This window comes from Aegilops tauschii, chromosome 7 (assembly GCF_002575655.3).
Source record: "Aegilops tauschii subsp. strangulata cultivar AL8/78 chromosome 7, Aet v6.0, whole genome shotgun sequence".
Lineage (NCBI taxonomy): Eukaryota > Viridiplantae > Streptophyta > Magnoliopsida > Poales > Poaceae > Aegilops > Aegilops tauschii.
This window is the reverse complement of record NC_053041.3, coordinates 556,366,056-556,438,144: the sequence shown is the minus strand read 5'-3', so window position 1 is coordinate 556,438,144 and position 72,089 is coordinate 556,366,056.

The window sequence follows — 72,089 nt, the reverse complement described above, 5'->3', positions numbered from 1 at the left end:
CCCCAACAAGCTGGTATCCTGCTCATAGACGTAACAGCCACTTTCCGGATACTCACGTATTTCACGATGCTTGTATACAGTGGGTTTTTTGCAATATAACTTTTTCGGCTCATGTGTCCGAATGATCATCAGTCTTTTGCCGTCGTCTGATCGAGCAAGGAACCAGTTGTGCTTCCCTGTTTTTTGCAAAGGTGGTGTGATTACAAAGGGCAGTAACTGTAGGGACACTGCATCATATCAAAAAGGACAGGCATTGTTAATATAAGATCAACATTGTTCAGAGTATGAGTAGGATAATGCAAGAAACAGCATTGATATGTCCCTGTTGGAACTGGGAGGAAAATACAGGGAAATGTATACTGAGTTCAAAAATATAGAAGTGCCATGCATGGTTATACTCATGTTATCTCGCAATCGATTCTTCACAGGAAACTACCATGTCATGCATGTTATGGAATCATGTTCTGTCCTCACAAACAAATTCTTCAAGGTAACTAACAGACCATGCATTGTTATATACTCGTGTTCTGTGGGAAAAATTTTTGTGAGGATATTATTCTCGCCATTGATTGCTGAAGGGCGAATATAGGTATGTACACATGGTAAGCATTACATGATTTCACTACTTCCAAATATAGAGTTCTCCATATGCACATTTACTTCCCTAATGTATGGTTAGATGAAACCAACAGTTTGGTGCATGTTTCTACATCATGAAAATGAGGAAACTAACATGGCCATTGATGCACACTCATATTTAGTAGTAGCATATAGATTACTGTAAAATAAGGAGAATATCCATATATTCCTAACCGTTTGATTATTCAGGGGTACAAATTGGCTGTAATGACATGATCACAATCGCATGAATTAACTCATTCCGAATATAGCTGATTTACGGCGTCTCTAATACATTGCCATAGTTCTACTCAAATTCTGCTCAAACAGGGATATGCCAATCATCACAAAAAGTTCAAACAGTGTCATGGCGTCATCATTAACATGAGACGAAAACAACTTACACGCGCCGTCCCAGCAATACGTTGTGCCATCTGCTTTGTCGATCGCGTAGATGATGCCATTGTCGGTGTCAAAACCGGCGGATCTCGGGTAGGGGGTCCCGAACTGTGCGTCTAAGGCGGATGGTAACAGGAGGTGGGGGACACAATGTTTACCCAGGTTCGGGCCCTCTCGATGGAGGTAATACCCTACTTCCTGCTTGATTGATTTTGATGATATGAGTATTACAAGAGTTGATCTACCACGAGATCGTAGAGGCTAAACCCTAGAAGCTAGCCTATGGTATGATTGTTGTTGTCCTACAGACTAAACCCTCCGGTTTATATAGACACCGGAGGGGGCTAGGGTTACACAGAGTCGGTTACAAGGGAGGAGATCTACATATCCGTATTGCTAGGATTGCCTTCCACGCCAAGGAGAGTCCCATCCGGACACGGGACAAAGTCTTCAATCTTGTATCTTCATAGTCCAACAGTCCGGCCAAAGGATATAGTCCGGCTGTCCGAGGACACCCTAATCCGGGACTCCCTCAGTAGCCCCTGAACCAGGCTTCAATGACGATGAGTCCGGCGTGCAGATTGTCTTCGGCATTGCAAGGCGGGTTCCTCCTCCGAATACTCCATAGAAGATTTTGAACACAAGGATAGTGTCCAGCTCTGCAAAACAAATTCCACATACCACCGTAGAGAGAATAATATTTCCACAAATCTAATCTGCTGACACATTCTGCAGCATGACATCACACCACGGCCCGGTCATTATTCGAACCGTTTTTCATAACCAGCCACTGCACATATCGCGAGGCGGTTTTCTTGGCACGTCTTGTCGAAGCAGAGATCGTGTCCCCTTATCACGGGATTCTCATCAATACGGGTGTGGGTAACCCAACCGCGCCATCAATTACGGCGCTTGGGGAATAAGCGAGTTCACCAGGTAGGTGGGGAGGCGTATAGTTTCTTCCGCCCTTATAAAGGGACAAGGATTCCCCCTTTTCACCCACGCCTTCTTCCTCCTTGCTTATCCATTCTTGCGCACTTGAGCTCCAGCACCCAAGTTCGCATTTTTCTCCTCAAACCACTCCAAGCATGTCCGGAGCGGGAGGAAAGTGGATGGTCTCCTCCGTTACGGAGGAGAACATCACAAAGCTGCGGGGAGCCGGATATCTGGCCGCGGATATCGCACACCGGCTGCCAGATGCGGGGCAGATCGTCCCTACTCCAGAACCCCACGAGAGGGTGGTTTTTCTTACCCACTTCGTCCGCAGACTGGGATTTCTCCTCCACCCGTTTGTCCGCGGGCTCGTGTTCTACTACGGGCTGGAATTTCACGATCTGGCCCCCAATTTCATCCTCAACATCTCGGCGTTTATCGTCGTGTGCGAGGCCTTCCTCTGCATCAAGCCCCACTTCGGCCTGTGGCTGAAGACCTTCAATGTTAAACCGAAGGTGGTGGTCGGCCAGCAAGCGGAGTGCGGAGGCGCCATGGTGGGCAAAATGCCCAACGTCACCTGGCTCGAAGGCTCCTATGTGGAGACCGTAAAGGGGTGGCAATCGGGGTAGTTCTACATCACCGAGCCGCGCGACACCAACTAGGTGGCGGCCCCGAATTTCGATCCGGAATCCCCATGCGCCTCACCTCCTGGAAAGAGAAGGGCCTGTCCTGGGGTTCCTCGGTAGAGCTGACCGGACTCCAGACATGCATCAAAAACATGATGAGCAAGAAAATCAAGCTCGTCAACATGGTCCAAGTCATGCTCTTCCGCCGGATCCTCCCGTGTCAAAGACGGGCATTCAATTTGTGGGAGTTCGACCCGGCCGAGCACTAGACGCTGCGAGAGCTCTTCGACACGACGCACAAGGACGTCTAGAAGGTGCCGTTCAAGGGCGCCGAGGTACCTCCTCCCCTCACCGAGGACCGCGGACTCAGCGCAAAGCGCCCTGCCAATCCGGTAAGTCTTTTACATCTTATAAGATGTTCTTTTCCCCAGTATAACCATGCGCAGGATCTAAGCCTCCATGCCATTTAACAGGACTGGGTAGCGACAGCGGAGCAGATCAATTGTCTGGCTCCCCTGCCCGAAGATCCAGTAGATGCTCTCCTAACGGAGATGCTGGTTCCGGCGCCTTATGAGGTGCCGGAGAAGAAGGCCAAGAAGAAGGCCACGGGGACCAGGAAGGGTCTCCGGCGCAAGGTTATATCGGACTCATCGTTCGAAAACACCGAGGCGCACTCCTCCCACAAAAACGAGGAGGAGGAAGAGGAAAGTTCTCCCCCCCAGCCGGGGGAGACAAGAAAAGGAAGGCCGCCCCGTCTGGGGTGGCCGAAGGGTCCAAGAAGGGAAGGACCCTCCTTCCGGACAACTCCACCACCGCCGCCTTCAGGGAAGAGGAGTGGTTGCCCAGGGCAAGCCTCTGGCGAAGTCGTAAGTATCTGGATACCATAATAGTTTTGGTATGTTTCATTTTATTGTTCCTTATCATGCCGAACATGATCATGCAGTTCCTCCAAGGCCCATATTGACGTATCCTCTTCGGATGGGTCATGGGCCCGTCGGCGATGAACAGAGATTCACTCCCGACCGCCACCTCCCCCCGCCCTACGGACGACGCCGAGGTGTTGTCTCGAAGGGTATTGACCCAAGGGGAGGTAGTCTTGGAGGCGCCCCAAGGCGACATCCCAGACACTGGGCGCATGTGGAACAAGACTCTCAAGGGCTCCAATGGCGGGGGCAGCAAGTTTGGCCCCCAGCCGAATACGGCGCCGGACCCTCCAGTGGTTCCGGACTCTGTCAGGGGACCCCTCACTAAGGGGGGCGAGCCATCTATGCCGATGGTCTCTGTCCATCCAGAGGCATCGGACAACTTGCTGGAAGCGCTTCACAGCGCTTCCATTGATGAAGAGCACCGCACTGTCATGAGTGCGGTGGTCAAGAAGGTTCAGTCTGCCAAAAGCGGATTGACTGAAGCCTATGCCAGCCTCCTAACAGGCTTTGAGGTAAGTAATCAAATTATAAGAAAATATTCTGGCATAGACAGTAGCCCCTGATGCTCTGTTTGGCGTTCGCGAAGGAAGGCCGAATAGAGGATCAAATAATAATCGCAGGAATCTAATCATAATATGTCTATGTGCATATGCAGGCTTCACTGCTGGCCGCTGCCGCACGTACTGCGGAGGTCGCCGCACTGAAGCGGGGCCTTGAGCGGTCCAAGGGAGAGCTCGGCCTTACCAAGAGGCAGCTCGAAGAGAACAAAGGTAAGTGATACCCTGTCTGTATATTATAAAGAAAAATTTGGTTTTGGAATAATAGGATTGTCATGAATTTTGCTAGGGGCCATGACCGAAGTGGCGGCCCTGCAGAAGGCGCTATCCGAGGACGAAGACAAAGCGTCCAAGGAGCGCATCGAGCGAGTGAAACAAGAGGCCCGAGTAGGCGAGGTGCAGGAAGAGCTCCAGGCTCTCGTCAAGAAGCACGAGTCCTTGGAGCTTGACTCTAAGACGCAAGGGTCCAAGCTTGCGAAGGCCCTCGAAAGTGCACAACATGCCAAGGCCGAAGCCCAAAAGGCTCTCCAGGAAATTGAGGCGGTGAAGAAGATAGCGGCGGGTAAGGCATTCATTATGCAAAGCAAGCATGTGAAGGAAACTTTCTTTTTACTTACCCGAGTTCGGAGCTCTCCAGGAGCGTTCGTAGATCTACCCCGCAGTGTGTCAGATGCCACGGAGTTCTACCGGGCCGAGGAGGGGAGCTCGACGGAGAAGTTGTTTTGGTCTCAGTATACTGGGACCGAACACCCAATGCCCTTGAGCGACCAGCTGAAGCAACTGGTTGAGCTCCACAAGGCGGCCGAACAGGCCATGAAGGGTCTTATAGTCCGGATGTGGCCTGGCGAGCCCCCGCCTGATAGCTACTTCGGTCTGGTGAGGCGGCTTGTAAATGCCTGCCCACGGCTTGAAGTCATAAAGTGGTCCATCTGCATCGATGGTGCGCGCAAGGCTTTTTCCCGGGCGAAGGTGCACTGGGCGAAGCTGGACACCGAAAAGCTGGTGAAGGAGGGACCGCCGGAAGGCAAGGAGCATCGCCACCCCGAAAAGTATTATGAAAGTGTCCTGAAGGGTGCCCGCCTTGTGGCGGAGGAATGTGCTAATGATGTAATATTCGAATGAATGTACTCATGTGATCCTGTAATATGAAAGGAGTTCATTTGCGCTATGCAATGCTTGTGAATTTAAAATATTACCTTCTGTGCGGCCGTTTATAAAATCTGAGAGTTGGCCAGTCATCGGCTTCTGCCCCCATGTAACTAGTACTGAGGTGTTCGGGATAAACCTGAGCACTCTTTATCCCAATTTTGGGTCCTTCGAAGGAGGTGTTCAGCACAACGAACCAGGCAATCGGACTATAAGGCTTTATCACTCTCACTTAGCCATAGAAGTCTACAATTTTAAATTTTGGCGAAGCCCCTAATATTCGGAAGGCCGAATTTGGGGCACTATATACGCCTAAGTCGGGCAAGGCCGACTCCTCGCCCGAAGCGGAAAAAGTCTTTAAGGACTTGAGACCTCTCGAACAGCGACCAGCTCTCGCCTTATCATGACAGTCAGTTTTCGGCTTTCTCTACTGAGGTGCTCGTCCGGAAGAACCGGGACACAATCGCAGTAGTTCTCCGAGTGCTAACTTAGCCGATATTGCGGAGCGTAAGGTACCAAAACATGGGAGCCGGGCAAACCCAACTATTGACCCAAGACATGATTCGGAGCTGATGCATATAGTGCTATAAGTTCGGGGTGCCGCACTGTCGAAAGTGTCCGGACTTCTCACGCCGTATTTATGGGGTATACTGAAGCCCCTGGTGTACTGGTCGTACCAGAATGTACGGGTGCAATTTGTCGTAAATAAACAGAAAAGAGAAAAAGGAAGAAAGGGTAATGCAATAATAGACTAATGCTATGCATTGTTATTTAAATAATACGTCGAAGCGTACTGATACAAGTAGTGCAACAACCAAAAAATAGGACTATTTGACATGTCCTATCCAAGGGCATGCTGTGTATGGGTATTTAAAACAGGAATTTCGATCGTTATCCGAGACCACCTGGGGATTCCCTTGTACGTCTTAGCTTCTTGCCTCCTTGGTATTTCCTTCCCGTAATGCGTCCAGCAATCAGACTGCCGAAAAGGGCTTCAAGAGTGTAAGGTCCTGAAAGAGAGAAAATGATAAAAGTATACAACCCCTGGGGCGGTTGAGCCGCATTGTGGGACATGTCCTGGCCGTGCGCCCGCCTATTCCCATGGTATTTTTAGTGCGTAACTATCTACGCGCGGCACAGATTTTGTCGCTTGACTGGGACTAGGACGGAGGCCTAATTGCTAGGCGAGCTCTGAACGTGCCAGGCGATCCTGTTGCAGGTTACTCCGGACTTGCTTGAAGGTGTCCGGGGGCTTTATCGCCGAATTGGCGGTTTGCCTTGAAAGGCTGCTTTGTGCTTCTGCTGCGAGGGCCGCAGTGTGCTCCTCCGTGCGGAGCGAGCGTTCTGTGTTTCCATTGACTGTTATAACCCCACGAGGTCCTGGCATTTTGAGCTTGAGGTATGCATAATGTGGCACCGCATTGCATCTGGCGAATGCGGTTCATCCGAGCAGTGCGTGATAGCCACTGCGGAACGGGACGATATCGAAGACTAACTCCTCGCTTCGGAAGTTGTCCGGAGATCCGAAGACCACTTCCAGTGTGATTGAGCCCGTGCAGCGGGCCTCTACACCTGGGATGACACCTTTAAAGGTGGTTTTAGTGGGTTTGATCCTCGATGGGTCTATACCCATTTTGCGCGCTGTATCCTGATAAAGCAGGTTCAGGCTGCTGCCACCGTCCATAAGGACTCGGGTGAGGTGAATTCCGTCAATGATGGGATCAAGGACCAATGCGGCAGAACCGCCATGACGGATACTAGTGGGGTGGTCCCTACGATCAAAAGTGATCGGACAAGAAGACCATGGGTTGAACTTTGGGGCGACTGGCTCCATCGCATAGACATCCCTTAGTGCACGCTTCCATTCCCTCTTGGGAATATGGGTTGCGTATATCATGTTCACCGTTTTTACTTGGGGAGGAAATTTCTTCTGTCCTCCTATGTTCGGCGGCCGGGGCTCCTCCTCATCGTCGCTATGCAGCCCCTTTTCCTTGTTTTCTGTATTCAACTTGCCGGCCTGCTTGAACACCCAACATTCTCTGTTGGTGTGATTGGCTGGCTTATCGGGGGTGCCGTGAAGACACGAGCGATCGAGTATGCGGTCCAAACTGGACGGGCCCGGGTTGCTTCTTTTGAATGGCTTCTTCCGCTGACCGTATTTAGAGCCACTGAACCCGGCATTGACTGCCGTGTCTTCGGCATTGTCACTGTTATTGCGGCGCTTGTGTTTGTTACGACGTGGTCTGCCATTACTATCTTTGGCATCTGAATTGCCATGACTTCTTGATGTGTTTTTGCTGCGAGCCAGCCAGCTATCCTCGCGAGCGCAAAAGCGGGTCATGAGTGTCGTGAGGGCTGCCATAGACTTCGGCTTCTCTTGGCCGAGGTGCCGGGCGAGCCACCCGTCACGGATGTTATGCTTAAATGCCGCTAAGGCCTCTGCATCCGGACAGTCGACAATTTGTTTTTTCTTAGTTAGGAACCGGGTCCAGAATTTCCTGCTGATTCCCCTGGTTGCTGAGTTATATGGCTCAAGTCATCAGCATCCAGTGGTCGCACATAAGTGCCCTGGAAGTTGTCAAGGAATGCATCTTCCAAATCCTCCCAACTGCCGACGGAGTCTGCTAGCAGGCTATTCAGCCAATGCCGAGCTGGTCCTTTGAGTTTTAGTGGGAGGTACTTGATGGCATGTAGATCGTCACCGCGAGCCATGTGGATGTGGAGGAGGAAATCCTCGATCCATACCACGGGGTCTGTTGTACCATCATATGATTCAATGTTTATGGGTTTAAAACCCTCTGGGAATTCGTGATCCATTACTTCATCCGTGAAGCATAGGGGGTGTGCGGCGCCTCTGTGCCGGGCTATATCACGACGTACTTCATACGAGTCTTGTCTGTTGTATTCGGCCCGGCCGGATTTGCTTTTAGTATATCCGGCGTGACGGTCATCGTCCCGCGTTGGGGCGCACCCCCGTGATCCGTAGATCAATCTTGCATGTTTTTCCTTTTTTTCCAATATGTCTCGCAGGTCCTGCGTGTTGCCCCGGGCCTTGGTATTTTTGTTTGAGTGGCGGCGGGGTGCGGGCTGGGCTTCAGGCTGATAAGCCTCTCTGTCTCGGCCACTAGGTGGCCGATCAGCCGCATCATATGCTGGTGATGTAGGTTTCAATGCTTCCTGCGCGAGTTGGGGTAGCAACCTGCGCTTTGGGTAACTCTTGGTTGGGCGCTCGAGTTCGTATTCCTCGGCCGCCAGGACTTCAGTCCATCTATCCGCTAGCCGATCTTGATCAGCTCGAAGCTGTTGTTGCTTTTTCTTCAGGCTGTTTGTTGTGGCTATAAGCCGGCGCTTGAAGCGCTCCTGCTCGACGGGATCCTCAGGCACGATAAATTCTTAGTCGCCGAGGCTCACCTCGTCCTTGGAGAGAGGCATGTAATTGTCATCCTCTGATTCTCCGTCTGCTGCCTGTTCCGGAGGGCTAGCTTGTTCATCCTCCCACTTGAGGTCTGGCTGGAGGGGATTATCGTCGTCCTCGGCACTAGCCGGAGCGTTATTTTCTCTTGTGCCGGTATCGCTGCTTTTGCTATGGCGAGACTTAGAGCGGCGCCACTGACGTCGGTGCTTGGATTGCTTCTTGGAGGGATTATCCTCCGTTGTCTTATCGCCATCCCCTTCTTTGGTGGTGTCCACCATGTATATGTCATACGATGAGGTGGCAGTCCAGCGCCCTGTGGGCGGTGGTTCTTGTTCGTCTCCTACATCGTCGTCCATACTGTCGATGTCTTCGGAGCCGAAGTCGAGCATGTCAGTTAAATCATGGACAGTGGCTACTAAGTGGGTGGTGGGTGGGGAGCGAATTTCTTCGTCATCCGCATCCCATTCTAGCCGGACATAGTTCGGCCAAGGGTCTCCTGACAGGGAGAGAGACCTCAACGAGTTTAGCACGTCGCCAAAGGGCGAGTGCTGATAGATATCCGCGGAGGAAAACTCCATGATCGGTGCCCAATCGGATTCGATAGGCATGGACGCGGGCGGCTTGGATCCCATGGCCGGGGACGAATCCAACGGTTCGGCAACACGGGTCTCGTAGGAGGTGAAGTCAGTATTCGGTTCTATCGCCACTGAGTGTGCGGCCTCCGTGGTGGGTTCCATCCACCCGTCCTCAGATGGCGCAATTTGTTTCGGATTGAGGGTCGGAGTAGTTGCAGGTGTGATCTCCCGAACACTATCCGACGGCAGAGCTAAGTCAAGCTCGTCGTGATTGTGCGGCGCACCTGACATGGGCTCGAGTCCGTCGAAGATCAAGTCTCCGCGGATGTCGGCAGTATAGTTCAAGTTTCCAAACCTGACCTGATGGCCAGGAGCGTAGCTCTCGATCTGCTCCAGATGGCCAAGCAAGTTGGCCCGCAGTACGAAGCCGCCGAATATGAAGATCTGTCCGGGGAGGAAAACCTCACCCTGGATCGCATCATTGCCGATGATCGAAGGAGCCATCAAACCTTATGGTGACGGCACAGTGGAGCTCTCAATGAAAGCACCAATGTCGGTGTCAAAACCGACGGATCTCGGGTAGGGGGTCCCGAACTGTGCGTCTAAGGCGGATGGTAACAGGAGGCGGGGGACACGATGTTTACCCAGGTTCGGGCCCTCTCGATGGAGGTAATACCCTACTTCCTGCTTGATTGATCTTGATGATATGAGTATTACAAGAGTTGATCTACCATGAGATCATAGAGGCTAAACCCTAGAAGCTAGCCTATGGTATGATTGTTGTTGTCCTACAGACTAAACCCTCTGGTTTATATAGACACCGGAGGGGGCTAGGGTTACACAGTGTCGGTTACAAGGGAGGAGATGTACATATCCGTATTGCCAAGCTTGCCTTCCACGCCAAGGAGAGTCCCGTCCGAACACGGGACGAAGTCTTCAATCTTGTATCTTCATAGTCCAACAGTCCGGCCAAAGGATATAGTCCGGCTGTCCGAGGACCCCCTAATCCGGGTCTCCCTCAGCCATTGTGTTCAATAGCATCACAGAAGTGTGTATCAGCTTTGACGATGATCCACTGTGAGCTGAGTTGTCTCCAGCTAAATAATGCACCGGCGTAAAGATAGGCGAGGCCGCGGTTGAACAAGGCAATTAGCTTGAAGTCTGTGTAATTCGCATGTCATGTGGGCACTTGGCAGATTACAATCTTCTGCAAAACAAGGTCCGTCCAACTGACGTGGTAATCTTTATGACTAGGACCTTGATGGTAAAACTCTATATAATCCAACGGAGGAAGGATAATCTCATGGGAGGTCTGGAAGTTCACGAGCACCAACTTTTTACCGTCTTCTCTGAAGGCAGCCATCCAGTGGGAGTTCATGCCGACCCAGTACATACCTGCCAAGAAGTTTCGGGCGATGGTGATTAGATCGAAGTCGAGGGAAATGATGTACGGCGACCCACTACATACCTGCAAAGAAGTTTCGGCTAATGGAGATCGGATTGAAGTTGAGCGGCATCATGTACGCCTTCGTATCATGGTGAGCCAATCTCGCAACACCAGATAGCAGCAAGCAGGGTGTCTTGAAAGCTTTGGCCTCGCTTCGATGATGGCCGTGTGCATGCCCCTGAAGCATGCAGCCAGCCGCAGGGCGGTCAACATATCCATACACGAACAACATAGGTCGAGGACGTCACTAGGGAGATTGCTCTAATCGCGGTTCATATGGATCTTGCGCGGTTCGTGTTCGGCCATGGTGGAGTTTGGAAGGTGGGGTTTTGGGGGGCTTGATTTACGGGGGAGAAGGCTATCGGTGCTGGAGCAGCTAGCGAGGGAATAGTGGTACTAGGGGAGGCGAGCGAGGCGAGGGTATGCGGGGGCACAGTGAGATAATGAAGAGTGACCTTAGGATCTCCGGCGAGACGGGGATGGAGAAGGAGTGGTGCTAGGGGAGAGGGAGACGAGGCAAGGCATGCTATACAGCGGCGGTGACAGTGACTGCACAAGGTGAGGCTGACTTTGGTAACCCGGACACGCCGCCTGGACTGGTGTCACCTCGGGCGCAGGGTCTTGTCACTTCACTGTGAGGATCGGATGAATAATAGTATTTTGACCATCAAGTGTACCACAGTTGTAATACTACTAGTAGTAGGAGTACTAGGAACATGAGTACACTCCCGTGCTAGCATGCCTCTGGGTTCACTTCATCCTCCAGCTATCATCCATATTGCGAGCAGTACCAAATTCTCGTGCATGCGGAAGCGCGAAGAAGGACTTTTCTTTTTTGAGGATAACCGCATATTCCTTAACCGTAGTAGGAACATGAGTAGTACTCCCTCCGGTCCTCTTTTGTCTGCGCATAACTTTTTTCAGTATTTCTCTAATTAGTCTGCGTATATACCCTTTTGCATGCACCCATTTCCCTCCATGCCCCACATTCACAGCATTAATTAGCGTACGCATGAGCAGCTGCAGCCAGACTCCAGGCAATAAACTGCAGCATGCAAGTGGGCCACTCTGTGCGCGTGGGAGAGAGAAAAGGCAACCGAAGAGCCCGTCCAATCCATTGCATGCAGCAGTCAAACCACCGCACCTCTCCTCATGCATGTGCATAACTTCTCCCATTTACTTCTCCATCGGGAACCGATTTTCCTCGGCTTTTTCACTACTCCTTGATCTTCATTTGCATCCAAACAACACTGCATTCACATTGCTTTAACCTCTTCACATCCTCCTGGAGTAATTCCGAAGCCCCTATAAATAATCATCTTCTTCAGTTAGACTAGCCATCTAATCCTAATTCTCCAAACCATAGCCATCCGGTCCAGTGGTTCCAAATGGCGAAAGAGATCGAGATGCAGGTTTTTAGCGTCCAACATGTCCTCGTCGAAGGCTCGTTGAGCATAGTTGCCACGGTCACCGACCACCCAAGGGTAGTTCGGAAGTGGATCAACAATGTATCCAACTCCCTCCAAAAGGAGGAGATGAATGTCATCGGTCTCGACGCAGAGTACACGGAGCGTGCCACTGGGAAGATCCAATGCGCCGCTGTCCTTCAGTTGTGCCTCGAAGATGATGTTTTGGTGTACCACATCATACACGCGTCCTCCATACCAGGTGAGCTTCATGATTTCTTGTCTCGGGAGGACATATACTTCTGTGGGGCAGCCATCGCAGGGGACAAACAGAAGTTGGAGTCGTACAACCTTGATTTGAAAAGCATCACTGACCTACAAACCAGAATAAAATCCCTGTAGAAGATTGTGATAAACCGACACCATCCCTATTCGACATAGCAAATTTTGTGCTAGGAACAAATCTTCAGAAGGGTGACGAGACGCTGGCATTAAGGTCGTCTGGATGGGAGAATTATCCCTTGACGTACGAGCGGATAGAATATGCTGCCATCGATGCCCGTGTGAGTTTCGAGATAGCTGCAAGGTCCAGAGAGCTTGTTGCGAAGCCGTCTCCCATAGAAAATGAGAACACGAAGAAGAAGAAGAAGAAGAAGAAGATGCTGCACCAGCAGCAGGGCATTATGGATGGATGAACTATTTCCTCTCTTGTAAAAAAAATATTCCCCCTCTATGTATATTGATATAGATGGACTATTTCGATGGTGTGCATGTCTTTGGAACAAGTAGTAGCGTGGGTCCGCTTGACTATAAGGAACTATTTATCCGCCTAGCTTTCTCTTCTACTCCTTCCAGAGATCGGTATGCAATGCATGTGTCCGTAGACATGACAACTTGTCCATGGAAGTTCAACTACGGCGACCATCACGTTTTATCCACTGCCACTCGCGATTCCCACGACGCCGCTCCAACCCACAACACCACGTCCCCCGACGTGCGCCTCACCCCTCTCGGCCACACCGCCCTCTGCCTTTGTGTGCATGACATGTGGGCCACCTTAAATGCGGCGAGCATCAAGTTTCTACCACAGCCACACCCGATTCCCACGATGCCGCACGAACCCATGACACCACACATCCCGCACCATCGAATTTTCATCCAGCGGCTGTGACACATTTCGTCCCGGGCATTAATCCTCAGCTGGAGTACTTCTGTACTACAGGTAGTACCCGCCGGTGTTGCCATCTATGCCTCGTAACGCCCCGACGCCCAGCTGTGGCACCCTCGCTGCGGCCACGCCACCACCGGCCGGTTCATCTCGAATGAGTGAGTCGCGAACCACACCACCACCATGAGAATGACATGTGGGCCGGCCGCATTTAAGGTCCACATGTCATTGACTCATAGGTCAGGCACTAAGCCACTGAAGTTCGGTCTTGTGGGCCCCGAGAGGGAAATGTAACTCCTGCGGCAGGCCTTGTGGTGCTCCCGCAGTACGAGCTCGTGCCAAACCCGGAATTTGTTTCTTACTACTACCAACTACTAGTAAGGTACACGTGCATTGCACGCATGAGATTCTGGTGGTTTGTGCATTATGCTTCTACATGTGGAGTCTTCTAGATTCTACATGTGGCAAAATCTGGTGGAATGTAGATGATATCCAACGTCCAGTAGTGGTCAGATTTGCCATCTTTGTACCGTCGGATTGGCTTCATCCAACGACCAACTTTCAAAGTTATGGTTTGGTTTGCAGCCCAAGGTTGCCACGCCTAAGCTTAGGCGTGCCGGCATGTGTTTGGTTCATTGCTACACTTGTGGCTTGCCACACTTTTCTAGCTACATGGTCCACATGTCATAGACTCAACTTCTTGCCAAATCTTGCCACACTTGTGGTGGCCATTTTGTTAGCCACATTTTTTGTGGCAGACACACTTTGCCTAAGCTTAGTTGTGGCAAAGTTAGTCATGAATGAAGTTCAACCATGGAGTCTCTAGATTCTACATGTGGCAGAATCTGGTGGAATGTAGATGATATCCAACGGCCAGTAGTGCTCGGATTTGCCATCTTTGTACCGTCGGATTGGCTTCACCAACGACCAACTTTCAATGTTATTCACACACTATATAGGGGGTATAGATATAGATGTGTCAGCCCATTGCAATGGATCCAAAGTATATCTGTTTAGTGGAGTGCACTCTAAACACATTATCTATTTATTTTTCTCTAACCTTTCGTAGCCATGCAACCAAGCCACATAAGCTTCATGGGTGCCCCCACATCATATTATTCATACTACATTGACAGAAAAAAAGATAAGTCAACCAAAACAAGATCTTCCCGTTTTTTGTTCCTACGATCCTGTGCCGTGCACGTACCTACTAGTTGTTTAGTGGCAGTACTAGTTGTATATTACAAACTTGGTACTAGTAGGAGTAGACTAGTATGGAATGCTCCTACTCTATCAACGAGCCCCATCTAACACCAAATTTCTTGGCTTCCGTGCTACAGCTAGATCTTCCCCTCGTTTATGTTTTCCAACCCGGCGGCGGGCGGGGTGCGGTTTTCCAATAGTCGGTTTGTTCAACGGCGGTCCCACATGAAAGTGAAAATGCTAGGCAACACACCTTCCCTAAGCTATGTGTCGTGCCGGACGGGCCGTGGAGTACTCCCGATTCCCGGGCGTGTGTGGGGGGAGTGCGACATGAACGCGGCAGGCCTTTTCCTTTTACTAGCAATGTGCCCGTGCGTTGCGATGGATCCAAAGTAGTAGAATAGTAGTACTTGTTCACAAACTTGAACGAAATCACTCTTGTTTTGATATACTCCTAATATATTACTCCCTCCGTTCCTAAATATTTGACTTTTTAGAGTTTTCAAATGGACTATCACATACGGATTATGTAGACATATTTTGAAGTGTAGATTCACTCATTTTGCTCTGTATGTAGTCACTTATTGAAATCTCTAGAAAGACAAATATTTAGGAACTGAGGGAGTACTTTTCACTCAAAATATATTTCTCAGGTTGTTTTGATGAGGTGAGGGAGGGATGTGGTTGCTTTCAAGATAATAAGGGCTTTTCTGCAAATTGGAGCAGAGAAGTGGGCTATTGTTGCAAAAATGCCACAACTTACCTCACAGCCGTTAGATGCAGATCTAATGGTCAGAAACGACGGATGGCAGACACACCACCATCACCAACTGAGTCTTTTATAGGAGTATATATATATTTCTCAGGCTGTTTTGATGAGGTGAGGGAGGGATGTGGTTGCTTTCAAGATAATAAGGGGTTTTCTGCAAATTGGAGAAGAGAAGTGGGCTATTGCTGCAAAAATGCCACAACTTACCTCACAACCGTTAGATGCAGATCTGATGGTCAGAAACGATGGATGGCAGACACACCACCATCACCAACTGAGTCTTTTATAGGAGTAGGAGTAGAGAAACATGTATAAATTGTAACATTTTGGTTCTGCTCCTTGGCACGATCGATAGATAGAAATAACGATTGGAAACGCTAGGGCGGGGCTATTTCCGCCAGATAAGCAGGGTACGTAGTAGCTAGGTTGGCGCATCGTCGGTTTGGTCACACGCCGTTCGACATGTTCTAGTGTTTTTAGCAAGATGCCCGTGCGTTGCACGAAGTTGATGGAAAAGGTAAGCACAACTTATAAATTGACGGATGGAGTACTAGTTACAGTGATGCATATAATTAAGCAAAGGGATCGCACATGTCGGTATTGACTGGAACGAGAATGCAACAACACAATAAGAATTAAGGCCATGATGATGATGCGATCGCAGTGGTGGTTACAGAAGGCAAGAAGAAAGATGCATCCATCAACGTACGACCTCCTCCTCCTCAACTTAGTGCGCCGGGCCACCGACCGGCGGCTAAGGAGCGGCAGATTTTGTGGCGAGGTTGAGGTGCTTCTCAGCAAAGGCATCCAAGGCTTCCAGCCGGTTGAGGAAGGCCAACGTCGTGGCATCCTCACTGGCCTTGTAGATACCTATGTACACGATTTGCTCGTACACGTGGATGTGTAGGTCGATGAATTCTTGCAGGGCGAGGCGCCTCGCGGCGAGCGCGACCTCCAGGTGGACATTCTTTGTGGCGTCGGCGGGCAGTCACAGGGCCACCAGTGCTTGAAAGAGGTTCCGGCCATGGAGGCCGATTAGGGTGGCAGGCAATGAGCAGCCCGGGCGCGGGGGCTGGAGGAGTACGGCGATGTCGTCCGTGAGCTTCTTGAGGATGGTGAACTTGTTGGTGGTGGCAACGATCATCTGGTCCAACTGAGAGTCGTAGTTGGCGTCGACGGCAGCCATCCACTAGCCGGTCTCCAACACCGCCTGGAGACGATCCTCGGCGCCATGCCGCAGGCCGACGTTGTGGACCATCTGGCACACCCGCTGGCCGCTCGCGTGCATTGCCGCCATGGGTCTAGAGTGAGCTCTTTTGCGCTTAGTGTAGGTGCTTAGGCAAATGCTTAGGTGCGTACGATGTGGTAGATGCATTGGAATGGAGGGGCGCCTTTATATGAGGGCAAACTGCGTTGCATTCACATCGTGCAGCCTCTTTTCCCGGTCCTCCTCCCATTACTTCCCTCATGCATTAATTGAAGGAGGATGCATTGGCCGTTCAACATTTCGGGAACCGCTGCTCCCTCCCTCGTCTGCATTAAAGCCGTATCGGGAACTGCGCCGCCCGCTGTCAAATCGAATAGAACTGCGCCGCCCGCTGCACGCCCGGCCGAACACGCCTCCTCGCCTCCATCAATCCCTCTCATTAAACCCGCATGCAAACCGAGAAACCTACTCCGGCCACACGTCCGTTCATGAGCGGGCCGGAATTAAACGCAACACCGGCCGAGCTCCTCCCGTCCGCCCTCAGTTTAAACGAGGCCAGATGCCGGCCAAGCTCCTATCGTCCGCCCTCTATTTACACGAGGCTAGACAGATAGCGGGCAAGAATCGCACCCCTCCGCCGCTCCCCCATCTCCTCCTTCACCATTTTCTCCACTCTTCTGATGGCTTCCGAGGACCCGTTCTCTGGCATATTACCCAGCTGGGTGGCCCGCCGAGCCCTCCGGATACGGGCGAGGCCGCTCGGTGCTTCACCATCCTCGCTTGGCCCGACGGAGCCAGTTGCCGCCCCAAGCAGGCGCGTGGTTCAGCAACCACTACAAAAAAAAGACACATCCGTGACATTTTGGGCCAAACAAAAAAAAATTGTAATACATATGACACTTCTATGACGATAATTCTGACAAAACCCGGTATCATCATAGATGTGGTGGGATCCTACTACTATGACAAAAAATCATGACAGAAAATGGGCTTTTCGTCCTAGGCGGGCCGGAGACGCAGCTGCATGACATTCTTTGGGCCGTCCATGACGGAAAAAACTGTGGTAGAAGCGAGGGCGAGGAAAATTTCGGGGAGTTCCCGGTTACGGTGGGAGGTCGGGGCCGAGCGATGCCCCTTTCTCTCGTACACGTGCGCGCGTGTGTGCGAGGCGTTGGCTCTAACTGAACCCGAGCGAGGCGTTGGGCTCTAACTGAACCCGAGTGATTGCACTGCAGGCTACGCGTTACTGAACCCGAGCGATCGATCGATTGCTGTTAACTGAACCCGATCGAGCGATTCCTTCGCTACTCCTGCTAACTGAAGTCGATCGATGCTGCCTCTGGATGAACAGTGAGCATTGCTGGGGGGGTTTGTATGAACAGTTCCCGGTGGGGGTGGATGAATAGGACCCCGCGGTGTTGCCTCTGGATGAACAGGACCCCGATCGATCGAGCCAGTTGGGGCTGGATGAACAGGACCCCGTGGAGGGCAGGATGACAGGACCACCCCGTGGAGGGTAGAATGAACAGTAGACGGTGGAGGGCTGGATGAACAGTAGCCCATGGAGGGGTGGTTGAACAGGAGCCCGTGGAGAGGGCTGGTTGAACAGTAGCCGGTGGAGTAGCGCGTGGTGGAGGCTGGATGAACAGGAGCCCGTGGATGAACAGTCACAGGTGTAGGCTGGAGGAGGTCGACGGTGGATGAACAGTAGCCCGTGGACGCTGGAGGGGGCGACGGTGGAGATGAACAGTGTCCCGTGGAGTCCCGTTTTGCGGTACGCCACACCCCTCCCGATGAACAGGACCCCCGTTTCGACTGTAGCGCTCCAACACAAGTCCGTTTCCTCCATTTTGCGGTACGCCACACCCCTCCCGATCAACAGGACCCCTGTTTCGACCGTAGGAGGTCCGTTTCCTCCGTTTTGTGCTACGCCAGACTCCTCCCGATGAACAGGATCCCGTTTCAAACGTGGCCGGTCGAACACAAGGCCGTTTCCTCCGTTCTGCGGTACGCCAGGCCTCGTTTCCATCAACTGTTCCGTCCAAGCCCTCCCGATGAACACGACGACGCATTTCGTTCCAACCCAGCCGGTTGGCTCCCCATGAACACGACGACGACACTGTTTCTCCGTTCCGACCTAGCCATGTCCACGAGCCCTGGCCGTACGTATGCGCGAGTAGGCGTTCAAGACCCTGCCCGTATGTACGTACGTGGCCGTATTTTCTTTCTTGCACACTGGCCGCTGTACGTACGTGCACATGCTACGTGCGCGCCTCTACATCGACCAGTATGTACGTACACATTCGCGACCAGAATGACAATGCTACGTATGCTTCGACCAGGTGGGTCCCGACTGTCAGGCACTTCCTTGCTTGCGAAGATGTAGCTGGTGGGTCCCAGCAGTCAGGGCGCGAATCGTTTTATTTTTGCTCGGACGCACTTCCTTGCGTGCGAAGATGTAGCTGGTGGGTCCCCGCAGTCAGGGGGAAACGTTTTTTCACGAAATATGGTGGCCCGTCCGGTGGGTCCCCACTGTCAGGTGGAGGAATAATTATTTTCCGCGTAATAAGGAGGCACTTCCTTGCTGCGGCTGTGGACCCAGCTGTCAGCCTCTCCATGTACAGTCCATGTCCGATGGAAGCCGTTCCTTGACCACGCCGCGCAGAGAGCACCAGGGCGGTGGACAACGGCGAGGCCTAGGAAGGGGATGACGCGGAGCTGGGGAAGACGCGGCAGTGGAAGCCCGCGCGGAGAGGAGTACGAGGGTTCACTGGATCGGCTGCGGTGTGAGGCCGCCGTCGCCGCAGGGCCTGGCCAGCGGTGGGAATAGTAGGGGGCAGTGAGTTCTCCGCAGCAGCACAGCCGACCACGGGAGGCAGGAGCATGCGGCACGACCGGCGCTGCTTTGGGCGGCTGGAGCAACAAGACCAGAGGTTGAAGAAGCACTACGGCCGTTGGATGGACATTATACGGTCACTGGAGCTAGAATCGTGCATATTGACTAAGTTGACAAAGCCCTCCGTCCCCGTCAACTTAGTAGGCCCACAAGTCAGCCTGCCACTATACTGGTCCCAGCTAGCAGGGGGAGTATTCATTTTTTTGTGCGTAATAAGGACGCACTTCCTTGCGTGCGAAGATATAGCTGGTGGGTCCGAGCTGTCAGCGGCGGTAACGTTTTTTTCGCGAAATACAGAGGCCCTTTTGGTGGGTCCCAGATGTCAGGTGGAGGAATCATTATTTTGCGCGTAATAAGGAGGCATTTCCTTGCGTGCGGCCGTGGACCCAGCTGTCAGCCTCTCCACGTACAGTCCACTTCAGATGCATGTCGGTCATTGACCACGTTGACCAGGCCACGCCGGGAGCACCAGGGCGGTGGACGGCGGCGAGGCCTAGGAAGGGAACAACACGGAGGCAGGGAAGACTATGCAGTTGTTTCCCACGCGGAGGGGAGTACAACTATACGAGGGATTACTGGTTCGTCTGCCGTCGCCGGAGAATAACAACAGGTGTGGGTGAGTAGAGGGATGGCTAGGCCAGCGATGGGAGTACGGTGGGGCGGTGAAGCCTGCGCGGCAGCACAGCCGGCCGCGGGGAGGAGGGAGTAGGCAGTCCCGTCGGCGCTTGTTTGAGCGGCTGGAGCAGGAAGGGCAGAGATTGAAGAAGCACGACGGCCGTTGGATGGACATCCAACAGTCACTGCTTGTGCGTCAACCTTTTTTTAGGAAAGCCTCAAATCTGTGGAAAACAACATACAACCCATCTGCCATTATTTCTAATAATTTACAGCCCATTTGCTAATTCTGAAGGTTTTTTGAGCCCGTATTCTTTTTGTTAGCATTACAGCCCATATTGTTGCCACGGTTAAAAAATTATACGAAATGTTGCATATTTCGGTGCGGTCCGAACTGTTTTTAATCCCGAAATTTCGAGTCACATTCAAACTGATTTGAAAAATAAATGTATATCAATATAAAATCCAACAAATTGTCCACGCATGAAAATTAATGCAATTTAAAATCCTGAAATGAAAAAAAAGAGATTTGGAAGTAATTGCAGGTTTGATGTGTTTTAAAAATGTACAGCCCATTTCTCATTACTGATAGGCCATTTTCTCGTCCAGCCGAATGAAGCTCTCCTCGTCTTGAAAGATTTGCAGCCCAATAGGCCTGACAAAGCGACTTACTTGGCAAATCACGAAAAAACTGGGCTAGCCATTTTTAGAAAGAAAAAAAACTACTGGGCTGGTCTGTGGTAAACATAAAAGAGAAGGCTGTCTAGACATGCCAGAGTGCCCCGCACAGCCCAGTTGACACCCTGCTTCCGTCTCAAAAACAAATTAGATAAATGCCACAACAAATATGGCGATTCATAAAAATGCCACTGCAATTTCCAAACTTTGAAAAATGCCACTGCAATTTTTGCAAACTTTGGAAAACGCCACTGCAATTTGCAAACTTTGAAAAACGCCACTCCAGACTTCGAAAAATGCCACTGAGGATGGCATGAAATGGCATTTTTCAAAGTTTGGAAATTACAATGGCATTTCTTAGAAACACCAGATTTGGAGTGGCATTTATCAAGTTAACCCAAAACAAAAATAACTGGGCGAGCTGCTGGGTCCCTGATGTCAGCCGCTCGTTGTTTAACTCTCTCATTTATTGACTACGTTGACAATGGCATGGGACCCAGATGTCAGAAATCCATTACGAGGAGCCATTTTTTTTATTGGATTGAAATAAGGAGGCACTTTGCTTGCATACTGCCATGACCTTGGCGGGTCCCTACTGTCATCCTCTCCACATACAATCATCTCCTGGTTGTGTACGCGTCAACTTGGTAGGCCCGCAAGTTAGCCTCTAAACCCGTGGAGGACAAATACAACCCATTTAAAAAAATAACAGCCCATTGCATATGTTCAAACGGAAAGTTCAAGATTCAGAGCAAAGTAACAGGTCTGATCCACATATAGAGTACTGAACTTCCACGTTGACAACCATCATAGCCAAGTTAACTATCTACTTGCACTATACTCCAGTAGCGTACAAGTACTAACTTACTCTTAGCTAACTAGACGATGACGGCCGCCATCTGCGGTACACGCTAAACGCCGGCACCGGCGTCCTCTGCCTCGCCTCGGACTTGCCAGAGGTGCGATAGGGCGCGTTGCTCGCGCGCGTTGGCCCTTTCCATGCCGGCGTGGTCCACCGAAGCTTCGGCTTCTAAGCGGGAAACCCACTTGACGAGCTGGTAGTAAAAATCGGCGTCGCGAAAGCGTGCTTACCCGACAGCCTCCAGGGCTATTTTCCGGGCGCCGGCCTCCATGTAGTCAGCCCACGTGCGGGTTCTCTGCTCGCGACTCAGAGCGTCGGTGCGCTGCTGCTCCATGTCCCGCTGGTGGTGCAAATCGGCGATACGCTGCTCATCTGCCAAGCGGTCGTGCTCCAACAACTCCTGCTCCTCCGCCAGGCGGTCGCGCTCCAACAAGTCCTCGATCTCCGCATTGCCATCTAAAGACCGATAGAATGCCTCCTCCCTCCGTGTGCCTTCCGGTGAAAAACCGAACACTAGTTCCGGCGGTGACCGCCTTCGGCCACGCCTATCGCGGACGGGCGGGGGCATGGCGGACGTGGCGAGAGCAAGGATAAGTGGCGAGCAACGTCGGGCCGGTGGGGGCTTATGAGGATAGGGCGAGTTGGGTCACGGTGCCACCATAGAAGGCCGAGAAACAGTACTTATAAGCGGAAGGTAGCGCGACGGTCATCGGAATTCAATGCATAATGAAGCAGGCATGGCTTAGCGCGCCAGCTTACCGTGGAGAACTAGAGAAACTAAAATTCTAACTGTGCCATCCCGTCCCGTCCGTGCTGGGTCGCACGCCGGCCTTACGGTCAAACGAGTGCACTCGAATCATCTCCCTCCTTGTCAATAATGATTCTACGGATTTAAAAGGCCCGCAACAATTAAAGCGCATCTTTTTTCGCATCAGTTAGCTGCCTTAATTACGGCCGGCTGCATGCGAGCACTCAAAATTGCTCGCAGCCAGTACGCGGAGCAGCATGCAACGAGTCGCAGCCGAGGGCATTAATTGATGAACTTTAGCTGGGAGATAAGACATTTGCGAACGTTTTTGCTAGCAGTTTCTTCAGATTCGCATGGCATTTTCTTCAGAGCAGCTTGTTAGTTTCTTCAGAGGTAGGCATTTCTATTCAAAAAACTGCCACTTCGGATCTTGCGTCGCAACTAAAACAGCCAGGAGCGCATTACTAGGCTAGCTAGTGATCGATTGGTAACTTGTAAGCACTGAGCGAACAAATATAAGGAACTGTTAATGCATCTCAATGATTCATAGATCATATACAAATATGTAGCTCCAAAAGCAAAGATCAGCCACAACTAAAACCAACTAGTACAATTCCCATACATAAGATCAACATGTTAATGCATCTCAATGATTCACAGATCATATACAAATATGTAGCTCCAAAAGCAAAGATCTAGAAAAACCATATGTTCTTCCTACTAACATGGGTGCTTCTCTTGGCCAACATTCAGTACAGACTGAATGACAAATTTTTTTGTGAAGTCTACAATTCCTCTTGCAAACGTAAGTGGTTTCACCAACAGCTGGAACCATGGGAATGAACCACACATGATGGAGGAACATCCACTGCAATATGATTTGGTCTTCTCTTGATCACACGGCGAGACTATTTTCGGAATACAAACTTTAACTTAGGCAAAATGATGCCCATTGTATAATCAGACCAAAGCAATGAAGCACCTAGTGTTGGCCAATAAATAGTACAATACTACTTTTCTGCAGTCCATGAAGTGACTATCCAATCTTTCTGTGTCTATTTTCAAATGGCACTGCATGCAGTGACTCTACTATTCTCTTCTGCAGTTCAACCAAAATTGAGGTCACTTTGTGTGTTTGCTAAATAGCAACGGGCAGACATCTCTGTCTGCACAAATATCAAGCAGCTAGTAAACATATACCCCACCTTGTATTTTTGGTTTAAACATGTCTCTTCCGCTTAGATCTGTCATGTTTTGCACTGGACAATTTGATACAGTCATGTTTTGCCCTGGAAATTTCATACTGAATTGATTTGCTTGTTCAGAGCAGAAATATAGCGCCTATTCTTCATCAGACCAAGGATATCCATGTTCGCAGTGATGGAAGAGGTGAAATCGATACAACCGAAATTGAGCATCCAGTCATTGAATCATGTCCCGCACCTCCAATGCAGGTCCACCCTGCCAATAAATTCACATGCAAACCACTAGTATTACTATCTAATGACAGTACAAAAAGAGTAGCAAGATAGTAGCAAACCATGTACCTTCTTAATGAACAGCTCATAGTGCCACCAATTGGATATAAAGGTTTGGGAGAAAACATGCTCCTAATGTTGAACCAGTTGGACTTTTTGTGCAGTTCCACTAAACTCGAGCATCCCTGTTTGCATGGATATTGAAAGTGTGATTACTATAAAAGTGGCACTAGTTGAAGCATAGACTCACAAATATAAGCATTCCAATTTCTTAATGGGAAAAGGTAGCAAGACTGTTTCTAACCACCTTTTTGAAGGAATAAATAAGGCAACAGAGGCTGATGTCAGAAAGGCATATATAGTTCTTTCTGAAAGAATGATCGATCCTGACCTTTCCTCTTATTTTAAGCATATTTTGTGCAGTTCAACTAGAATAAAATGCCATCACCGCCTTGACAATTCAGTGACACTGTACAAAAGGAAATGACTTAACATTACATCATGATGTCAGGTATATAGTTGATAGGCATTAGAGACAAACTTACAGACCTCCTCCGATAACATAATGAACATTAATTTTAACAAAGGTGTGACTAGCTTTACCGGGAAATTTGAGTGAACTCTACACCCTCTGTTCCTTAATATAAGAGGTTTTTGCGGTTCAGTTTAAAGTACCCAAACGTCTACTAGTATTTAGAAAAACAGGTAGTAGTTTTCTTGAGCACATATCTGGGAAAGCTTGCCACCCTTTATTTATGTCCATATGCTAATGCAACAGCATTCAAAATTTTGAATACTACAAATATACACTAATCCAGTGGCTAGTGCAACAGTAGAGTAGTTATTTTATTATAGGGTACAGTACAATGGTTTTACTTAATAGATTTCAATAAACTCTGGCACTGGAAGATTTCTATAAGAATTAACAATACCAAATGTAAATGTAACACGTTTCAGCATTGGTATACTAGCTGTGCATGAGCATTAAACCAAATACAAAAGTCTGAAGGTAACTAGCATTATTAACTAATGACAGTATAAAAGAATTGCAAACCATGTACCTCCAAGGTAAATATCATTTCGAACTCGGGGGGACCTTAAAAATTGCTATCCCAATCTTGATAATCGATCAAACATAAAAACTTGATCGAACGAATCAAGAGAACAGCCGGAGGAGGAGGTGCCCACTCTTAACCTTTCCTCTTGTCTTCATAATTTTTTGTGCAGTTTAACCAAAATAAAATGACATCAGCGCCTTGGCATTTTGGTGACACTGTACAAAAAAATTAACTTATCTCATGAAAGTGAGGTATGTAATCTATAAGCATTAACAGTGCAAAAATCTAAAGGTAGTAACAAGTTTCATCGTTGGTATACTGGCTGTGCAACATCATTAGAATGCCTTAGTTGAAAAATCTTTAATACATCCACAATCAACAGCTAACCCTAAAATAATCCAGTGACATTAAATGGCATTGCTTAAATTTATCGATGGCATTAGACTGAGGGCGGCATTAGTTAAATGTGGCATCACTTTAGCAGTAGCATTGCTTGATTTGACTGCTGGCGTTATACTAACAGCAAAAAAGTTAGACTAAGAGCATGCGAGGCCCATTCGGACAGTGGGCGCACTAGTACGATGTACCTCCACGGACACATAGAGTGGTGAGGGAGGTATGGTTGCCCAGAGCAACAAATATCCAGGCAGCATATGTGGATTACGTCCCATTTTTGTTATGTTTAGCCACCTTTTTCCTATGTGAGGACAACAAACCGATCGACCTGGTCATTCTCTATTGCGTTGTCATGCCTTTCTACCCTTCTTCAACCAAGAGACACGAGACTCGTTCCTTAGCTACTGATTTCCCCTTCTCAACCTAGATGCGGGTTCGCTGCCTACTCTCTTGGACAGTACAGTCTCCCTTCCTTTCCTTATTCAACCCAGACATGGATTAGTCTGCATGAAGTAGGGTTTCCTTTAATAGTGCAAATTAAGGTTTTCGTCTGCGTGACCAGCAGAGCAGAGGATATCAAATTGGGAAGATGGTGGAGTGGAAAAAGATCCACATGCAGCGACATGGCAGATGGGGCAATAGAACAAGGGTATGGTTCGAAAAGAGGTAGCATACCTGAGGGTCGGCGGGAAGTGGCTTCGCTCGTGGTCATCGTCCTCTACACGCACTACGACAGCGATCTTGGGGACGGAGGCCATCCCGCGCGGGCGCTAGGTCTGAGAGGACGGCCTTGTCGTCAGTGTGTGACCTCGCTCGCCGACGACGAGTGCGTCAACACTGCACGTCCTTTTCTTCCCCGGCGGATCTGTGACCACCGGTGAGGAGGGATAGAGAGGCCGTCTTTTTTAGATCTGGAGAGAGGGTGATAGTGTGAGAAGCAAGTGGGCAGCCCTTAGCAAGAAAGCTCTGAAGCTCCAGCCTATATATCTTTTTTATACTACTAGTACTAGAGGTGGAGTAGTGGTAGAGTAGTTTATATTTTCTCTGCAAACAGTACCAGTTAGTCGTGCTTCAAAACCGAACGGCACGCCATTAAAAAAATAAAGTCGAGAAATAATGCGGCACCTCGGGCCAACGCGGCCAGATTGCATTTTGCACGAGAAATTACACACGATGTTTCGTTGACATGTGGTCCCGTTCCAACATGTCAGTGAGACGACGGCGAGTCCTTTTGTACAATTTCCGAAAGGACGTGTAGGCCGGGGCGCCTCTTCGTGTACCGTGGCAAACTGGCAACCGTCCACCGACTCTTCGCCTTTCCCTCTCGATTTGGAACTGCTGTCGCACGCTCTTCCTCCCTCCTCCATTTGCCTTCACCCTTCCTTCTGCCATTGTTTGATCGTCTTCTCCATGGAGGGAACAAGCCAGAAACGACCCCGTTATTCTTGCCCCGATCTGAAACATGACGTGGTGGGGTAACTCATTGATCGGTGCGACGTCATCACCTCGGCTAGCATGGCAGGTTTGTTCAAGCCCATTCTCGACTCAACTAATAACATCATTACAAGGAACCCAAGGGTCCAGGAGCGGTTTGGTCTCCCTTATCTTCTTCGCTATAAGCATGTTCGCATGGGTGCGGACGACGGAGGCCTCGCCTTGTGCAAGTTGATGCCGCTTGATAATGATACGTGTGATGTCAAGATGCCATCGCTTAAGGGTAAGTCCTGGGCTGGCACAAATGGAGATTGGGTTGTTTATATTGGGTACAATTGCGAGTGGGAACTTGTGAATGTGTACACTCGTCAGGGGATTCCACTTCCAAAAATCTCCGAGCGCCCTCAGGTTGAGCACACAGATGATGTACGTACGTTCAAATACGATCATGGTGACTGTCGTCTACTGAAGATAGCAATTTGTCGAGTTCCCAACCACTCTTGGAATTACAAGAACTATCAAGTTGTTGCTATCTTCGACAAGCTTGTTGCAGTCCTTCGTGGTTCGACTGGATGGATATTGCTCAAAAATCAGTTTCTATACACGGATGTGTACTGTGATGCAATTGAATACGAGGATCTTGTGTTTGCTGCCACCACTCGTGGCACTGTTTTTGCATGGGATCCTCGTAGTTTCGGTACGTTTGTCTTCCACCGTAATTATAATTGTTTCATCCACATGCATGCGGGTTAGCAAGTTTCCCTTTACTAATTAACCTTCTTCTTGTGTTTCCAAGGTCCTGTGAACATTCCACCACCTATACTTGAAAAAATTTATAAGCAAGGGGGAGATGACGATGGTGATGATCACGAGCATGAGGAGGAGCAGAACTTATATACTCAGTGGCGCCTGGCAACTAATTCCGATGGATCACCTCTTCTTGCCTGTATACAGTGCACTCAGACAGTTACTACTGAGGAAGCAGGTGTTGTCTCCCATGGTCGCCCTCTCCTGACCTATTCCAACACCCGTTGCATGGTATTCAGGACGGATACTAGTGTGCTACCGCAAACACCTTCTCCCTGGTTCAGTATTGATAGTCTTGGAACAAACTCGCTCTTCCTTGGACCAAACTATCCAATGATGGTGAAAGGCGATCCAGCTGCTGTTAACACAACGTTACTACCATTTATGAGAAGAAACTGTATCTATACCTCGGACATTTCGGTGGTTCCCTACCCTGGTCCTGATATATGCCGCTTCAGCCTGGATGATCAGTCCTGCGTTGCTCTCGATATTAACAATAGCTGGCCCTTCCCAGAGCACCTATGGTTCAAAGCAAGCGTTTCCAACGCCGAGGATTCGTTGAGTTGAAGTTCATTTCATTGCTTGTTATTTGTTGTGTGATGAAAACTTTAGTATTTGCTAGAATGTTTTGTTGGAAATAATCTATAATCCAACATGTATCCTCGTTGTCGTTGTGTGTTGATGACTTGTTGTATTTAATGAATGGTACATTTCAGTTGCGAATGCATGTCATAGACTCAATTTATGAATGGTTTTCGAGTCACTTCTTGTAGTGTGAGTACCGTAGTAGTATAGCCAGCATCCGGTTAGTATATGAAGTTGCCACATCACATAGAGCCAACCTAATATTGGAGTATGCTAGCCCTCCACCGGCGCGCCGCTTCAAATGGCGGAGGAAGTGAGAGGTCGCGTCACCTTGTGTCCAGATCTGAGATGCCACGTGTACCAGATGAATGACTCCAAGTTCGACCACCGTGATGTTACGTGCGAGCCCAGGAACACTGTTGGAGAGACCCCCCCTCATAATTTTCCTACATTGGTCGTTTGATTCATAGGATAGAATGCTATAGGATTTTTTCCTATGTAATCATCTTTTAATTGGCAATCTAGCATCCACTCCAACTTTTGTTTCACTTCCTTTGTTCCTACGAAGAGAGTACTTGCTCTAAATGATGTGCCGCTGCAAGAGCCGCCTATATTTATTAACCATGCTCTAAAAAGGTGGACCAGCTTTGGCTATAGTAGTACTGTACTAGGTTAGTAGGTGACCTTGCGCTTGGCTCTTCTCCTCTTCCGGAAGTCGAACAATAATGATGGTACTACAGTAGTACTTCTGGCAATCTGACACCAAATGAACTGCTACACGTCCACCGCTTGTAAGAAAAAGTTTCTCCTCGTGCTGCGAGCCACCGCGCATGCGTTGGCGAGGGAGAAGGCGTAGTAAGCAAGCTTCTCGTCGTTCTGCGAGTTGACGGGACACATCAAAGTTATTTATTAGTACTCTTGGAGTAAACTCGCTCTTGGAGTAAACTCACTCTTCCTTGGACAAAACTATCCAATGATGGTGAAAGCCGATCCAGCTGCTGTTGACACAACGTTACTACCATTTATGAGAAGCAACTGTATCTATACGTCGGACATTTCGGTGGTTACCTACCCTGGTCGTGATATAGTAGGCCGCTTCAGCCTAGATGATCAGTCCTGCGTTGGCCTTGAGATTTACAATAGCTGGCCCTTCCCAGAGAATCACTTGTGGTTCAAAGCAAGCGTTTCCAACGCTGAGGATTGGTTGAGTTGAAGTTCATTTCATTGCTTGTTATTTGTTGTGTGATGAAAACTTTAGTATTTATAATCTATCCTCGTTGTTGTTCTGGGTTGATGACCTGTTCTATGTAATAAAATGATATGCCTGTGATAAACTTACTAAATTTATGAATGGCTATCGAGTCGCTTCTCTGAGTGGGTGCTGCGACGAGGCAAAAAATATTTTCCGAATACATAATTGTACATGCATTGCAACAGATTATCGGATGAGGCCAATCAACAATAGTACACTATTTGTACTAGCTTCACATGCTGCACTATCTCTACGTCTACGTACGTAATACAACAATTTTTAAACTTGAGACCAGCCACCCATCCTCACAAAGAACACTTTTTAACCTAGCACAGACTCCAAGAAATTTGGCCACAGTGTGAGGTGGGCCATATGTTAATGTGTTCGCTGTACGTAACCAGCACCTCGAATCCTCAATACTACTACTATAAGTAGTACTAGGAGTAGTAGGGTGGCATGGGCCAGAACAAGCATTCACGTCCAGGAGTACGGCACACACCACCAGCACGACTTCCATCTGACACCATATTTCTTGGAGTCCGTGCTACAGCAATCTCTTCAACCTAGTCGTTTCTCTAACTCAGCCATCGCGCGGCGGGCGAGGTGGGGGTTTGCCGATAGTCGGTTTCCTCAACTGTGGTCCCACTTGTAAGGCCAACTCCAACGCATGACCCCAAATGGACCTCTGTTTTGCCCGGATTCTGTCCGTATGTGTAGGGCAATGGGGTCGTGTCCGGGCCATTTCTCGGATGCGGTGGTCGTGCGCCGAACGCGCGACCGCATCCCGGCCGCGTACATTTTTCTTTGCAAACACATATCTTTTTTTCATCATTGAGTTTTTGGTACATGGAAATACATCACCAAAATTTTGACTAGAAAAGCAAGACCAAAGAAAACAAGAACCACAAGAATACATTTTAGAAGATATCCAACTTCTATAACTGCTCCTGTAAGTTGGATTAGTGCCTTCTCGATGCATTCATTGTTGATCTGCGGAGGCTCGATCTTGCGTGCTTCTTTCTTCTTCGAGTGTAAAGAAGTAGACGTGTCTAGCCTCTATTCTATCAACAAGTGCACTAGTCTCATCTCTAGCCTCTATGCTAGCTAAAAGTGCTAGAACATCTACTAAATTGTGCTCTATCAATATATCATTGTACTCTTCTTCCCAATACCAAAACTTGCATCCATTCTACACAATAAAATTTTAAGTTAGCACAACTAGTCTAATCCAAGAGCACAACCTAAGATTTGGTCGAGTTCTTCCTCCTTTTGCCGACATGTGGGACATCTAGCATCCAGGTCGTGTCATGCAAGAAAATAGAGTGGTAGGTGAAGCCACGTGATGTGCATCTTGGGTTAAACTGTAAATAGAATCTTACTACTCTTGAGTAACTCCAAAAGCGGCCACCGAAGATCTTTATTGGATTTGTTTTTCATCACCAGCACGTCGAGGTGAAAGATGTGCAGGTTCAGTGGATCCTCTTGCGTTTTCACTGACATGTGGGACCGCATATGAGCAAACAGACGATGGGCTCCGCGTGTCTGCTGGCTGGCTGAGAAGAGAGATAGAGGAGGGCCGAGCACGGACTCCAGTAAATTTGTTCTACGTACTCGATATAGTGGAGTAACCAGCACCTCGATATAGTGGGGTGGCATGGGCCATAACTAGCATTCATGTCTAGCAGTACGGCACACGCCACCCACACGAGTCCCATCCGACACCAATTTTCTTGGAGTCCGTGCTAGCTACAGCCATCTCTTCTCCCTCCTGTTTTCTCAGCCATCGCGCGGTGGGCGGGGTGGGGGTTTGCCGATAGTCAGTTTGCTCAACTGCGGTCCCACTTGTAAGTGAAAATGCAACACAACACGCATTCCCCCTTGAGCGGCGTGCCAGACAAACCGTGTGGGGGTGCGACGCGAACACGGCAGGCTTTTCCTTTTGAACTTGTAACTTGTAAAATTTTGGTTCTGCTCCATGGGGCGACCGATAGATAGAAATAACGATTTTCCCTAGAGTAATGAGAAGTTTGGTTCTGGCACGGTTCATGCATGGAGTCGTACGAAATTATGAAGTTGATGCGAAAGGTAAGATAATTACTAGCAGTACCATATACTACTACATGGATTTGACGGAAAGATAAAGATACATACGGATCCATCAACGACATCCTCACGCCCTAGTGCACCGGGTCACCAACCGACGTGTGAGGAGCAGCGACGTTGGCGGCAAGCTCAAGGTGCTTCTAAACAATGCCGTCCAAGGTTGCCCTGCGGTCCAAGAAGGCCAGCGTCCTATCGTCCGCCTCTTGCATGTAGTAGTCCTTGTGGACGATTTGCACGTAGACGTGGGTGATTATGTCGATGGTGTCTTGCTGCGCCAGGCGCTGCGCGGCGAGCACGACCTCGAGGTGGACATTCTCCGACGCGATGGCGGGCAGTCGCAGGGCCACCAGTGCGTCGAAGAGGTTGTCACCATAGAAGCTGTTGAGGGTGGCAGGCATCGCAGAGCCTGGGCGCGTGGGCTGGAGGCGTACGTCAAGGTCGTCCGCGAGCTTCTTGACGACGGTGAACTTGTCGAGGAAGCCGACGAGGACCTCGTCGAACAAGGAGACGAAGCTGTCGTCCAAGCGGCCCCTCGCCCTGGCGGCCTCAAGCACTACCTGGAGACATTCCTCGGTGCCAGGATGCAGGCCGGTGTCGTAGACCATCTGGCACAGCCGGCTGATGCTCGCGCTCATTGCCTCCATGGGTCTAGCTTCTAGTCAACTGATCTTGCGATTGGAGTGATCACTCTTGCCCTTAGGTGCGTAGGTGCGTAGGATTTCGTAGATTGGACTGGCGGGAGCCTTTATATGAGAAGTGCAGACTGCGTTGAATTCACGTGCGTGTTGGCCATCTACTCCTCGCCCCTCTACTGCACCTGCCTATGGCTGTATGACTGGTTGGCCAGCCACCCGTTGGACCCACGTGTCATACACCCAAAGGCAAGTGCAGTAAGTCAATGAAGCTGCATCCCCCTCTGTGCCCGTGCATGCTTTCAATGACTTGAGACTACCAAACATCACATGCGGTGGTTAGTTCATTGCATGTAATCCTATTAAGTAGCAAAACGACATTAAGTTACCTCGCCGATAGGAATAAAACAATACACCATGTATTTATTTACAGAGGGAGTATAGCCAGCATCCGATTAGTATATGAAGTTGCCACATCACATAGAGCCAACCTAATATTGGAGTATGCTAGCCCTCCATCGGCGCGCCGCTTCAAATGGCGGAGGAAGTGAGAGGTCGCGTCACCTTATGTCCAGATCTGAGATGCCACGTGTACCAGATGAATGACTCCAAGTTCGACCACCGTGATGCTAGGTGCGAGCCAAGGAACACTGTTGGAGACACCCCCCTCATAATTTTCCTACATTGTCGACGATGAGGTGCCTATGGTGACTTTGTAAATTTCAAGATGATAGTGTCGTACGTGTGTGCGTTCATAGGGGTGAGTGTATGCGCGTGTATATGAGCGCTTGCGTCTGTACTGTGTAAAAAAACGTAAATGCGTGTCAAAAAGATACTAGTCAGTATACTCAATATTGTGCACCTCGGAGAGGAAAACGATAGAACTAGTACGTATTTATTTACGGTGCAGATTCACTCATTTTGCTCCATATGTACTCCGTCTCGGTGTAGTCTAGTCACTTGTTGAAATCTCCAGAAGGGCAAATACTCCTTTCTGGTTTACAGGGCTATACTAGCAAGTAGTTGTACGTACTAGTACAATAGTGGGCTCACATAGCAATTTTGTCTCATGCAAGAGCCTGGCTATATGCGTGCTCCAATGTTCGCAACTGCAACGTTCAGTTTGCGCTTGGCTCTTCGCCTCTTCGAGAAGACGAACAATGATGGTACTACTACTGCTTCTACAGTGTCGAATCCACTGCTGCATGTCCGTCCACCGCGAGCGGGACGGATAGCTTGTTGTAGAAGTACTACTAAGCAAAATCTTGTCCTCGTTTGCGAGCAACCGCGCGCATGGGTGAGGGAGAAGGCGTGTAGTAAAATCAAGCTTCTCCTCATTGTACGAGTTGACGCGACACATCATAGCACTGGCCCCACATGCTCGCCTCTAAACTTGGCTGAAAGACCCGCAGTGTACAATATATTTGCTGCAACCTCTAACATTTACCCACCACAAATTAAAATATATGTGGCTGTATGCATCGTTCTGATGCAGAGGCCGGGGAGTCCCCCCTTTTCAAAAAAACAAATTAAAATATATATTCCTGTCTTGACCAAATGAGCGTGCAAACTACAATCACCAGGGTGTCAGGTAGGGCCAGAAGACTATTTTAATTTTTTTTTAAACTTCGAGACAGCCACATAGCATGGAGCCGACCCCAACGATTTTAAGCTTACAGGCATGGTACACGCTATCCTAGACTACTCTACACATGAAACTGCCACACGAGCGTCCGGGCTGCGCTTGGCTCTTCGCCTCTTCGGGAAGTCGAACAATGATGGAGTACTACTGCACTGGAGGAGTACTACAGTACGCTTCTGGCCATCTGACACCGATTGAACTGCTGCATGTCCATCGCGTGCGGGAGGGAGAGCGTGTAGCGAAAGCTTCTCCTAGTCTTGCCAGCCACCACGCTCATGGGCGAGGGAGGGACGCTCCTGCCTTTGCGTGTATGACAGGTGGGCTCGACAGGTGTGTGGCCAACCTGTCATACAGCCAAAGGCAGGTGCAGTTAAGTCCGTGAGGGAGAGGATAATCAAAGTTCTCGTTGATGTACGAGTTGACGCGACACATCAAAGCACTGCACTCGATATATTTCAATAATTTGCGTTTACCGATGCATTAATTACAACGCATGCATGCATGCCGTGAATCTCCTTTTGATACTTGCATGTGTTGATTTAATGCACCTTGAAGTAGTATAAAATATGTGATGGTAAAGCTTTGTAATACCCCGGCCCAAGTTGAGAGATGGTTGTGCACGAGGAGGGCGAGATCATGCAGACCGAACAGAACCCGACGATGGAGCTCTCTAAGGTCTCGATGGACCTCACCGTGCTCCACTGCCCCTTGTGCCTCCGCCCCTTGAATTGTGGTTTCTCAACGAGTTGTGCTGAACTTCTTGTGAATTGTGGTGGTTTTCAGTAATGAAAATCGGAAGGGGCAAGCCCTTCTTTGATAAAAAAAATTAATCGTCCTTATATATTCATCAGTATTGCTATAAGTCGCAGTAGATGCTATATAGGTCCGTCGGATCTTACATCAAGATCCGTGCTTTCAGATTTTCTTTTTTCTCTCTTAAATCTCAGTCGAGTGAGACATAGCCACGCCATTAAACAGAGGCTCGGGCGCCATTAATGGAGACCTTGGGAGAGAGGTGGACGGCAGATGGAGGTCAAAGGGCTCTCCTCCCGATAAGCACGCGCAGGGGTCTGATCGCACGCCTCTCGTACTCAAATAGCTACCCTGCATGGCACCTCCTAGCTAATAAAAATGGGGACGTGTGGCGGCACGTAAATGGTACTAGTAAGTAGAACGCCCACGGTTTCAATAATACTTGTGTTTCCGATTGTAACGCGACAGCACTTGTTCCAAAATGACTTTGTTGATTGTTAATGTGTGCGCCTTCACAACTCGGACTGCAAATTTACCACAGCATGTTGGTGCCATGTCATGGCACCAAGCCAAGTTTCATTATTTTCATGCGTGTTTTGGATTTACAGGAATTAAAAAACTAAGTTTCTCAATGTTTCCAACCCAGCCACGACACCCAGAAATTTGAATTTCATTCCCATTTCTTGCATGGAACCCTGAAATTTACCCGAGGACACACATGTGTTTTTTCAACCAACTTTGGTGCACTGGAACATGTGCTTGTATTTCAAATTTGAATTATGCACACAAAGGTGACACGTTCCCTCCCAGAACCACGAGCCTTCTTGAGAGAAGCTCCGATTTGCAAGAAGCTTATACCAAAATTTGTTCCTATTTGGCCATTTTTTTACCATGGCATGGTACTACCATGACATGACACCATGCCAAGTTTCATGATTTTAATACCAAGTTTCTCAATGTTCTCGACCGAGCCACGATGCCCAGATGTTTGAAATTTATTCTCATTTTTTGCATGGGACCTACTCCCTCCTTCCATCTATATAGGGCCTAATGTGTTTTTCAAGACAGCCTTTGACTATTGACAAGATTAATAGCACATGAGATGTATACTATGAAAATTATATTATTGGAAGCTCCTTTGACATACAAATTTGAAGGTATGCTTTGTGTAAGTTGCATGTCATATATTATTGCTCTAACGTTTGGTCAAAGTTAGCCTCGAAAAACGCATTAGGACCTATATAGATGGAAGGAGGGAGTAGAAATTCACCTGAGGACACAAATGTGATTTTTCAACCAACTTTGTTGCACGGGAGCATGTGCTTGTAGTTCAAATTTGAATTATGCACATTAAATGACCAAAAACTCAATTAATGTGTAAATAAGGCCAAACGAAGCCGGAATAATTCCAAAATTTAACAGGGCACTCATGTAGTTCTATGTTGCCTTTGTAAATAAACTCAAGGGGGACAACGTATATCGTTTCGCACTCAAAGGTGGTACGTTCCCTCTTAGAACCACGAGCCTTCTTGAGAGAAGCTTTGGTTTGCAAGAAGCTTATACCAAAATCTGTTCCTATTCGGCCAATTTTTTTTACCACAACATGGTACTACCATGACATGACATCCATGCCAAGTTTCATGATTTTCAGATGTGTTTTGGATTTACAAGAATTTTAAAACCAAGTTTCTCAATGTTCTCGGCGGAGCCACGATGCCCAGATGTTTTAATTTTATTCTCATTTCTTGCATGGGACCTAGAAATTCACCGGAGGACACAAATGTGATTTTTCAACCAACTTTGGTGCACGAGAGCATGTGCTTGTAGTTCAAATTTGACTTGTGCACATTAAATGACCAGAAACTCAATTAATGTATAAAAAACGACAAACGAATGTAGTTCTATGTTGCCTTTGTTAAGAAACTCAAGGGGGGGCAGCGTATATCATTTCACACTCAAAGGTGGCACGTTCCCTCTTAGAACCACAAGCTTCCAAATCGGCCCAATTTTTTACCACAACATGTTAGTGCCATGACATGACACCATGCCAAGTTTCATGATCTCCAGGCGAGTTTTGGATTTACATGAATTTAAAATCAAAGTTTCTCGATGTTCTGGGCCGAGTCATGACGCCCAGATGTTTGAATTTCATTCTCAATTCTTCCATGGGACCTAGAAATTCAACCAAGGACACACATGTGATTTTTCAACCCACTTTGGTGCACTGGAGCATGTGCATGCAATTCATATTTAGATTATGCACATTAAAAGTCCAGAAACTCAATTAATATTTTAGTCATTTTTTGTGTTCTAAAATGCCTGCCGGCTCGCGGAAGGACGTGTTGCCGGCACACGCGCGGATTCAATGAAGGCAGGCGGGGCAGTCTTAAGCCGGTTGCACACGGCGAGGAGGCGTGCTTAGCCGGGCCTGCAGCGAGTGCGGCCCTCTTGGTAGGCGCGCCGGTTCAATGCCTGCGCTATGAGAGGTCGCGTTCGTGTCAAAGCAATCACTCCCTCCAGTCCTTTTTTGTTTGGGTATAACAAAATCTCGTTTTCCATTCACATTTTACAACTAAAATTCATGGACAAACATTGACCCAAAGTACGATGGGGACTAGTAAACCAGAATGGAGGTAGTAGTTTTTTTAATCAAAGAAGGGTTTCCCCTTCCGATTTTCATTACTGAAAACCAGCATCTAAATCTAAACCATAGTATTTAACCTAGAACTACCAGGTTCAACATCTCGCAACATAAACCCATACAACCTCCATCGCAAAAAAAACCATACAACCATACGCCAAGGAGGTACGTAGTACTATGAATTCCATTTTCGCTCCATACCAATCGTTCTAAATACTACTTACTACTTATAACGCGCCATTGAAAATCGGAACTCTTAACCCCGCTAAAAAAATGATATTTTAAACATGGCTACTCGATCTGCGGCAACTGGCGAGCCACCGCGCTCCAAGTCGTTCACCTGTGGTCCCGACCATCAACTCATACGGATCAAATTATCACGCGAGCTGACTATTCCTACAAAGGTGCTCCACCACGTACCCGGTACCCGCGAATGCAGCAATCGTGTACCTAGGGTTTTAGGGTTTATTTGTTAACATCGCCTTTACGTAACACTCATGTGTGCGAGACAGCGAGAGGCCGACTGCGTGCGTGCGCCTCTTCTCTTCGTATATGTACTCCACCGTTTGTCTGGTGTCCAAAAAATTATAATAACTACTAGCAATGTGCCAATGCGTTGCCACACGATCAAAGTAGATTAATACATATTCACCGATTTGATAGAAAAAAAGTCTAGTTTTGAAATACGTATATCACTAAAAATATGTGATGTTTCACTCAAAATATATTCCTTTGGCGGTTTTGATGAGATAAGGGAGGAATGTTGTTGGTTTCAAGATTCGAGAAGTGGTATATGTCTAATTTCTACTCTTACTAGCAAGATGCCCGTGCGTTGCACGGAACATCAAGATCTTGTGGGAGAAAAGGATGAACGAGGGAAGGCCTTATCTGCAAATGTGGTGAAGAGTGCGGGTAAATTGCCATATTTTCCTTCCTATCCATCAGATATAAATCGGACGACCTACATTGCAGGATGGCAGGCCCACCATCATCACCAACTCTATTTTTATCCCTACTCTTATAAAAAGCATTGTCGGTGATGATCGTGTGCCTGCCATCCTGCAATATAGGCCGTCCGATCTATATCTGACGGATAGGAAGGAAACTATGGCAATTTTGCAAAAATATACCCACACCCCTCTCCACATTTGCTAATAAGGCCTTCCCTCGTTCATCCTTTTCCCCCACAAGATAAAATACTCATACAGATGCATCTTGATGTTCCATGCAACGCATGGGCATCTTCCTAGTTGTTGCAAAAAGCCCATGTGTGTGTGAGAGAGAGGGAGAGTGGAGGAGGACGGAGTGCATGTGTGACAAAGACACAAGGAGTGTGTGTGCGATAGGTATCAGCTTAAAATGAGGCGATAGTGTGTGTGTGCACGATCGAGAGGGCGTGTCTCAAGAAGGGAAGAAAAATCTACATAGATACAAGGAGCAGGAGAGAGACATGTATGCGATGGTGGAAGCACGAGTGTGCGGGTGTATAAACCTATCTAGAGGCTAGCTAGTCGATAAATGTTTGTGAGAGAAATACGAGTCGGGGTGCGAAAGGGAGAGTTTTGTGTGTGTGTGAGAGAGAGAGACGGTAGTCGGGAAGGGGAGTGGAAGCAGGAGTTGTGTGTGTGTCTATGAGAGAGAGAGGAGACGGTAGTCGGGGTTGTCTGATCGGTAAACAAATGAATAATGTCAGTCTGGGATGGAGACGAAAAGGAGACCGCAACAAATGTTGTGTTTACAGGAGAGAGAGAGAGAGAATAATTTTAGTGGTATGAGTCATATGTAGAGACATATAGGGTGTGTGAGAGAATCCCATAGAGAGAAAGACAAAGTGAAAGACGAGTGGAGACTGTGTGTGTGGCGGTGAAAAAGAAAGCTTAGGTACCGAGTGATACCAGAGAACAGTAGAGACGTGAGAGATAATAAACCGTGTAATGTATAATGATAGGGAGAGTGTGACACTTCTCAAGGGAGACGTCGAGAGACCATGTTTGCGAGGATAGGAGAAACATGAAGTGAGCGTGCGGGTGAGCTGGAGAAAAGAGAGTGATAGCTACCTGAAAGAGCATGCATGCGAGAGAGATGGGCGTGAAAGGAGTGAACAAAAAAGGGATTCAAATATTTGAATTCGAGATGATGATACATGTAATCCATACTCGAACCAAAATTGATCTATCAAACATGCATACTCATATGAATTCACGCACATCTATGTTATTTAATATGTAGATATTACTAATCCATACATTTTAGTAGAACATAACTTGGTTAAATTTTTTCGAATTCAACCTTAAGATTTCGAGATCGTTGTATTTGTAAATCATATTATACATATAAAGGAGCAGAATTCTTTGTTGTGCTTTTGAAAGTATATATAAAAAAATGATGTATATAGAATGCAATTCCAATTGAAAATGGATCCCGCCCGAAAAAAAATAGAATACAAACGGGATTCGAATTGAGTTGGCACGGTAAACGTGCACTCTGCAAATTTGAACGAAGCGGGGAAAGTCGCAGTAACCGCCCGAAACCAAAATCTGCGAGATGGAAATCACTACTGCCTATCCCTGCCACGCAAAGCCTATCAGCTGGATTTCTATAGGTTTTGATAGGGGTAGGTTTGTAATTTCACCCAAACATGACGTAACCGCCTCTCACCCGGATTCATACACGGTGGGCGCCAAAACACAATGTGTCCTCGGCCGAAATCGACTCCCTCCCCGATTCATATTCATACACGATGGGCGCCAAAACAAACTCTCGTCGGCAAATATTCGGCGTATGCGAGATTACCGTCCTATCCCCAACCGACTAATGTTGCTGTGATGTAGTAGAAATTTGAAACGGGGGCTAAGTTTGTAAATTTCCTCGCAACTGAGACAAGCGCGCCCTGAATACATGGTTCCCCCCTTCCTCTCTACCTCCCTTTTCCCCATTCGTACTCCGTGGGCGCCAAAACACCCTCTCCACCCCACCCTCCTCCGTCCGCCGCCGTCCGCCACCCCATCCACCACCGTCCTCCTCCACCATGCCGGAGCTGATACCCCGACGCCGCCGTCCATTACAAGAGATCGACCTCTCTCTTCCACGGCTTCGGACCAGGATCCTTGCATCCCGTCCTCTCGCTTCATCCCCGCCGTCGTCCACCTTGCCGACGCTGCTCCTACGACCGTCTCGTCCACCGTGCCTTCCCGCCACCGTCTACCCTCCTAGATCTGCTTCCACGCCGCCGACAGCCATCGCTACCACAGCACCGTCAAATTCTCAGCAGATGCGTACACGGCGCCGCACCAGAGGCGGTACTCTTTCGTATCTGCTCAACTTATTTATCGCAGGAAGAAAATAGATCGCCACTGCTTTACTCTGATTTCTTGTCTTGGTTGCGAAGTTGCCTTTGTCCGGTTTGCACCTTCAGATCCGCCATGGCACACTCAACACTATACTCCCAATGCTTATGGTTTTCCCCTTTTATATCCCACACTAGTTAAATCACAGTAGACTAAATTTCAAAATTGGGTCAGTCGATTTTTCAAAGCTCGCCGGAGTTCACCGGTGCGATCGAAGGGGCTCAGGTGGTTGTGGGGCCTTGCCGAACGAAGAAAACTCGACGTGGGTGGGGGTTGGGGCGGGGGTGGGGGTTGGGGTGGCGGAGGAACACAGGCGGTGGGGGCCGGTGGTCCGGCCGGCGGCCCGTGCGGTGTTCTGTATGGGAAGAATCAGAGACGAGGAAGAAGAAGGGTTAGGAGACGTACGATCTTCATCCAACCGCCTGAAATGGTCGAGAGACAGCTGGGAGTTGCATTCTTAATGTGCTCTGGTTCATCATGTGTGGGCACTGCGCAACCAACATTTTATTATCCAAAATCTGCTTGCTCTTCTTTACCATGTTCCTCTTCCGTTCTTCTTTAATATGTACTCTCTCCGTTCCTAAATACAAGTCTTTGTATAGATTCCACCATGGACTACATATGGAGCAAAATGAGTGAATCTACACTCTAAAATGTATCTGGATACATCTGTATGTGATCCATAGTGGAAATCTCTACCAAGACTTATATTTTGGAACGGAGGGAGTATGATAGTAGTACAGTATGTTCCTTGTACTGAAGATGAGCAGGGACATTTGCAGTGTAGAGGTCTATACGGTCGGTTGTGATGGACACTTTGAGCCACTTTGATTCGTAGGATCTTGTAAACATAGGAATAGGATTTGTAGTGGCCTGCCCACTTGAATGCTATAAGAATAGCAAGGAAATGCGGGGAGCTATGTCACCTTTGAGAGTTACACTGATATTAACAGTACCGCACCTTCACTTGAAGAGAGCTGGTATTCGAAGCCTTTCTAGCCGTACCGGCAATACTAGCACATATATTCCAGCAAGTTCCACTTTGCTGATTTTACTCTGATGCTTAAGGTTTTCCTGTTATATCTACACTATGATCTGTGTAGCTGCTTTGTGTCGCACTAGCGGCAGTCCACTCTTGAAGCTAAACACTGCAATGACTTACAAAATTGGCACCAAGGCATTGAGTGCCATTCTGGATGCAATGAAACTCATACGCTCCCTACCTGTTGATTCTTGTTCAGAATATGATCCTAATGACTATTCTAACCTCGAGGAGTCAAAGGCAGATGGCCAGTCCTGTTCACCCATCAAGGTGCCTGTTCTAATTTGGCAATGTTTTATTGATTGTGGGTATCTTGCATATGTTGTCTTGCATTTCTTCTACTTTGTTGCACCGCCATCTGCTTAGTTTACTCATCATATATGTCGAGATGCCATGCCCATCCATTATCAATACATATTCCATCTGTCATCATACCATGTTTTTCCACTCAAATGTTGTTCTTGTGCATCAGACATCAAAAAGGAAGAGGGTGATTGCCGAACCTGAAGGAGCACCAGCAAAGTCCTTGAAAAACGTGGTGGTGCCGGAGAAATCAGACAACACCCCACTTATATTGGCTGTACAACCAGTGACACAAAACGTAGGACCGACACCAGCAGACTGTACCCATACTTCACTGGCCACACCACTAGCCCCACCACACAGGACCTGCACTCCAGCAAAAGGTATACCGATTTCATTTGCCATTGCACCAGTTGTACCACAGAAAAATCCCACTCCAGCAAAAAGTACAGCAAGTCCACCGGCCGAAGACCTATCCCAACTGCAGAGACGGCCAATTCCTGCAGATTGGAACCCCATTCCATTTATTCCCAGTTTAAAAGACAATGCTTTCAATGTTGTTAGGGACTACGTGCATATATTCCCATCATGGGAAGATTATTGTGAAGACAAACACCATTTTCACATCTTCCTGTCCAACTTACGTGTAAGTGCTATTATTCATGGTTATTATTTTCCTGTTTTCTGCTGATTGAACACATCAATGATTTACATTACATTGTTGTAACTAGGCGAGGGTCAATCTGGATAGTCATGACGAGCAAAGCTTGCTTGTGCTTTTCAAGGAAGCATTGCAGCAGTATCGGTGTTACCTGAGGAAATCACACTTTGATGGCAAGTCTATAAACGAATTTCCGGTGAAGTCTCCTGTGCTAAATTTAGAAGACATTGAATGGAAAAACCTTGTTATGCACTGGTCTTGTTCCCAGGATGAGGTACTGTCTATGAAATCACATGACAATTTGAACTTCTACTTTTCCGCATGTGCCTTACGGATCTTTTTTGCAGGAAATCTGCTCGAAGAAGAATTCCGGTTTGACAAGAACGACAGGATATCGCAAATATGCTGCCCCGCTGCTTTGCTCTTGTTAGTACCTGTTGTCCTGTATCATTGTACTTGCATACATACCTGGTTCATTATGTGACAGCAGTATGCATGATAGCTTGCTTATCAATTGTTCGCTCCAAATTATGTGATCTGTATGAATGGTTACATTAGTGTAGAATATATCCAATGCCAATGTTTTTTTAGCTCTGCATTGTTCTTGTAAGTACATGCTGTCCTTTATTAGTGTACTTATAATGACAGGTAGTTGTTCATGTACCATCACTCTGCAGCTTATTTTCCTTTGCCCTCCATTTTCTACACATCAGATCTATATTTACTCTTACCATAAGGTTGGTACTGAAGAAGTTTAGCTGTGCATTGCTCTTGGCTATACCTTTTGCCTGTATCGTTGCACTTACATTTATAGCTACTTGGTTATGTAGCATCACTCTTCATCTTATCTTAAATATTCTCCATTTTTTCGTATATTATCACATCTATATTTACTCTTAACAAAATGTAGAATAAAGGCAATGCTTTTGAAGAAGATTCTGTGGTAAACTTCTTCAATTGCCCCCCCATCAGCATGGACAAGGCCTTTATAGAGCCTGTCTTCACCAATAATGTAAGTTTGTCCATCTCAAGCCTTCAAACTTTGTTGTATATATTTTGTTAGGCATGACTACAACAGCTGTTTATTTTTGGTGTTTGCATCAAATTGCTTGTTTAAAGTTTATTATGTAGTTCATAAACAAAAGTTTGTCCTTTCTCAATTTAAGTTTTCAGTTGTACAACCAAGTTCCTTCTTCATACCATGTAAATTAAACTATGCAGAGCAAGTGATCTTCTTTTGCACTGCATGTATGCTTCTGTTCTTCATCCGTAATCCAGTGGTGTGGTGAACCTACCCACTACAGCACAATGTCATATTCTCCAATGTCTTAACTATGAACAATGTCATATCATTCTACTATTATTTAAACCGTCTCTTTATTTGCCAATCTGAAATGGTATAAATTGACAGCACACTAACCATTGATACTTATGAGTTCTTGATCTGTAATCCAGTGGTGTCGTGAAGCTGCCAACTCCTTCACAATGTCATTTCCTGCCATGTCTTGACCTGAACAATACCATATTGTGTTAATGCAATTTTAAACTGTGTCACTTTATTCGTCAGTAAGAAATGTGATGAATTGTAAGCACTGATACTTTTATGTGCAAAACCTGTCATCTGTCTACTTGTTTATCTTTCAGAGTGAGGAAGATATAAGTGTTGAACAAGCGCAGTCTCATCATCTTGCTCAGCTGCTTGCGCTGCAGCTCCCCAGCAGGGCTAACCTTTCTTGAACTCTATTGAAGTGCTGTCGGTTTTGTATATTATTTTGTCGGCGTGTTTATTTTCACTGGTGGCGATCTTTGATGCCCAGTGTATGTAATCTGCTGTCTGCTTGTGCTTTATTATCATAGTGGCGAACTTTGATGCCCAGTGGATGTAATATGCCATAATTTCTTTATTGTATAGTCCAGGTTTTTTCTTATTCACGATGCTGCAGTTATTTTACTGTATATATATCCTGTCTTCGCAGTAAACCGGCCAAACCGTAAAATTACGGTACATAATCGGGCCATCATGCAATCACGATGTAGGCTGGGCCTGAAACATGCGAACAACTCACGGGCCGGTAGCAGCCCAAAATGAACCCCGGCCCATGATTGTGCGAATCAAATCACGGGCTTTTAACAGGCCAAAATTTTCTCGGTCCTTGTTTGGCCCAATCAGATATCGGCTGCGAGCAGGCCGGATGCAAACCGGGCCGTAGTTAGGCCCAACTATATGACGGGCTTTTAACAAGCCGAAATTAATATAGGGCCGAAATGTTAAACGGGCCCTTAATAGGCCAAAACTAATATCAGGCCTAATTACTAAGTGGACCTTTAGCAAGTGGGCCCAAAAGCATAGTGTCCAGTTGACGGGCCGAATCTGATATGGGCCATAATTGAGCCCAAAGCCTCTTAAAGGGCTGGACCTGATTTGGGCCGTAATTTGGCCCAGAACGTGGTAGGCTTTTAACGGGCCGGATCTCATATGGGCCACTATTAGGCCTGGAGCGTGGCAGGCCATTAATGGACCGGATTAAATATGGGCCGGCATTTGGACCAAAACATGGCAGCCAGTTAATGGGCCGGCCTACTAGGGTCCTCAAAATCTTGTGGGCCTACACCTGCGCCGGCCCATTAATGTCGGCGAAATCTCGTGGGCCTTTAGCTGCGCCGGCCCATTATGATCCGCAAGAATCTTGTGGGCCTTTACCTGGGCCGGCCCATTATGGCACACAAAAATCATGTGGGCCTTTACCTGGGCCGGCCCATTATAGCCCGCAAAATCTTGTGGGCTTTAGCTGGGCCTGCCCATTATGGTCCGCAAAATCTCGTGGGCCTTTAGCTGGGCCGGCCCATTATGGTCCGCAAAATCTTATGGGCCTTCAGTTGGGCCGGCCCATTTAAACTTGATGGGCCGGTCCACGTGTCAACATATCATAGGCGTGTCTCGCCCATTGGATGAGTGACACCTGTGCCAACGCGGACCTGACACGTGTCTCCCCCAGCCAATGATGATTTTACACGTGGAAAATCCCCATTGGTCGGGGCTGTTAACGGGTTATCGGATCCAAAACCCGACCCGATAGCTTAACGGTGTTCCGTTACGGTGGATGCCATGTGTCGGTCACCCTTGATGAAAGCACTTCTGTGACGCGTGATTTATCGTCATGGAAGTGGACACTTCCGTGATGATAATTTTGGTAATGTCATGGAACACTTCTACGACAGCACAGGTATGACTATCTTGATTCTGTCATAAATTTGTCATGGATGTACATGCATGACAAAAAACGCGACCTACTGTGACAAACACGTATCATCACAGAAGTGTATTTTTTTGTAGTGAACTCGCCGCTCCAGTTCAGCTCGATGAGGAGTGGCGAGTTGCTCCACGCCGGCACGGCGGCGAGCACACCGGTACGGGCGTCATCGCTGCAGCATCGTACCGCGCCACCAGTGTCTGCAGTGCCACGCCTCCCGTGTCTGTGGGCGCGCCTCCTGTGCCTGCGGCAGCGCCATGCAGGCAGAGACAGAAGCCGGGTGCGTGGAGAGCGACGAGTCGATGGCCAACTTCTCCGTGTCCGCCGCCATCATCGAGGAGAAGTAGAACACGGGAGGCCGCCGCCACTTAGGTCCCATGAAGGCCACCGCCGAGGCGACGACTGCGCATTCAGGTGGTTTCTTTGCTTCTTCGTCTCTTCCGAGGACCTTCGTCGACCCCGCAAAGTGTCTACCGGACATGAGGAAGACAAAGGGATCCGCGGGCAGCCATTTAGATTATGTACTCCCTCTCCAGCTGGCGGGAAAAAAAATTCTCAGAATGGATAAATTGTATGTATCTATAACTAAAATAAGTCTAGATACATCCATTTCTAGGACAAGTATTTCCGGACGGAGGGAGTATTAATTATACCAAGAGAGCCGGATTGGCACCGCTTAGTTCATGTAAATGTAATGAAATCCATCATCTTTATATGAAGATCTAGCTTTTTTATACGAAATCCTTCATGCTTATATGAAATCAGTCCGTGTTTGCACAAATTTCATCTGGTTGGTTAGAGTTGTGAAAATGTATGCCGCTGGCGTTTGATGTCGTCCTCCGCGGAAGGAAGCGGGAGGAAATTTGCCGGCTGCCGTTGGAGATGCTCTTATGCTGGAAATAATAGAGTGACATCCAATCCATTTGAGTTAATTGCGTGTATGATTGTCCCTCTATAAAAAGTTAATTGCATGTACAGTGTACACGTGACTTGTAGGGTAGCTACAGCTTCGTACAGAAAGTTAAAAAGAAACAAGCCCATCCTTAAGCTTGTATTCTAAGTACTCTGTGGGTTCCACTGTCAGTACAGTAGCGAAAGAAGTATATATTAAATAAGTAATATATAATATAAAAATCTAAAGTTAAAGACAGAATTCGAACTCATGTCATCGCGTTGCGAGCATCCGGCGCTAACCAGTCCAGCACATTTTTGTTGTAGACCATGCTGGAGATATATCTCCATGTCTACTCTTATACTCCATCCGTTCCTAAATATTTCTCTTTTTCATATTTCAAATGGACTACCACATACGGATGTGTATGTAGACATATTTTACAGTGTAGATTCACTCATTTTGCTCCATATGTAGTCACTTGTTGAAATCTCTAAAAAGACAAATATTTAGGAATGGAGGGATTAGAAAACAGAGTTGGTGATGATGGTGTGCGTGCCATCCTGCAATATAGGCCGCCGGATTTATATTTAACGGATAGGAAGAAAACTATGGGAATTTTGCAAAAATATACCCACACCCCTCTCCACGTTCGCAAATACGGCCTTCCCTCGTTCATCCTTTTCTCTCACAAGATAAACTACTCATACAAATGCATCTTGGTGTTCCGTGCAACGCACGGGCATCTAGCTAGTTTCTTTTAAAATAGATACTGCGATAATTGGGTCGAAGTGATATATTTTATGTCTGCCCCGAATGATTTCAGATGCACTAGTAGTAACAAAGAAAAGGTTGCCTTGTTAATAAACAAAAAACAGGGTGAAAACTATCACATGAGGCTGGTAAAAACGAGGCACACTGGGTTCAGCGTCACCGTCACTACAGCTGTGCGCGCGCAAGAAGTCTACATATCGAGGGGGCTACTGTGCGAGGCACAGAGACACAATGTTCGAGAGAGAAACCAATTGACAGATTATGATCAGATCGAGTTGTCACCCTTCTGCTGTCATTGTTGGGGTGGGGGAGGGGGAGGGAGAAAAAGACGACAGTGTGCGCGGTAAGCACAGAGGCACAACTAGCGAGTGTGTGTGTATGTGTGTGTGTGTTTGAAAGAGGAGTAGATAGATTACTATCAAGATCGAGGTGCCGCCCTACTCCTTCGGTGTCGGGTAGTGTGTGTGCGTGTGTGTGTGTGTTTGAGAGAGAAGCTAGTCGATAGATTAGTATCAAGATCGAGGTGTCACCCTAGTCCTTCGGTGTTGGGAAGTGTGTCTGTGTGGTTGTGTGGGTGTGGGTGTGTGTGTCGGGGGGGCAGTGACACTTACATATCCCTACTCTTATAAAAAATAGAGTTGGTGATGATGGTATTCCTGCCATCCTGCAATATAGGCCATCCGATTTATACCCGACGGATAGGAAGGAAACTGTGGCAATTTTGCAAAAAGATACCCACACCCCTCTCCGCATTTGCAAATAAGGCATTCCCTCGTTCATCCTTTTCTCCCACAAGATAAACTACTCATACAAATGCATCTTGATGTTCGGTGCGATGCATGGGCATCTTGCTAGTAGGGAGAAGGAGTTTGTGTGACACATATCTAGCTATATTAAGGGATAGGTAGATAGCATTTGTGCGAGGCATACATATCACGAAGATAAACAAAATTGTGTGCATGCAAGTGACGGAAAAATGAAGCGATAAACAATGTGTGTGTGTGTGTGCGCGCGCGCGCATGTGTGTGTGTGTGTGTGTGTCTGTGTGTGTGTGAGAGAGACAGAGAGAGAAAGAGCGAAATATCAAAACAAAAGGTGCTCTGTTGGAATCCCATTGTATGTATTCATATGGTTCCGGAACTCGAGTTAACCTTAGGCATATGTGTGAGAGACATTATTATACTTTGAGACATTAGTGGCTGTGGGTCGGCGGAATTAAAGGGGTGGGCGTGTTCGACAGAGAGAGCGTGTGTGTTTCTGTGTGAGAGACTTGTAGGACGGGGTAGAAAGACGAATTCTAACCTTGACGAAGGGAGAGAAATACATGAAGTGCGCGTGTGTGATTCTGATGCCCACAAGGAAATGAGATATGTATGCGTGTGAGAGAGATTGCACAATTCATTCACGTATCACTATCTAGCGATCGTGGACGTGCATCGCTTGAACATAAATCAATATCTACTTCGTATCGTGGCCAAATGTACAATATCGAATCAACGCTATAAAGATTGGACACTCACATACCACATTTTTTCTATTTAAATAAACCTTTTCAGTTGTGCATGCCAAAGTTACAGTGATGTTTCTTCAAACAACCAATGTAGCTATCATGTACATGCACCATTGTTACTCTTGCATTCAAAATCATTAGTCTTGGATGACTTAAGGTTCTATTATGAAGTAATATATGTAATATTCATATATGAATTCAACGGGTACGCAATTTATGAAATGGAGGCTATGTAATCATATGAGGTAACACTTTTAAGTAGCGGACTACAATATCCATTTCTTTTTGTGCGCCTCTACACTAACACGTCAATGCATTATGTTTAAAGTAAATAACCAAATGCACTAAATTATCTATTTACACGAGAAATACATAGGCTGAGTGTTTGATCCGGTTTTTTTTTGAACGCGCCACTACACCCGTATGATTGGTTGTGCCCGTGTGAACGTCCAAGTTATCGGCGCATCATCCCAAGTTATTGTCTTATATTCTGGGGTGGACTTCACACCAATTATTAACTGCTGATGCGTGCCCCGTGTACACAGTCTCGCATGGCCTTCCCGCTAGCACGGTCCAAAATTAGTTGAAACTGGATACGAACGATCCCGCGGGCGGCAAAATCTCCCGCCTCCTTCTAAAATTTCCGCCACCTTAGTCTTTAGCATGCGAAATTCCCCTTTTGTCCTTGGTGCACGGAGACCAACAGTTACAATACCGCCTCATCTACATAATAGGTCGGGGCTGCTTTGGTAACTTCCGGTTCCCCCCACTACACGGCACCCCCATTTCCTCTCCTCCTCCCACAAAAACGACTAACTCCACAGCACCAGAGCATCACACATCACGTCGTCCGTACTTCATCGGCCTTTCTCCCCTCCCCTCTCGAAACCCTAGACTGCTCATCCACCGGCGTACCAGAGCCCATTCACTGCCAGCGGCATCCACCTCGCCGGATCTGTTTCTGCGGCCGCATCTACCCCTCCCACCTCCCCTAGAAACAAGTAGACTGCTCATCCACCACTGTACCATAGCCCATTCAGTGCCGGCCTTGTCCACGGCGCCGGATCTGCTTCATCGGTACTATCTTCAACCGCAGCGCATCTGTAGCGGCTCAATCATACTCCCCACCGGAGACACTTCATCCACACCCCCCCGGAGCCGCCCCACCGACGCCCCGGTCGACGGCCTCTGATCCCCTTCGCCGACACCTTCCTCAACCCTACCGGAGCCGCTTCGCCGACACCATCGTCAACCCCACCGGAGTAGCTTCGCCTATACCATTTTCAACCCTACCGGGGCCGCTTTGCCAACTCACAAGTCCACGGCCTCAGATCCGCTTCCTCGCACCCTCATCCAACCTACCGGAGCAGCTTCTGACGCCCCGTCCACGGCCGCAGATCCGCATCGTCGACACCATCCTTAACCCAACCACCGGAGCAGCTTTACCTATGCCCTCGTCCACGGCCATAGATCCGCTTCGCCCACACCATAGTCCACCCTACCAGAGCCGCTCCACAAACACCCTACTCAACGGTTCTAGATCTCCTTACCGGACCCCGACAGCCAGCACAGTGTCACCACCCTTGACGTTTCTAACCTGATTCCCACCGTCTGGCAAGATGCCAAGCACCCGCCACAGCCTAGGTACTTGTCACCTTTAAACCCGTCCAGCATCACCTGCCGATGTACTTCAAATATACTAACAGGTCGCTGTTACCTGTTATGCAGCTGGCAAAAACTACAAGAACGATGTTTCTTCTGGATCTAACAGCTTGGCCAACCAAGATCCTGGACCGAGGCATTGCTATGATCTTGTAAGCGTGTCTCTCTCTCTTGTATTGTTCTGTGCCTGCCAGCATGCTTTGCTAGGATTTTCGACCAGTAATCCCTTTGTGCAGACAATGATTTCTACTACTGGCTGCTAAATTAGATATGTAGATGTCATACATGATACTACCTCGTACCTCCGTTCCTAAATATAAGTCTTTCTAGAGATTCCACTATAGGCTACATACGGAGCAAAATGAGTGAATCTACACTCGAAAATGCATCTATATACATCTGTATGTGGTCCATACTGGAATCTCTACATAGACATATATTTAGGAACAGAGGCAGTACATTACACAAAATCGTAGGTAGCATGTAGGAATTCCAGTACACTACATTAGGCTCCCTTAGAGTGCTAGTCCAGCACACAGAGTCATGGCTAGTTTATGCTACGCACACAATCATTAATTTGTGGTTTAAATATGCGCAAGGGATACACAATGTATTATCATGTAGAGATGTCTGAAATTAGCCGGATAGGGTTACACAATGAAAAAGTACAAGATGTATGTGGCAATTTCATGGAACATCACAAAAAAAAGGAGAGCCAGCGGTGAGCCTATACAGTGTGCTATGGTACGTCACTCCTCCATTGCAATCATCGTGACATGTTATTTGTATGTCAGTTCTATTGGCCAAGTTTCTTAGGGACAGTTATTATGAGTTATCCTAAGAAAATAAACACCTGTGAATATAAGCTCCATGTAATAAGCCAACCAGTTCTTTTCATTGCGTTTTCAGCTTATCTTTGGTATGATCAGTGAAAAGTCTAGATTGCATTATATTTTTTTCATTTTGCTGCCCATATGAAAATTAATTTGACTTGCAAACATCACAAATTGAACCCAGTGCAGTAATTAATATGATAGGAAAACAGACCATCACTATTTTCTCAAAATGCAAATACAAAGATACCATCTACTTGGCACAATCTACTTTGGTCAATGTTTTCCATAGAGATCCCATTGCCTAATTTAAACGAAAAATGCATGACCCGCATTTAAATGAAGAACAATTATTTATTGAAATTGGATGGTCCAAGTGGCTGGTTATTATCATATAGCAGCACCACCTGAAAGCGTCATATAGCAGCAGCAACAGCTCATAGCAACTCATCATACAATAGCAGCAGCAGCAGTGTGCAATTCATCATATACCACCAGCAGCTCATAGCAATTCATCATATAGCAGCAGCAGGAGCAGCTCATAGCAATTCATCATATAGCAGCAGCAGGAGCAGCTCATAGCAATTCATCATATAGCAGCAGCAGGAGCAGCTCATAGCAATGCATCATATAGAAGCTGCAGAAGCAGCTCATAGCAATTCATCGTATAGTGGATCAGAATGAAAATTTGGCAAAAAATTAGAGGAGATCCTCACCTTGTTGGATGAGCTCATCCTTCAACAGCACCTCAAGGCCACGGCCTGGGAGGTGGGGAGGGGGAATAAGGTGCCTTCTGTCGCAGTGTGGCATCAGCTGTAGTTGTGCAGCGCCTGCCGGAGTAGTGCGTTGGATGAACCACAGTGGAGCAGCTGATGGAGACCATGAGAATGAGGGGCGGCACCAGAGGGAGGAGCAGCCAGGGAGATTTTCCCCTACCCGCCGGCCATGTAGCCTAGTTGGACAGAACATCGTCGAGGACCAGGCCAGACAGGATCAGTGGCGACCGCTTGCTGGAGGAACCCTAGTGCTGCAAGCAGGGGATCGAGGTAGAGGGAAAGGGGAGAGGAGATGCAAGCGGGCAGGGCAATGACCGCTTGTGTGTTTGTTTTTACTTGAGGGTGAGGTGTGACGCGGGCGCCACCAGTTGCATTTTAAGTGTAATATAGGCAGACAACAGAGTCATTTCACTATTACCCTTCCCTTTAATTTTTAGTGAGGTTCTACCCGAAACACCCCCCTCCAAAGCGAAATTAGTTAAGCCCAAGCCCATGACTCAAAAATGACTTCTTTACATCTTTTATGGCTTATTTTGACAATAAGCCCTGAAAAGGCGGAATAGAACTGGCCCTTAACCTGCAATTAAATTGTGTGTGCAATGATGAATCACTCCTGCCTGCTATAGTGTACATTTAGGCATCATCATACATGGCAAAACCTAATACATGCGCATTCCATTGTAGAATCTGGAATATGCAATGTTTATGTTAGTTCGTACGTTGCACATGATGTTTAAATGCCCCTTAAATCTGGTCATTCAAGTGATGGTCTTTAAGCCTCCTTCTTTGCTTCTTTTCTTGATGCGTAAGATTTGCTCACACATCTGTTCAATTGCTTGTTTGCATCAGCCAGCCATACTAGGACTGTTTACTTTGATTACTTGCTGTTCTTGACCTAACACTCTAACAGAGCTTGTCAACGATTTAAACACTAAGGGCTGCTGTAGTGGGGCCTTTTCTAACTCATAGGTGACATAAAGGTTTGGCTGTACCCTAAAGTAGGCTCTCCAAGAGTACCTGGAGATCCAGTTCGAAGGTATGCCTAGTTTTTACATAGTGCAGACATAGTAAATGTTCCTTTCATTGTGTGCAAGTGCAAGAGATGCGGCATGTTTCATTATGTGGTGTTGTTTTGTTATAATCTCATCCTTTTGTGTTCACAGACTGGAAAGTATGCATATTTATCTTCCAAGGAGACGAGTAACTAGTTTGTGTCACCTTGCAGAGGGGGTGCAATGAAGATAAGATTGAGGATTTCCAAGTAGAAAATTTTAGGAAGGAGCCTTGCAAGAGAAGTAGGAGCTGCGCTGAGCCTCTTCAACCTGTTAAGGTAAGTCACTGTATCCAACTCAACAGTTCAATTCCTTGTTTGTTTCAGGCATAGTTAATTTGCTCTTTTCAATTGCTTTATTTGTCCTCAGTTAATGAGATGCCCAAAGAATGATGCCTGATGTTGGGTACTTGTATAACTATTAGTTGACATAATTAAAGGCCTTACCATTTAATTGCTCTTTTCAATTGCTTTAATTACTCTACTTTATTTGTCCTAACCAACTATTATTGAATGAGGCTCACAATCTAGTTAATACTAGGCTAATGATTGCATAGTTTTGCTTGTTGTAGTATGTTTGTATGAAATCCTCTGCTGTTCATTATGCTCCCTAAGACTTTAATTGAGCTACAGAATGGCCAACTGCTTGCTTACTTCTACGCAACGTGATGTCTAAATTGTAACTTGTCTACGTTTTGGATTGGGCCCCAACATCATGCTCCTCTGGTGAGCTAAGAGAGATTTCTGTATGCAGGCTGCACAGACTACCTTTTTTATAAATTTTAAAATATCACCTACTTATGCTTCATGACATGTAACGTTATTGTTAGTCCTGTTTTGCCATGTACAAAATAGTCTGTCTTGCTCGCTTCACTTTTGTAACTATATTTTTGCCCTAGTCATGTGTACTTACAGAAACATTTCAGGATGAAGTGACATCAACACAAAGATCTGCGAGCAGTGCAGCATGGTCGTTACCGAATGATTATGGATTGGAATTGGAATGTGTTGATGTTCTCGAGCATCAACTAGAGGTGGCAAGACAACGTGTACATGATTCTGAACGTACAATCAACAAGTTGAGACTGGACATGCAGGTATTAGATGCAGGAGTCAAAAAAATGAAACAAGACACTGAGTTAACAACGCAGGAATTGGAGATTTTGCAGACTGAAATTTGTGCTATCTAAATCCGGCCAATCCTATTTTCTGAAGAGATAATAGTTCAAATGGTAAGTTATGTTGATGCGCGTCCATGATGTATGAGCTGTATTTGCCCAATGTATGTAATTTGCTATTTGTGTATGCTTTATTATCACTGGTGCCCGAACCATAATGCCCAGTGGGTATAATCGGCTATAATTTCTTTATTGTATAGTGTAGGATTATTCTACGTTTCTATGCCTTAGTCTCTTTATTGTATAGTGTATGTTTTTTAGAGGTGATAGCATAGAGTAGGATAATTCTTTGAATATGCTATAATGTTCAAACAGGGGCCAACTCGCCCAAACATTGTAGTGACCATGGCCCTCCACAGGCCGTACGATCCATGGGCCATCTACAGGACGAATGATCCATGGCCTTCTATGGCCGTCAGATTCATGGGCCTTCTATGGGCTGTCGGATCCGTGGGCCTTCTATCGGCTGTCAGATCCATGGGCCTTCTATGGGCCAACGGATCCGTGGGCCTTCTATGGGCCATCGGATCAATGGGCCTTCTATGGGCCGTCGGGTCAATGGGCCTTCTACGTCCCGTAGGATCCATGGGCCTTCTACGGGCCGTCTCATCTATGGGCCTTGTACGGGCCGTATAAGGGGCCGTAAACGGGCTAGAGTGGAAATCATACGTTTATGGGCTGACCATAACAGGTCGTTAATAGGCCGTATTTGATGATGAAAATGGCCCAACAGATTAACGGGCCACAAACGGGCCGACTATATCCACGGGCTGAATTTGGCCCACAAGCAGAAAAGGCCAGTAACGGGCCATAAGTAACCGAATGCTGGAAATGAGCCGAAGAATAAATGGGCCCTCAGAAGGCCGAAAGATAACACGGGCTGGAAACGACCCAATGGAATAATGGGCCGCTAATGGGTATAAAGCGATACACTGTTCATTATGGGCCGGTTTCACCACGGGCCATTAATGGGCCAAGAGTTACAAAGGGACTCATATGGGCCGAAATACGTCATGGGCCATACATGGGCCGGAAGTTAAAACGGGCTGGAATTATATTGGACGGCCCAGATGACGCTACTGGGCCTAATTCGGATAGGCCGTAAACGGGCCGTGGGTTAGCGGGCTGTAAATGGGCTATATGCGAACAGGCCGTTAACAGGCTTGCCGTGGGCTGGCCCGCCACCTTTTGACCAAGTCAAATGGGCCGGCCTTCTCACAGGAATGGGCCTCTGTTTGGCCGTGCCACGTGTCGACGTATCATAGGCGCTTTGGGTCCAATGAGTGGATGACATCTGTCCCAACGGTGAGCTCACACGTGTTTCCTCCAGCCAATGATGATTTTACACGTGGAAAACCCCATTGGTCGGGGCTGTTAACGGGTTATCGGATCCAAAACCGGACCCGATAGCTTAACGGCGTTCCATTACGGTGGATGCCACGTGTCGGTCACCCTTGACGAAAGCACTTCTGTGACGCGCGATTTATCGTCATGGAAGTGGACACTTCCGTGATGATAATTTTGGTAATGTTATGGAACACTTCTACGACATCACAGGTATGACTATCTTGATTCTGTCATAAATTTGTCATGGATGTACATGCATGACAGAAAACGTGACCTACTGTGACAAACACGTATCATCACGGAAGTGTATTTTTTTGTAGTGCTGGCGGCGAGACGGCCATCTACTCTGATGGTGAGTCATCAACCGGTGAAACCAATTCAATGTATCAACTGCAGGACGGCCGTCTTGGGGGCTATTCCGATGGCGACAGTATTCCAGACCCCTATGAGCCGCCGAACAGGGTGGCGATCTTCATGGCCGGTACACAGCCGGTGCTCGGTTCAACAACCGCCGCGGCGATGACCTCTAGCTCAACGGCTGCGGCGGCGGCTGGTGCTAGCGGCTCTACGCGTCTGCCAGCTCAGGTTTTGACAGAGTTGTTGGAGGCTTTAGTGACGTTGATGGGGATGGAGATAACCCCGGATACTCAAGAACAGCATAAGGTGGATGTTGCAAAGTTATGGGATGAGATAGCTCAAGCTAAGGAGGAACTGGCGGCTGAGAACGATAGGATGGCCACGGAGCGCGCTGCTTTGGATGCTCAGGCACAACGGATTCAGGAAGACTCTTTTCGGCTCACCTTGGACCAAAACGCTTCAAATGAAATCACGAGAAGGAGGCACCAGACTCGTCTACCCCCGGTTTATGATGCGAGAAACCTATTCAACATGCTTGGAGCAAGGACCAGTGACTCGCCGGTGGTAAACTGGGCGGTTGAGGCACCCGTGATTGGAGCGCCGGTTCAGCCGCGTATGATGGATCCACCTCGTTTGAATATTACTCCTCCTCAGCACGCTCCAACACCGCTGGCTCATTATTCTAACCCTTTGGATAATATGATTGCTACGGTGACGCGACTGGCTGCTCGCCCAGTTGAAGGTGAGTCTCTGGCTGCGACAGAGACACGGAGGGCCAGAGAGCTTCTTCAGACATCACTGGATCAACAGGCGGCTTCTTCATATAGCCGTGAAAGGATTCACTCAACCCCTCGACCATGTCGGGGTTATAGCTGGCACATTGACTCGCCAGCAGTTTCAAGCAGTGAACAGCGCCGTAGCCAACCTCGTGGGCATGACCCGGCGTGCGGTGGTGTCGATGCTCAGACCTTGGTGGATCAGGGCAGAGCGCGTCGGGAGGCTGAGTTGGCGGCTCAGCTGGTGGCTCAACCACAATCTCTGGTTTATCCATCAGCGTCGGTAGAGCTAGGAGTGACCTCGAGAACCTTGGGTGTGGCATGTTTAGTGCCGGCTATACGTAATGAGCGCTTACCTAAGGATTTCAAGGGTCCTCGTAAGGTGCCTAATTACACGGCGGATCAGCCCCCTGAGGCTTGGATTGAGAGCTATGAGATGGTCATGGAGATGCTGGATGTTAGTGATGCTGCATGTGCTAAATACTTCATCATGATGTTGGATGAACCGGCGCGTACTTGGTTGAAGGGGCTGCCCGCTAACTCCATTAGATCATGGGCAGAGTTGAAAACTCGTTTCATCAAAAATTTAAAGACACGTGCAAGTAGCCTATATCGATCCTGGATTTGGATTCTTGTGTCCAAGGTGAGGGCGAGTCAACAACTAATTGGGTGCGCCGGATCTCAGCTGTTATACATTCATCAGATAGTATCAATGTCGGCTCAGCAGTCCTGATGTTGGAGAAAAATTGCCATTTCCTCCCACTTAAGCAGAAACTGGGGCGGCTTAAACGCCACTGCAATGACATGGGGGATCTCATGGCGGCTCTCGTCAAGTATGCCGACTCTGACAATACCAAAGACCCTGAGTCTGATGAAGAGAAGGCTGGTAAGGGGAAGAAGAGCAGCAATACGAAGGGACAGCAGCATAATACGGCAGGCCGAGGTGGCAATGGTAAGCACAATACTGATGGCAATTTAGACTTTGTGGCTAACACCAATACACAGAATAATAATCAGTGTCGCAAGGGAAAGCCGCCCCGGCTCGGAGGGCCAAAATTTAACCTTGAGGCGATGATGAATCAGCCTTGTCCAAAGCATGGTACGCATGAGAAGCCGGCCACTCATCTGTGGAAGGATTGCTTCATCATGAGGGAATATAGGAATTCCAATATTTTCCAAAACAATCATGGCCCGAATGGCGGTTTCAAGATCTGGCTCCCATGGACCTGGCTTTGGTGTTGGCGGTTCAAACTCTGGTTTCCAGGGCTAAGGAAATCAATGTGGTTTTAATCAGCAGTCTGGTCAACGGAATCAGCAGCAGCAGTTTGGTTATTAGAGTAATCCGAAGCAGTTGAATAGTGGACAGTATCATGTGTTCACCACGAGTCTATGTAAACGAGACCAGAAGATTCATAAAAGGGCGGTAAACACAGTTGAGCCGGCGATTCCCCGTTATTTGCGATGGTCTGAACATCCAATTCTTTGGAGCCGTGAGGATCACCAGCCCCGAGTTGACAATCCAGGTCATTAGGCTTTAGTGGTGGCACCTCAGGTTGGAGGTTACAGGTTCACTAAGGTGCTCATGGATGGAGGCAGCAGCATCAATATCCTTTACTATGAAACTTTTCGTCGTATGAGTTTGACTGATAAGGATCTTAAGCCGTCTAACACTATTTTCATGGTGTCGTGCCTGGTAAGTCGGCGTACCCAGTGGGAAAGATAGCTTTGGAAGTGGCCTTTGGTGATGATCATGATTCCAGAGTTGAGAGTTTGACCTTTGAGGTGGTTAAGATTAAGAACCCTTATCACGCTTTGTTTGGGCGGCCGGCTTATGCTAAGTTCATGGCAAGGCCTTGTTATGTTTATCTGCAGCTTAAGATGCCAGGTTATAAGGGTACTACCACTGTACATGGGAACAGAAAGATAGCCTTGGCATGTGAAGAGGGCGATGCTGCTTATGCTAAGTAAGTTTGTGCAACAGAAGAGTTGAAGTTTTATAAAGATAATGTTTACCCAGCAGATATGACACCTTTGAAGAAGCCAACCACAGAGCATGACCCTCTGTTGAAATTTAAGTCGGCAGATGACACTAAGTTGGTTGATTTTGTTCCAGGCGATTCATACAAGAAGTTCAGTATCAGTGCTAATCTGGATCCAAAATAGGAAAGCGTGCTCATCAAGTTCATCCGTGAGAACTGTCGGTGTCAAAACCGGCGGATCTCGGGTAGGGGGTCCCGAACTATGCGTCTAAGGTCGATGCTAACAGGAGACAGGGGACATGATGTTTACCCAGGTTCGGGCCCTCTCTATGGAGGTAATACCCTACTTCCTTCTTGATTGATCTTGATGAATATGAGTATTATAAGAGTTGATCTACCACGAGATCGTAATGGCTAAACCCTAGAAGTCTAGCCTGTATGACTATGGTAATGAGTCTCTCTCCTTCCGGACTAAGTCCTCCGGTTTATATAGACACCGGGAGGATCTAGGGTTACACAAGGTCGGTTACAAAGGAAAAGAATCTACATATTTGGTCGCCAAGCTTGCCTTCCACGCCAAGGAGAGTCCTATCCGAGCACGGGTGCAGTCTTCGGTCTTCGTATCTTCACAGCCCATCAGTCCGGCCCATGGCTAACAGACCGGACGCCCGAGGACCCCTTAGTCCAGGACTCCCTCAGTAGCCCCTGAACCTGGCTTCAATGACGAGGAGTCCGGCGCGCAGATTTGTCTTCGGCATTGCAAGGCGGGTTCCCTTCTTTCCGAACTCCAAGATAGTCTTCGGACGTGATGATTGTATCCGGACCTGTAATACACACCACACACAACTGCAGAGAGAATATAATATTCCACGGGTCCAATCAGCTGACAACTTTTTACGACATGACATCATGTTTGCCCGGTCATAATTTCAGACCGTTTTCATCTGCCGTTCCATGTTCCGAAACGCGGTTGCCATTGGCACGTCTTCATCTATGAACCTATCATTCCCCGCCCTTGCCCATTATTTCTTTTTGGTCTTGTCAAAGCAAAGATCGTGTCCCCTTATCGCGGGATCCTCATCAATACGAGCGTGGGTAACCCAACCGTGCCGTTTACACAGTCCTTGGGAATAGGCGAGTTTCAAAGCAAATGGGGAGGCGTTCAATATTCACTGCCTTTATAAGGGGATAAGGATTCCCTTCTTCTCCCACACCTTCTTTCTCCGCCCTTCCGATCTTGAGCTCCAGTGCCCAAGTTCTCATCTTCCTCCCACTCAAGCTAGCACTCAACCATGTACGGATCCGGAGGTCAGGGCAAGTGGATGGCCTCCTCCGTTAAGGAGAAGGATATTACTGAGCTTCGGGCGGCCAGGTACTTGGCGAAGGAAATCGCCCACCGCCTTCCAAACCAGGGGCAAATCTTCCCCACGCCGAAGCCCAATGAGAGGGTGGTATGTATCCCTCATTTCTTCCGCGGGCTAGGATTTCCTCTCCACCCTTTCGTCCGCGGGCTGATGTACTACTACGGGATAGACTTTCATGATCTATCTCTGAACTCTTTCCTCAACATCTCGGCATTCATCGTCGTGTGTGAGGCCTTCCTCTGCATTCAACCCCACTTCGGGTTGTGGCTCAAGGTCTTCAACGTGAAGCCGAAGGTGGTGGATGGCTAGCACGCGGAGTGCGGAGGGGCCATGGTGAGTAAGCTGTCCAATGTCTCCTGGCCGAAAGGCACTTTCGTGGAGACTGTCAAGGAATGGCAGAAACAATGGTTCTACATTACAGAACCCCGTGGCACCAACTGGGCCGCGGCTGCCGAATTCAACCCTGGTGTCCCAATGCGGCTCACCTCATGGGTCGAGAAGAGCCCGAACTGGTGTTCGTCAGACGAGCTGATAGCGCTGCAGACGCGCGTTCAAAGTATGGTGGACAAGGATGTCAAACTTGTCGATATAATCCAGGTGATGCTAGTTCGCCGGATTCTTCCGTGTCAAAGCCGAAGCACCCCTCTATGGAAGTTCAATCTGAAGAAGCACCATACTCTGAAGAGGCTCTTCGAGACCACTCACGAAGGTGCCTGGAAGTTGCTCTTTAAGGGCAAGGAGAAGCCTCCGGCCACAGATTCAGACCGCGGACACAACATTAACCATCTCACCGGCGAGGTATGTTATTTTTTAACGCATCCCCTACTTGCCTGTTTCGAGGATGATGTCTGAGCTTTCATCATTGCTTCTTCAGGACTGGATGGAGAGGGCGAAGCGGATCCAGTGTCCGGCTCCGCTGCCTGAAGAACCAGTCATCCCACGCTTACCAAAGATGCTGGTGCCGGCACCATATAAGGCGCCGGAGAAGAAGGCCAAGAAGAAGCCCAAGGGGGTCAAAAGCGGCCCCCGTCACAAGGGTGCTTCGGACATGACGTCCGAAGACGAAGAGAACCATTCCTTCGTCCCTGAGGACGACGACGAGGAAGGGGAGGAGGAGGAGGAGGAGGAGGAGGACGAGAACAACCCTCCCCCCGAGGAGGGAAAGAAGAAGAGGACAGCTTCCACGAATCTGGAGGCGGGAACACCCAAGAAGGGGAAGAGCGCCCTTGCGGTCAACACCGCGTGGGACGTTGGCAGCAGTCCGGAGCGACGCCCCCGCACTAAGCCCCGGGCCGCATCGTAAGTGCTAAGACTCGTACATGCCCATAGATCGAACCTTTCCTCCTTGTTGTATTCACGTGATCAGTTATGTTATTACAGTCCGGCCCACGACAGCTCCCAGCGATCCTCATCAAGAGGTTCGTTGGACCCGAGGGAGATGGTCAGCCGCTTACTCTCCCAAGGCCAAAGGGGACGACGAGGTGCTCTCCCAACGGACCTTCCCATGCCGGGGAGAGTCTCGAGAAGTGCCCGAAGGCGAAGACCCCGTCGCCGGACACAAGGGGGAACCAATCCCCCGGGAGACTGGGAAGGAGGGCCGTACTCAGTTCGGCCCTCAACCGGACTTGATTCCGGAGACTGATACGGCTCCGGAATCCGGCACGCCACCTCCTTCGAAAGAAGGGGGTATGCCAATTCCACCGGTGACCCCTGTCCAACCAGGGGCACCAGATGATCTGCTGGAAGCGCTACGAGGCGCTTCCATTGTGGATGAGCATCGTGTTCTTATCGGCACGGTGATTGAAAGGGTTCAGTCTGCCAAGAGTGGACTAATCGAAGCCTGCAGCAGCCTGTTGACAGGTTTTGAGGTAAGCGACGCAAAAAGAGAACATCCCCATATAGCCAGTAGCCCCTGAGACACTATCCGGTGTTCGGAAAGGAAAGCCGGACAGAGGATCATTCCTGTATTGCAGGGGACTAACTAAATTTGTCTGGAATGCGAATGCAGGTGTCACTGCTGGTCACGGGCTCACGTGCTGCCGAAGTCTCCGAACTTAAGCGGAGACTGGAGAAGGCCGAGGAGGAGCTCGGCCAGGTGAAGAGGCAGCTCCAGGAGAATCAAGGTATGTAATAACCTAGGAAATATTTAAAAAGAGTGCGATGATATGTATTTACCAAAGTCTCTTGATATAAATAGGGGCAACGACCGAGGTCGAGGCCCTGAAAAAGGCCCTGGGCGAAGCCGAGGAGAAGGCCGTCAAGGAGCAGGCTACCCGTAAGAAGCTCAAGGCCCGGGTCGGCGAGGTACAACAGGAGCTCCGCGACGCGGTGAAAAAGTGCGAGACCTTGGAACGTGACGCGTTGGCCAAAGAGGCCGAACTCTCCAAGGCTCGTCAGAGCGCGGAGACGGCCCGGAACGAGGCCCAGGGTGCCCTCCAAGAGGTCCAGGAGGCAAGGAAGATTGCGGCGGGTAAGGCATTCAGTATGCAAAGCAAATATGCGGAGAGGATGTATCTTTTACTAACCCGGATTCGGAGTTCTCCAGGGGCTTTTGCTGATTTGCCGCGAAGTGTGTCCGATGCCACGGAGTTCTTTCGAGCCGAAGAAGGGAGTTCTACGGAGAAGCTATTCTGGTTGCAATATCTTGTGCCAGAGCATCCCGTGTCCTTCACCGATCAGCTGAAACGGCTGGTGGAGCTGCATAGGGTGCCCGAACTAGCCATGAAGGATTTGATAACCCGGCTGTGGCCAGCCGAAGCTATGCCCGGCAGCTACTTCAGACTCGTGAGGCGGATGGTGGACGCCAGTCCTCCACTGGATATTGTCAAGCGATCGGCCTGTATTGAGGGTGCTCGTATGGCCTTCGCCCGTTGCAAGATGTGGTGGGCGAAGATGAATGCCGTCGATCTGGCCCAAGGGACGCCAGAGGGCAAGGAGCACCGCACACCCGAGCGTTATTTCGCGGATATCCTGGAGGGGTCTCGTATTGTAGCAGCGTAGTGTGGGCAGGCCATTATTTTCGAATGAATACATTCATGTTGTCGTTGCCTTGTATGATGAAACAAAGTCAGTTTGTAATATAATTTTTGTAATGTTTTAATTTTTTTCCCCTGTGCGGCCGTGTTGTATGGAATCTGAGAGTTGGCCAGTCGTCGGCTTCTGCCCCCATGTGGGTAGTATGGGGGTGTTCGGGATGGAATCTAAACAATCTTGATCCAATTGTATGGTCCTTGAAGGAGTTGTTTAGTGCAACGAACCAGGCAATCGGACTATGCGGCTTAAACGCCCTCACTTTGCCATAGGAGTTTTACAAGAAAACATAGGCGCAACCCCTAGTTTTTCGAACCAGAGTGCTATGAGCGTCTGATCGGGAAGTACCGATCCTTCGCATAATGCGGAAAAAATCTCTAACGATTTCCAACCTCTCGAACAACTGACCAGCTCTTGCTATATCATGACAGTCAATTTTCGGCTTTCTCTACTGAGGTGCTCCATTGGATAAACCAGGGGCACAATCGCAGTAGTTCTCCCTTTACTACCTTAGCCGATATAGCGGAACGTAAGGTAGCAAGCACAGGAGCCGGGCAACCCAACTATTGACCAAAGACATGATTCGGAGCCAATGCATATAATGCTAAATTTGGGGTGCCGAACTGAAAAGTGTTCGGACTTTTATCGCCATGTTGTGGGGTACTATAAAGCCCCTGGCAAATATGAAACGTACCTAAGCGTACGGGTGCTAAAAGATAAATTATTAAAGGAAAACAGAAAGAATGCAGAGGTGATATCTTGGGCCCTTAAACTTGAGCCACGAGTTGTTTCCATTATAATTGGGTTAATGCGTCAAAGCGCATTAATACAAATGGTGCGATAAGCGGCCGGCTATTTAACATGCCATGACCAGAGGCGAGCTGCGTGTGGGTCCTGACAATAGGTAGAGTGACCTCTAGAACTTCCCCTATACGTCTGTGATTCTTGCCATTCTGGTGTTTTTATCCTTTTACATGACTGATAATTAGGCCATCCAAGAAGGCCTATGTAAAAGAAACCTGAAAAAGGAAAAAGGAAATAGTAAAAGTATTTGTATGTCCGGGATCGGTTAAGCCAAACAGTGGATCATAAGATTTTTGTGCCTCCATCGATGCCCATGGGATTTTGAGTGCGTAATTATGTACGCGTGGTACGAATGCCACTACCCGATCGAGGCTGGGACGGAGGCCAAATTGCTAGTCGAGCTCTTGATGAGCCGCGCTATCCTGGTGCAGCGTAGTCCGGACCCTCTTTATGATGTCCCGGGGCTCGATAGCCGGATTACGGTTCTGCTTGGAAAGGCCGCTCTGGACTTCTGCTGCTAGGGCGGCGGTGTGCTCCTCTGTTCGGAGGGAGCGTTTCGTGTTTCCCTTGACCGTTATGATGCCACGGGGACCGAGCGTCCTGAGCTTAAGATAAGCATAGTGCGGCACCGCATTGCACCGAGCGAATGCCGTTCATCCGAGCAGTGTGTGATAACCACTGCGGAATGGGACGATGTCGAATATTAATTCCTCGCTTCGGAAGTTGTCGGGGGATCCAAAGACAACCTCTAGTGTGATTGAGCCCATACAGCGGGCCTCTACACCTGGTATGACTCCTTTCTAGTCTTTGTTGGCTTGATCCTTGATGGATTAATGCCCATTTTGCACATTGTGTCTTGATAGAGCAGATTGAGGCTAACGTTTTCCTTGATATTCTGCATAACCCTTCAGTCAAATTGCCGACGGAGGAAGATCTTGCTATTCCTGACCCAGAGGTGCAATTGGTGGCGGCTCTTCATGCTATTCCTGATTGGACAGTTCCATATTTGGCTTATATGACCCGGGGCGAGTTACTTGAGGATGAAACTTTGGCCAGGCAGATAACCCGGCGGTCTAAGTCAATGACTATTGTCAATGGAGAGTTGCACCGCAGCAGTGTCACAGGGGTGTTTCAACATTGTGTTTCTCCTGAGGAAGGCTGTGAGATTCTACGAGAGATTCTTGAAGGAGATTGTGGTCATCATGCCGGTTCTAAGTCCCTTGTAGCCAAGGCTTTACGTCATGGATTTTATTGGCTGACGGCTCATGCTGATGCAGAGGATTTGGTCAGTAAATGTGATGGTTGTCAGAAATTTTCAAGACGAGCTCATGTGTCAGCTCAAGAATTGAGGATGATTCCAATTACTTGGCCGTTTGCAGTCTGGGGACTTGATATGGTTGGACCTTTCAAAAGATCCAGGGATAAAAAGACCCGCCTTTTGGTGGCGGTTGACAAATTTACAAAGTGGTTTGAGGCAGAGCCGGTCAGTAAGTGTGACGCGACGATAGCGGCTCAATTCATCAAAATAGTGATTTTTCATTTTGGTTATCTCCACAGCATTATAACTGATAATGGCACTAATCTATCCACGGGTGCTATGAAAGAATTCTGTCAACGAGAGCATATTCGACTTGATGTATCATCAGTGGCTCAACCCCAGTCTAATGGCCAAGCTGAACGAGCCAATCAAGAAATTTTGAGAGGCATCAAGCCCCGGCTTATGGTTCCGTTGCAGAGGATGCTGGGTTGTTGGGTGGAGGAATTGTCCTTAGTAATATGGAGTATCAATACTACCCCCAACAGATCTACGGGTTACACGCCTTTCTTCATGGTTTATGGAGCAGAGGCGGTTCTCCCTAGTGACATCCATCACGACTCGCCCCGTGTGGCGGCTTATGTTGAAGCTAATAATGAAAAATCACGACAGGATTCCCTTGACCTGTTGGATGAGGAGCGTGACCGTGCGGCAGCTCGTTCGGCGATTCACCAGCAAGATCTGCGTCGTTATCATAGCCGCCGGGTTAAAAACAGAACCTTTCAAGAAGGAGATTAGGTGCTCCGGCTCATCCAGGATCAAACTGACATGCACAAGCTATCCCCACCTTGGGAAGGGCCCTATGTGGTCAGCAAAAATCTGAACAATGGATCGTACTACCTTATCGATGTTCGAGACCACAAGGACTCACGCACGTCGGAGGAGGAGACCTGCTAGCCGTGGAATATTACTCATCTTCGGCCTTATTACACCTGAGCCACCGGCTCTTGTGATGTACATACTTTGTCAATGTATATATTCTGATGAATATAATAAAGCCGACATCCTTGAATTTAGGGCCTCTGTCGTTTCATTTCTGAGAATATGAGACTTTATTGTCACTTCATATGGTCACTTGGGGGCTTCCTGCTTATTCAGCATAGCTATGATTAACCTCTTGATCCGGCTTGTACGCCATGATTACAAAATACTTGGGGGGTTCCTACTCATTGAGCATAGCTATGACTACCCTGCTGATCCGGCTTGTATGCCTGGAATGAAATATTACTTGGGGGCTCTTTGTTAATGAGAAGAGCTTTGTTGAACCTTGTAATAGGCTTGGACGCAAGGTGTATTCACCAAAAAATCTGGGTTATCCTGCCTTTGTTTTCTTGCCACTCCGACCAGGTAATCCTGGAATGACTCGTCGCACTCTTGACAATCAATCTTGTAAAGACCATGAATTTGTCAAAGTTAAAACAACGATTGGTCATGTGAGGTCCGGCTTACGGGTTTGAATTAAGGTTTAACTCAGCGACTGTGCGGCCCTTGAATAGCACTTGACATTGAGGCTTGGAAGCCTATGAAATCCTTGTTTTCTTATTTATATTTGATTTGAACATTTTTTGAGGTTCATCTTTCGTGACATGTTAATACATGGTTGAAAACCGATGAGGGCCATGTTGCCTTATGGTTCATGTATGAATTTATCCGGAGTTTTATTAACCCGGCCTGGTTGTGGACTTTAAGTCGCCAGGGTATGATGATTATATGCTTAGAGTGATGAGCTCTAAGTTTTGGGATGCTACCCCTTGCTGCATACGACGTTGTAAGCCGGCGGTATGAATAAATTGAACAGGGCGTTGTGCTTCTATCTTCGGGCTATTACCCTTACTGCACGACGTGTGATAAGTCGGCAGTGTGAACAAATATCACAGGTATGATATTTATTTTATTATGATTATATGAGGTTTTGATAAACCGGCCTTGATTATGGACTATTTAGTCATCAGTGGTTTTTATATGGGGTATTGTGACCCGCCCTGGGGTAAAACTGCCAGGGCACTTGTTATCTGCTTCTGTGTAGGGAACGATGATAAGCATGGTCTTCATAATTGATGATATTATAAGCATAAGTGGCAGATCTTCAAATGATGGATCAGCAGTGTTATGCAAATAAACACGCACGATGGCGTGACATATCGGAATTGTTTAACTAGCCTATTACAAGGCATCAGACAGCCCAAAAGGACAAGTGTATTTTTAGACATTGTATCAAAAAGCTATGACTGGTAAGCCGGCTCATGAGTTCAGACTTTTAGTCTTGGCGGGTTGAAGCCTCTGGATCATCCTGCGCTTCTTCTTCTTCAGCTCCTTGATTATCCATTGGCTGGAAGTCAGGCGTAGCCCAGTTGATACCAGTCAAAGCTCTAAACACAGCTTCATCATCAATAAGATTGGATGGATCAATGTCAGGAGCGAAGGTATGCTTATGCGTGGGTGGGATGAGATCCACCTCTTGATGAACCGGCGCTTTCATCTTCTTGTTCTCAGCATCATAAGCCACTTGGTATTGGGATAGATTGGTCTCTTCAGCTAGTTTGCTTGCTAATGGGCGCATTGCTCTTGCTATTTCTGCAAAATCATCAGCATTGAAGGGAGACACGTCTTCCTTTACACTCGGGCAACCATTGGCCAAGTCTTCTGGGTCGAGATCTTCTTGCCACGCCTTTGCCCGACTTAAGGCAGTCATGGCGCCGGCTCTGGCAGCTGCTCATTTTAAATCGTCGATCCTTTGGGGCGGCACCGATAACTTCTCCAATGTTTCCTTGATGAGGGTGGGCGGATGTTTCTTATAAATAGCAGAAGCAATGGTCCGTTGAGCACCAGTGTATAGCTGTTCTACAAGATTATAGACAGCCTTAAACTTGATGCACATGTCTGAGCCCAACTTGACGCTTCGGGAGCCTGCATCAGTAAAATTATTGATAAACCGGCAAGTGATTATGATATGCTTGCTGGTGTAAGGAAGTCATTTTTACTACTTACCGAAGATGCCTGATGTCATGCTGTTGATCTGATGCTTTAAACCGGACAACTTGTCAGTTACCGGTTTAAGGGCTGCCTCGGCGTCCTCTGCTCTCTTTAATAGATCCACCTTCTTGGTCTCCCAGCTAGTTCTATCAGTGCTGAAGTTTTGTTTCAATAGTTCAATGTTTTCTAAGGCAGTCTTCAGCTCTGATTTGGCTTTTGAAGTCTCGGATTGCTGAGTTTGAATATTGGCTCTCAGATCTTTGACTTGGGATTCCTTTTCATTTAGTTCAGCCTGCGACATGAACAACATGGAAGGTATTATGATCATGATTATTTTTAAAGTCCCAAGCACAATACAAGTATTCTCCTTGGCACATGGGGGCTAATGCCTATTGTTCTTTTTTACGACAAGTTTTATGATGGCCCGGGTGTAGCGACCAGACCTCAAATGGTCTGTGCCGCTGTGCACCAGTGTCATCCCTGGATCAGTAATGCTGACACGCACAGTACAAATGGAGGATTTATAACAGAGTAGCAATCACACACTTATTACATCGAATATCTCCAATGAGATTAAGTATGATAAACATGACTTAAGGCCATCTAACAACGATAACAGCGGAAGACTTGGAAGATAAGTGAGTCCATCAACTCCAGCGGCATCACTGAGTATAAGACCACGACCTAAGGCACCTTACTCGTCGTCTGAAAAGTCTGCAACATGAAACGTTGCAGCCCGAAAACGGGTCAGCACATAGAATATGCTGGCAAAATAACACATAGAGAGTAATGAACAGTAATGATACTATACTGCATGCATATATGGCTGGTGGAAAGCTCTATGGTTACAGTTTTGCGAAAAGCCAATTTTATCCTACTGCAAAGGAATAAATTTTATTTAACTATCATGGTGGTTGTTAAACATTGAGAAGGTACCTCCAACTCAATCCCAATTAAGTGTCATCATTAACCCAACAAAATTAATTAAAGGTAACATGGTGATGAGATTCAAATGATAATCCAGGTACTAGATACTCAAGTTGTCCATAACCGGGGACACGGCTAACCATGATTAGATTGTACACTCTGCAGAGGTTTGCGCACTTTTCCCCACAAGACTCGATCGCCTCCGCTTGATTCTCGCACTACATGATGTTTGAGAAACGGATGACCGAGACACAGTCTTTCAGAAACAATCACTCTTTACTCTGGATGGACCGGTACACCTACTTTCCCCTACATCTGCTAGCCCACCTCTTCAAGAGATCTTGTAACCTACTCAACTATGCTAGAGCCCATAATAGCTTGTGGCTGCACACGGAAGTTTCTAGCATGAATGATCTTATGATCCCTTTGAGCCTGGGTGGCGGTCCTTATACAAACAGACAACACTGGGTTCTCCAGGTGCCTCAATCCACCCAGATGTGAGTTTTAGTTGCCACCTTAAGTTGAACCATTAATAAACATCTCACATCTGTCATGAATATCTCTCAAACCCAATCCACGTCTACGGGCATAGCATGGCAATATAATAGCAACGTAGAAGTAACTCCCAAGGGTTTGAATAGAAAACAGGTAATAGGTACTACCTCAACTACTTCCCAGTTCCCACAATTTAATCAGATCCTAATCATGCAATTGTTTGAGGAATAGATCTAATGCAATAAAACTGGGTATGAAAGGTATGATCAAAGTGTTACTTGCCTTGCTGATGATCCGCAAAACCTAACGAGTCGAAGTAACAAGCGGCACACTCCGGGTACTCTATCGCAAACAAACAAGCATACAATCAGTACTCATCTAATGCACAGGTAAAGCTCGAATGAAAGATCCAACCAGAAAGTTCAACTTAAGAACTCCGGTTTGCAAAAAGAATCAACTCGAAAGAACAACGAAAGTCAAACTGCGAAAGAAAGAAGCTTCGTTTACTAATCTGGATCTAGGTCAAATTTTACTATAGCAAAAACTTGTTTGAGTAGATTAAACGGAAAGAGAATTTCGAGACGAAACTCTAGGCGCTTGAATCGCCTGATTCCGATAAACGAGCGAGAAGTTAAACAGAAACAAAGATTCGATCAGAAATCGAATCTGAGATAATCGCAGAAAAATCCGACGAAAAAGAAAAACGGACGAACGATTAAAGAACGGACGTTCGTTAACAGAGAAAAACCGACGAACGCGTTCGTTAAAACGAACGGTTCGTTGAACGCTCGCAAAATAATAAAACCGAAAAAAAACCGATCTAAGGTTTTTTTTTTAAAACAAGGGTTTTTTTAGAAGAAAACCGGCAAACCGAACGGCATCGAGGTCTACCTCGTCGGGGCGGCCCCGGCGGGGCTCCGGTGAGGACGGCGGGTGCGGCGGGGTGCGGGGCTCGGGGAAGGGCGAGGGGCGTCGAGGCGGCGGGGTTCGGTGGCGAACGGCGGCGGCTCGGCTCGGCTCCGGCGGCGGCGGGGCGGGCAAGTGCGGCGGCGGCGGCGGGCGAGGTGAGGGAGAGAGAGAGGGGGTATTTATAGGAGGGAGGGGGGCTCCGGTGGCTTGGGGAGGGGGCAAGCCGAGCGGGAGGCGGCTCCCGTGTCCATGGCGGACACGGCGACGGCGGCGGCCGTGCGCGGAGAGGAGAGGGGCGCGGGGTGGGCCGGCGGCCTGGGCTCGGCCCAGCGCGGGCGCGCGCGCAGTTTTTTTTTTAACATTCCGCGGAAAATAATTCGTAGAAAAATAAATAAAAATCAGAAAAATATAAAATAAATTTTCCCCGTCTAGTTAGAAAATCTAGAATAGGGTGAACATTTTTTTAAAACAAAATAAATATTTTGAAAACATGCAATATTTTTAATGCAATAAAAATTGCAAATAAAATCCAAATAAATTCCAATAAAGGATTTTAACATTTTTCCTCCAGTATTTCAATTGTTTTGGAGAAGTCATATTTTCTCCTCTCATTTATTTTTAAAATTGAAATATTTTTCCGGAGAGAAAATAATTAAAATAAAATCCTCGTCTTATTATTTGATGAAAATCAAATATGAAAATTTTAGAAAATCCCCAACTCTCTCCGAGGGTCCTTGAGTTGCTTAGGATTTATCAAGGATTTGTCAAAATGCAATAAAATATGATATGCAATGATGATCTATGTATAACATACCAAATTGAAAATTTGGGATGTTACACCGGGTAAAATGATGTGATCCGGTTTACAAAGGCTACATAATTGGATTTTTCAGCCATGGTGATAAGTCCCGGTTTATTCATACTGATTAAACCGGACCTTGGGGGCTACATATGCAAAGTTGATCACTGCTAATTGAAGTCCCGGCTTAACTTGATAATTTAAGCCGGCCCTTGGGGGCTACTAGTGATGATGTTCATCTATTTGTGACTATTTGAAAGTCTACAGTATATTCAATTCTATCATATTCTATAGACTTGGCGGGTGGTAGAGATATATTTATGAGGAGGATTTAGTTGGATTACCTCAAAGCACTCCTTCATCAAGTTGACCAAGCCGGCTTCAAAATCACGGCTGGTATACAGACGGCTCAAATAACCGGAGTGGATCTCTTGGGCGCCGAACTGGGCGTAGCTTTCCAAGTCTACCTTCCACTTGCCTTTATCAGCGGCAGAAAATTCTTCCTTGGAGCTGTGCTTGGATAAGGCAGTAGGGTTACCCGGTGCTGTATAACCAAGCCTGGTGATGATGACATTGTCAGCTTTTTCTTCACTGGGCTTGATGGGACTTGGCGGCTTAGTGATGACTGGCTCAACGTCTATATGATATGTGGTGACGTCGTGCTCTTCTAGTGGCGGTCATCAATAGTAGCTTCAACGGTTGGATGAGAGACCTCTGGCAATTGCTTTTCCGGCTCAGAAGGGTTGGAATCTTCAGCCG